The sequence below is a fragment of the Thunnus albacares genome, chromosome 14 (assembly GCF_914725855.1).
Source record: "Thunnus albacares chromosome 14, fThuAlb1.1, whole genome shotgun sequence".
Classification (NCBI taxonomy): Eukaryota; Metazoa; Chordata; class Actinopteri; order Scombriformes; family Scombridae; genus Thunnus; species Thunnus albacares.
The window spans coordinates 1,280,397-1,350,000 of NC_058119.1; the positions used below are offsets into that span (position 1 = coordinate 1,280,397).

The 69,604-nt window shown below is 39.1% G+C and overlaps 1 protein-coding gene and 1 long non-coding RNA gene across 2 annotated transcripts; one reads left to right on the forward strand and one right to left on the reverse strand.

Moving 5' to 3' along the window:
* Window positions 1–18,590: 18,590 nt before the first annotated feature.
* On the reverse strand, window positions 18,591–52,508 carry slc2a15a (solute carrier family 2 member 15a). The gene is made up of 12 exons (XM_044371965.1): window positions 52,320–52,508; window positions 47,112–47,210; window positions 42,487–42,647; window positions 40,675–40,799; window positions 39,707–39,852; window positions 37,961–38,093; window positions 37,435–37,622; window positions 29,774–29,884; window positions 29,515–29,616; window positions 27,790–27,865; window positions 20,579–20,706; window positions 18,591–19,351 (listed from the first exon to the last, which is right to left on the reverse strand). Exons 1-12 carry the CDS (start codon window positions 52,362–52,364, stop codon window positions 19,097–19,099), a joined length of 1,569 nt encoding a protein of 522 aa, XP_044227900.1. The 5' UTR covers window positions 52,365–52,508; the 3' UTR covers window positions 18,591–19,096.
* Window positions 39,734–42,004, forward strand: LOC122996494. Its single transcript, XR_006407003.1, has 3 exons — window positions 39,734–39,823; window positions 39,963–39,997; window positions 41,207–42,004. It is a non-coding gene; the product is annotated as an uncharacterized LOC122996494 (long non-coding RNA).
* Window positions 52,509–69,604: the final 17,096 nt, after the last annotated feature.

Sequence of the window (69,604 nt, forward strand, 5' to 3'; positions counted from 1 at the left end):
CATTTAGGCCTCTGTCTTGACCCTTTCACAAGGTCATTTTCTGTTTCCACTTTGTAACTTCTTGGCAGTCTGGCCTCCATGTTGCCTACGTCTTCCAAGCGTGTTGTCAGGGTGTGAAATGACATTTTGATGTTGAAGCACAAAACATACGTATGTACATACACTATATACAGTACTGTGCAAAAGTTTCAAGCACTAAAAGTCAAGTGAGGATGCTTTCAAAAACAATGTCATGAATTGCTTTTATTTCTAAATTAACTGAAGGTCAGTAAACAGAAGAAACCTAAATGAAATCAATATTTGCTGTAAAACAGCACCAGTTCTCCTCAGTACACCTGCACACAGTTTATCAGGTAGTTGGCAGGTCGGTTGTTCCTGCATCTTGGAGAAGTTGCCACAGTTCTTCTGTGGATTTAGGCGTGTCAGCTGCTTCTGTCTCTTAATGTAATCCCAGACTGACTCCATGATGTTGAGATCAGGGCTCTGTGGGGGACTTGCACTTATTGAAGTGCTGCTAGTCACTGGAATTGGATTTCCCCATGTGGGTCAATACAGCTCTGATAATAATCAGTCACCAAAACTGTAAATGAAAAAAGGTAACGCCTGTGCACTTACTCCAAGCCACAAAATTTTATCTTGACAATGTTTCAATTAAATCTTTGTCAAGTCAGAATGTTTGTAAAAATGGAAAACACACCCATATTTATACATCCATGCAAAAAACATGAATAGGCTGACAAGCTGAATGATGACAGGTGTAGTTAACCATTCAACCTGCCAAGGGTTATAACCATCTTAAAGCAATTAATAATTCAATACAGAGAAATGAGCAGAAATACAAAGGCCATTCTTCAAACACAATACATCAAAAATATCACAAATATCAAAACATATATCTTATATATAAACATTACATCAGATTCATCATCACATATATCAGAATTAACATCACATATGTTCAAAAATATATCATAGTAAGCTAGAAAAGAGGAGCCTTAAATTCTTGTACAGAGAGGGAGTTGTGTCACCATAACTGTCCAATCAATGAGTTACCAGTCAGTCTGTATATCTTTATGTTTACAGTTCTTGGTTCATTCGTGAAAAGTCATTGTGAAACTGATCCAGACCAGAATGAAAAGATCACAATGAATTATTTTTTCCCTTGCTCCAGTCCTAATGAACTGACCCGCTGGTGTGAAAGCATCTGTCTTCACCCAGACTATTTGTTCTAATTTGGACACTGAACTTTCTTCACCTTCTCAGAGCATTTCTGTGCTGTTGTAGGACCCTTTGCACGTGTTTCTGCTTATCAGCAGACTGAAATAGCAACCAGGGTTAACAAGGAGCTCAGTCTGACACCTGGCCTGTCTGACCTTACAGCTAGTGCATTGGGAGGTTGATTTGCTGATGTTTTAGGAAATTGTGCTTTTTTATTGAGCATTGGATATTGGCCAGTCAGCGTCATCCACTGATCTAAAACCTGGAAAACATGATGTTTCATGGGTTGTACATTTTCATCAGTCATTTGTCATCACTGACTTGTTCAATACTCATTTTTATAAAATCTTAACTTAAAAGCAGCACTGATTAACATGTCCCTCACCTGCTCTTAAACAGCTGGCAACTCCAATATAAATACAATAATAGTAAGTAATAAGTAAGTTTTTTTAATGTTCCATGATTGTCTAAATGCAGTCTTTTCACCCTGATGAGAACAAGATTTGGAGGAAATACAAATTCTTTTAAAGATAAAGAACACAAAATACTTTAAATGCAGTTGTAATACATTATATAAGCACTTGAAAGCCACACCAGTCAAAGTTGTGTGATGCTTGTGTCACACCATATCTTTCTATCTTTCATACTTACATTTCATAATGATTAGCAATTTATGATCTCCCCACAATTATTAAAACATACTGTATATATGAATACACACAGCGGGTAGCTAAGGTACACACACTCTTTCAATTGTGAAAAAAAGTGTGTGTGTGTGTGTGTGTGTGTGTGTGTGCGCGTGTGTGTGTTTGTTGGGGGTGGGAGCAGGCTGTACCAGTTGATACATCTGATGTGAGACGAGCTGGCTCTCTGACAGGAGCTGTCACTGGAATAGCAGGGGGGTCCTTATCAATCAACCCCTGCCAATCAAATCCCCTCACCATGGCAACCAGTGCCCTGTTATCTACACAGCTGTCAGCTCTCTCTCTCTTTCTCTCTCTCCTTGAGTCTGGGCCTGCTTACCACACTTTGCACTGGCTCACTGGCAGAAACAGTTGATATATCCAACATCACCTGCAACTGGTCACACTACAGCTTGTATTCTTTTTGTCCTTTTTGTCGTTGGCGTTTCCTCTGCTCATCGAGACCAGATGTACCTGAGTTGTTAGAGGACTTGTGTATCATCAGCCCCATGATTTTCAGGCCCCCCATTTTTGCACAGTGTTATTAATTAAGGTAGCCTCTGGCTATTACAACTTGGGTTGTAATTGCTGATATATGAGCATGTGGCAACATCAGTAAAAATAGCTCCAAGTGGTCAAGAAACACAAGCAATCAAACAATCAGACAGGTTGGAAACAAACCAACCAGTTATCCAGATGATGTAAACCATTTGTAAACCACACTGAGAATGAGCACCTGAAATGTTGCTAATAATTGTACAAGAAATCTGTGCACACAACTATAGTGAGAGTAGAGTTTTCTGAAAAAAGGGGTATACAGGTCTCCTGTGGTATGTGCCTTAACCATTCCACTAGCAAGATGCCCCTAATTTGGGTGATAATTTTACTGTTCACTTTTACTCTGTTTTCTCCTCCAAATAAATCTGTCCAACCTGAAGATTTGTTTCTAACTATCTGATCGTCTGATGGCTGCTTGTGTTTCTTGATCCATCAGATTTCCTTTTTGTCAGTGTGTTCCCAGATCTCAGCTATTTCCTTGGTGAGTAAAAGATATAAATGTAAAAAAGAAAAAAAAACAGCATAAATGAGATTAAAGTTCGTAATAAACTGGAATTAGCCTTTAAAGCCTGAAACAAACCCTACATGCTCTTTGTATGTGAATGTGGAGGCTTTGTGGTATTCAGTCCATTTCAAGTGTTGTAAGATGTATAAAGAAATGTTTGTTTTTATTCATGCATTTACACTGAGTATGTCCCAAGCTTAAGCCAGATTTATGCTTTTTTATCGAAGTGTTACCTCCATATATGCCCACTGAAAGCATTTATATTTAACAGTATTTAAGAATGGTCCCAAATATCAACAATTCAAACCCTGACTGTATCTGGTTGTCCAACAAATTAATGATGGAAAATCAGATATGTTACAGCAATATGGTCTCTTGCTTGTCTTTCCTCTTTTCTCTCACTCTTTCTCTCATCAACACACACACACTGACACACACACACACACACACACACACACACACACACACACACACATACGGCACTATAGTCACAGAGGGAGAAAGGCAACCTGTGGCCTTTGTTTAACAGTAGCAGAATGAATATGTAAAGAAGAGCTCATAAATAGAGAGCTGAAAGACCCCCAGCTGAGGCTGCTCTGGGCCGGCCTCTAGCCACACACACACACACACACACACACACACACACACACACACACACACACACTGAACCTTTCAGGCAAAGATAAGCAGCACTCAATCAAATGTCTGTAAGGGAAATAGTTGTTAACAGATCAATCACCTATAGGATGAGACCAACAGAAGAACAATCCATCTCTAGCTGAAGCTGTATGCTAATGAGAGGAGTCACTGCTAACACACAGACACACACACACACACACTGCTGACAGGTTGTCTTCATGAGAAAAATTGGCTTTTCTGGAATGAACACAACTAGGCAAACTGTACCTAAGCTGATAAGCATACTTCATGATTTCTGAGATAATGTTACAATATCTAATAGTCATATCTGCAGTTTATTAAAAAATCAAACAAATTAAACCTAAACTATCAGGCTGGGCAGAGAAAATATGCAGGTTTTTCACATGGGTGACATCAGTATGATATATTTGGATGCTCTGGAGAAAGTAGTTTACAAATAGTTTGATACATATTCTTAACTCAATATCTGCTTACTGTAGTTTTCAGCCATATATCTTGGCCTTCATTAGCAACAAAGTTTGTTTAGTTGTTAAGTTCCATCAGAGCTCTCTGTTCTTTCTGCGAGATGTTTGATTTGAGGGGCTTGGCTGTACTGAAAGGACAAGTTCACAATTTTTCAAGTCTGTCTTAAAACAAGTCAGGTGCCAAATGAACACTGAAAGAGGTTTTTAGACAAGAGACATTTAAAAGTTGATGTGAAGCTTATATGAGGCTTCATCAGACTGAGTTAGTCATATCAAGTGGATATCTGACACATTAACAGTCTTTTTAGCATCCAATTCCCTCTTTGTGTTTCCTCAGACTGTGTTTCCCTGTTGAGCTGTGGTGGAAAAGGAAAAACCTATTTCAATGTTCATGTGGGCACTTGACTGTTGTTTTAAGACAGACTTGAAAAATTGTGAACCTGTCCTTTAACATCCTGGTCATATCCCCCCACGAGGCCCAGTAGCTGGTATGATTTCATCCTCTGGGACTTTTTTTGGGTGTAACTGTGCATTTTAGACCCTTATGTGATACTGCAGTTTCAGCTTTGATCAACTTATGTTTAGGTAAGTTCATTCATCTGTCCTTATCAACAGTGTCTACTGTGGTTTTTCATTCCCTCAGTCTCTGTTTCCTGCATAGAAGGGAAACAGTGGAGCAAAGTTACACATGTGGGTTATGTGATTGCAACTGAACCATCTCCATAACAACTGAACAAACTCCATCCACTAAAGAAAGATGAATGATGTAGCTGAAAGCACCAGATAAAATTCTAGTGCAGCAAGTGGACTTTGAGTTAAGATTCATAGTAGAGGAACTACTATGGTACTATGGTACTGAGAATGAACCTTCAATCTCAGTTTACAAATAAAACTTCAGAATAATCAAATTGTATTTTTACCATCCAAGGATAATTTACTCACTTTGAATAAAAGTGTTCTGTTCCCTTGCAGCATGACCTCAGTGTATCAGCACAGTGGAATTGTGAATGGTTGTAAGAGTGTCTGTGAGTGCTTACACCAGAGGCACAGAGAGAGAGAGAGAGAGAATGTAAAAATGTGAATGAGAGAGTGAGAGGGAGGAGAGAGATACAGCATAGCATACATAGCTGAAATAGCTGATGTTGACTTGTTTGTGTTGTGTCGGAAACACTGCATAAATGTGTGTGTTTGTGTGTGTGTGGTCATGTGTTTGTGTTGAGGTACAGCTGCTCTCTGCTGTTTGTCTCCACTCTGTGGAGTCCCGCCAGTCTCTGTGGATTTTCCTTCTTCCTCATCCAGGTGGACTCTATCCCTCCATCCTTCCATCCCATCATCCGGTGGCTCGGTGGTTAGCAATGTTGCCGCACAGCAAGAAGGCCCTGGGTTTGAACCCTGGCCGTCCCAGGTCCTCTCCTTGTGGAGTTTGCATGTTCTCCCTGTGTTTGCATGGGTTTGCTCCATGTCAACATGGATTCTATGTATTTGCAACCATTGTGCCTCAGCAAAAAGGGAACAGATGAAAATTAAAGGCTGTCTGACTTACATTTCCTCCATGTATCAATCATAACTTTCATGTTGAACGATGAACAATCAACACTGACTACATATTGGATTGTACATGAACACAGGCTACTGTTGAACGCAAACACTTACAGTAATAGGCCTACAGCCATTACCACCACACCCTGGCTTTACACTGCTCTGCATCATACTGGACTACATGGGCACTGAACTGCAGCTGACTGTACATCATCAATATAGAATAGTTTCATGTGAGGACTGGATTGCCTGCTTAAAGTCTTTTCAGCTGTAGTTACAACTGTCTGCTGCTGGTCTAACAATGTAATATGAATATTAAAGGGACACTCCAGCAGTTTAGAATTGCACTTTTATAAAGTTGGGGGATTCATACAAGGTGAGAATAGTCAAAATCTGCACAGCAGAACATCCTGACTTTCAGTCTGTAGTATCAGAGTCAAGCTCTAAAAACATAATACATTTCCCATAATGTAACCAAAAGTATCTTTTTGCTAGAACCCTGCGGCCTGATAATGCCTGCATCTTTCAAACTCATTTTATAACAGTGTCTCTTTGTAGTATAGTTGTAATATATGTCCAAGGCAAGGTAACCTGGTGACATCAGTATGACATCATCAGAGTTATCTTCTCAAACTTGACAAGGCTCCTCCAGAGCCACAGAAGACATTATACAACTGTTTTTACAGGCAGAATAGAACTAGAATTTGTATGTAGCATTTCAAATATACACAATGGACATTTAATAGAAATGTCACAGGTTGTATGGTATTTGAAAACTGCTATAACAATAAAAACATTTTAAAAATGCAGCTATAAGCAAGGCACCTCCTACAGCACATTTGACTTTCCCTCTATTCACTTCATCTTTCCATTCAAACTCTCTCCTGCTCTCATTCTCTTCCTACCATTCCTGCCAGCTCCCACCAGTTATTATTGTGGCCTGCTAGCCACTGCCGATGCTGTAATCATCATAGCTGTGGTGGCTCGCTCATTACACGAGGGCTGTGCTGTGATTTGGACAAATTGCGATGAGATGTCTTTGCTTCTCCAAGGGTGAAAAACACTGGTTGGGACACATGGAGCTGGATCAGGAAAAAAGAACGTGGACTAGAAAGGGAAGTGAAATATTCTCTTTGTCAGAGAAAGATGAAGAATTTGATGTCTTTTTAAACTTCAGTTCTTGTGGTTGCTGTAGAAAAGAGAAAAGACATGCAAAGCTCTTACTAAATAGTCTGACAGAATAAAATGTTAAGGAGCCCACTGCATTTTTGAATGCATTGTTACTGTCTGTACTGAAATATGTATAAAAAAAAACCTGCATCTGTGCATCCTGTCACCTAAATTGCAGGTTAGAGTTCTACACACATTTAGCTAATCATGCTAAGCTTCTGTAGGCAGAGCCAAACAATTACCATTGTGAAGTCCTTGTTAGCTATGTGGAAAACTGTCAAAAATAATTTATTATTATAGTCTTTCACATTTAGCAGGCTAGCAATCAAGCAAATCTCAACAACTAGCTGGTTGGAATTTTAAAGGTCTGCTAGGCTAACATGCTAACCTCAATAAAATCAGTTTTCATATTGTACAGACTGTAATTATGAGCTACCGCATCAGGAAAAAAGCCTCCTATTTGTAATTCCAAGTCTGTCCATAGATTTCTGACAGTATCAGTGTCTAGGTGAAAAGAACTACAGTAGGGTACAAAAAAACATTGCTGGCATTTACATTTAAATAAAATCCAATATTTACACTAATACAACCGATTCAGCTAATTAAAGATTAGCTGTATTATTTGTATCTGGTTTCACATGTTAACAAATTGCAATGAATTTGTAACACAAGTCACAAATTTCCATTTATCTGATGTGACTGCATAGTTAGCATTGGGGCTAATCATCTTCAAATTATTCGTGAACGTTCCCAAGAAGGAGGTTTTCTCAGCATTCTGCTGACACAGCATCCATGCCACATTAGCATAGCCAGCTCATTTTGTCCCTCTTGCTGTTTAAACTGAGCTTCAGCTATGTTACATAGCCAGGAAACTGGTTTCTTTTGCCCTGCCCACTGACATTTAGGCAAAGTAAAAATACTTTGGTGTCTAAACCAACTCTGTCTCTGAGAACTGCTCTCAATATCTCATAGTGAAACCAAAGGTGGTTTGGTTGATTTGAAGGAGCATAATTTATCCCAGCATTAGCATGGAAACGTGTATTGATATATCTGCATGTCTGCTCTCAACACCTCTATGGTTTTGTTTATTGCTATGACAATACTTGCAAGTCTTTGACTGAGACTTCATATTAGTTCTGAATACACTAGACACCAGCAGGTGCATACTGACTTGACCAATCTATTGGATGATCCTACCAATGATGCTTGCAGTTTTCACTTGACTATGCCTACAGGTTACATTGTTGAATGGGAACTCAGACAGAGTGTAACACAAAGTGTTGAGTTTGATGACAGACTTCAGGTCTAAGAGCTGACCTGGGTCAGTCTCACAGATCAGAGCCATATCTTCTGGGCCAGCTCCAGATTGTGGCTGCTGCTAAAATCACGGGTTACATATGGTCACTTTCTGCTGGGCTCTACGTGGACCGAGTTCCGGGGTGTATCCAACCCTGCTGGGTGGACACACCTCTGACCACAGCTCCCCTAACCAGCCAAGCATAGTCAAACCAATGCGTTATCACCTTGGCTGTGCTCCTGCACAGACCAAAGGCTACTGTGACACATCAATTCATGCAGAAGCTCTAAGAGTCCATATTTAACTCTTTTAAACCGGAGATCATCTTTTTAAACCCTGTTGCCAATTGAATTGAATGGATACTTTGATTGATAATTGATTTGGTGCAAGCACTATCACGTCTATGTATTTCTATTTGTGGTTTGCCATACTTCACTGTGGACCTGCATCCTGTCTCAAAGCACATCATGTCTTACATTCTAGTTGACTGAGTCAACTGTTAGTGGAGAAAATTGATACCTTCTTGTGTCTGTTTCTGCCTGGTGACAACACAGCTGAAATCCTGATGTCACTTCCTGTCTCTCTGTTGTTTGGGCTTGTGTAACAAAATTCAGTCCATTATTGATGGTTCATTTCAAAAAATAAAAGTGAAACATGTTCCTGTGATATTTATATTTGCAATAAATAGATAAATGTGTTTCTACTACAGCACTTACCATTAGTTTTAATAAAGTTAGACAACAATTAATTTTTTAACATACAGAAAACTACATCTTCCAGTTTTACCAGTGAGACGGTGTGTGTATTATATGTCAATGTAAAGTGGCAGCAGTGACAGCAGAAGCTGATTTTAAAGGTATTTTGTAAGGGGAAATTTTCTTCTCAGAATTTTTCATTCAGAGTGTGATGTTAAACACTCTGAATGAATCCTAACTACTCAGAAACCCAAGCATCTAATCGACAAAGCACAGTTAAAACTTAGTCTATTTGGGCAATTAGCTCAAACTTGCAGTTCTAGTAACCTAAGCACTATTAACACCCAATCAAACTGCTATTCAGCTCTCCAAAACCCAAAGACTTGATTGTATTTTTACACCCTTGCTCAGGTCACAGCTCAGCCAATCATGGTAGCATCTGGAGAAGCTGCTATTGTTGTGTTTCGTGTATTAGTGACCATAAAGAGCCTTCACAGGGCCCAAGAGACCCACTGTGGGATCACAGGGACCAAACACAGGGGCCACAACTGGGAAATGGTTGTATTGTTATTCGTAGAGGCAGACACTCAGGTTTCTCTTTTGAGCGCTGTTGGGGGATCCACCATTACAGGTAGTTGCGAACTGTCACTACTTGTTAAGATGAGGGCCTAGTATACAATGAACCGCTGTAGGGTACAATGACTTCAAATAGGTTTCAAGGTAAACTCCCTCTGCACAAAAGAAGGGCTTGGGCCCGTCACGTCACAGACACTGAGGGTCACCTTGTGTATTGAGCTGTGTATTGGTGATTTGTTGTTTTCGGGGTTTTGAGAGTCGTAAACGAATGGAGTAATAGCATGTCTGTGCCATGTTTGCCAGTGAAAGGAGAGTGAATGGAGGAGGGCCGGGGTGATGTTGTTGTGACCCTGCAGAGCAATAATGTTGTGATCAAACAGAGGGATGCTGCATGGGAGCCTGTCCCAGTCTGAGGGTCTGGACTAGCTGAACTTAAGGATGAGCTGATATCACCACATCTGTCCTACTTCCACCTGCTGACCTGAAGTTGTCCTTTTCTAGTGTCATAAAGCAACATGCAGTTTGAAATGCATCACTAGTGTCCTCTAGTGGCAGTTTCTGTTCAGTGCCGACAAATCAGCTCAGACAACTGTCACTAATTATCAGTGTCATTATATCACACACCTATGTAAGTAAAGCATACATATCCATACAGTACACTGCAAATGTGTTTATGTTTTTTGGACATGTAAGTAAGCATGTATGAATTTAAGTAAACAAAACCCCACTCGCTGCTTTCTTTTATTGAATGGCACATAACGAGTAGTGACAAAAAAAGATATCCTGTAAGCAGGCAATAATGATGACATAATAATAAGAGTACAGGCTCATGTAGGTGAGACTAGTTCCTGGCCTACATCACTGGAGCCTCTGAGTATTATGTCAGGTAAAAAGAAGAAAGAAAGAAACACAAATATAATAAATAATAAATGAACAAGACTGAGGTCGGATACAAACAACAAGGCAGAAGTATAATACAAAGCAAAATGTTAAATATCAACCTCCTCACCCCAAACCAACCACCCCCACATCAACTCCCCACAGTGATTATGTAGAATATTTTCATTGTCGATTTAAATCAGGGATTGTTGAAATGTCAGCAAATTGCTATCAACCAGATTACAACAAAATGACAAAAACTATTCTTGAATGTGCACAGGCTCACTTTTGAATGGTTATTCATTAAACTTTGACCCTGACAGTGGCCTTACATTTCCACTTACACCACACACACACACACACACACACACACACACACACACACACACACTGCTCATCCACATCAAAGCCAACAGGTGGAAAAACGCCCTAACACATCCACATTGAGGAATGAAAGACTGCAATCAACATGTGACTGACTTTAATGATGTGGGAGAATAAACATGTGAGTATAGTGGAGTGGTCAGGAGAAACCAGTTCAGCTCTGGAAACAGCAGATGCTTATTGGCCGACCACATTATCATACCAGCATCTACGGCCGTGTCTGTGGCCCCGGGGCAAGGCAGTGGTGATTAACATTTAAAACAGGCCCAGAACTCTCCAATTCCCCTGCCCTCGTTATTCTAAATTATAGTGGACAACCAAAAGTTTCCAAAGATACAAAATATGGCAGTTGAATGTTTGGGAACATACAATAGTGTAAATCATGTTGTCTAGGGTTTGAATATTTCCCTTCATGTCATATACCATTACTTGCTTGAACATACAGATTACCCTGGCAGACTTTTTTCAGTAATTTGTCCAAATAAAAGGAAATGCAATTACAGTTTAATTGCTTAAGAAGTTACAATTTTGTTCATTTACACATAATTTGTGTTAAAAAGTCGTTGTTCCCCTGCTATTGATGAAGCTGTTTACCCACCTTTTGTCCTGTGATCATGTCACTGTTTCAGACCCCTGGTGGTCTGTGCTGGTATTGCATGATATGTATGGAAGCTTTGAAATATCTATAAATAGATTTTTGTTGATTAAAATTAGACATATACTAATATAATTATTTCCCATATCAAACTCATTGTTAATAGATTATAAAAAATCTCTGTGTGTCTAACTTTCACTCCTGGAGATACAGGTTAGACAAAGCCTGGTGCTGAGACTGGACTCTGTGTACAGTAGAGAGCAGCAGCTGGGTGTGTTCATCCACAGCACACAGATATATCAATCAATGTAGTTACACTCTTAAGTGTGAGGAAAATAGAGGTTGACTTGGATCCTAAAAAGGTGCTTTGGGTTACAGTTATGTAAGATATATGGCCAGTGTGGAGAGCTGTGGTGATGAAAATGAAATCATGTGTGTTCCACCAGATGTGAGAGAGAAGGGAGAATGAAAAACATGGCTGAAACATGTGGACACAAGAATTTTCACTATTACATTGCATTTAGGCTGTGAAGTGGCTTTGTTACGTCTGCATGGTTCCAGTGCACACAGGAACCATGCAGATGTAACAGTTTGCCTGTTTAGTTTGTAATCTGGACATATTCAACAGGCTAAATTATTTGAATGTGGCTTTGTATGCGTATTTTTCATTTTTCTTTTACACATGATGTCACACATGTGCAGCTGGGGATGCCACTAGGTTCGGTCAAGGTGGGGGTCCCTGAGGCATGTCAGCTCATCACAAGAGATCCAGTGTGTTATATTTTATCGGTGTTAAAACTCCTCTATTGTGTCAGTGCTGCAGTTTGTATTAGGAGGTGCAGTCACAGCTTTCACCAATAGCTGCATTAAAAATGACTCACATACATGATGAGATGACAAAAATTTGTTCAGAGGCATATTCTGTATTCTCAGAGACATGTTTGAAATGTGTAATTTTTGGGCATAAAATGAATGTGTAGTGACATGTATAAGCTCACTGCAGTTTCACTGAAAGGTGATCAAACCCCTCTCAGTCTGTTCTTCCTGATGTATTTATGTGACAGAGAAACATATTGTATGTGTGGCCACAGAGCTGTCTGTGTGGCAGCACGGTGCTAAAGCATAAAGGATAGGCCAGCCCAGTCGTAAGACACTGTCACAAAACACTTACGGCCTGTAGCAGGGAAGTGCCACATTCATCGGCTATCTGCCAGAGCATTTACACACCCACCATCAACAGCTCTGAGAGACAGAGGACATGGAGGAGGAACTGCACTAATTCATTCTGATGTGAGGAGTCATTTATACTGAAACTATAGAATTATAGGGTAGAGGTGGAAATAGAGATTTTAGGCATTCTGATGATGTCTTTTTCCATTAATTAATTAATGAGCAGGTCACAGCCCAGACTACATTCACACTAAGCAAGCTAAACGTGAGCTTTTAGAGAAAAATGATGTAAACCTGTTCAGACGTGGTCAGTAGCGTGTGGCAGTAAAGCAAGCAGCTGTTGTCATTAACCTGTATGATTTTGTCAGAATCAATTTCATTCAATTTTTAATCATAAAACAATGATTTTTTTTGGCCTGGTTATTTTACAGGTAGTATTCATGAGCCACAATCAATCACTATTTTCCGTCTGTTTTTATTGGACACCAGAAACAGACAAATATGTAAATGAGAGAAAGTAAAACATGAATTCAGCTGTATGAAAACATAGTGTGGATGATGCCAGAGAGCTGGAGGACACTGAACAGACGTTTAACCAGCTGATAACGAGCAGCAACTACCACAACTTGAGGCTGAAGCCAATGTGAAAGTACCTTAAAGTGCAACCAACGGCCACTAGACTCTCCAACTGACTCCCATTCAAAAAGTCTCAACTTTTCTCTTGAAATACTACGTCAGCCATTTTTTCAGTGAGTCTTTATGGTCTCAATTGCTAAATTCAGACCCTCCAATAAGTGTGCTGGTGATCATTTTTTAATAATTGCTCCATTAATAAGATTTCATGTCTGCTATGTGGGTGTTTATTGACAGCTGTGATTGACAGTCGGCTCACCTGCTGCGTGGGTTTAATGTTTTAAGTTTAACATCACTTATGATACCTCCCCTGATAGAACAACTTAGCTCAAGTAGCTAACATGATGTCACACCTGGCTACATCCATCTGTATATACAGTCTATGGCTGAGACTTAGCAGAGGAATCAAACTGTGAAAATGGTGCTTCTTCAAAAATGCTCTTCAGAGTGGATTACTATGAAAACATCAGTCTCACTTTGTAGTATGGACATTAATACAATGTATTAAAACATGCTACACACTACTTCACAGCAGTTTTTGAGCCTATTATGTTTCCACACCGGAAAAAAGTAAGTATAAAAAATAAATACACTTAAAACACTCAGTATGCAAATAAAGAATGCTATGTACTGTTGATGTAAACTGCTGTCCCATAATGCAAAGCGCAAAGGAAATGGATGAGCTACTTGCAGCTGCAAAAATGTAAATTAACTGCAGATGGTGATGAGGCAACTACAGACGGATCTAAGAAAAGAAGAAAAAAGTATTTTTGTTTTAGTGAAGTGAAATTTACATTGGTCTTCCAAAGCTGCAGATTGATTCTGTTGTGCTCATATTGTATCATCTGTATTAATCAGTGATTTGATTAAGGGTCCAAATGTGGCTGCCCGCAGTTATTGAGTGCACTTACATGCACATGAGTATCCAGGTTTCTGAAAACAGGATAACATTTTTACTTGCACAACACATGACAGGGATACAGGTAGCATTTTTAACCAACTTTCAAATCCATTTTGTCAGGCTATTCCATCACAAACCACTCTGACCCTGCAGAGTGGAAGGAACTTTCTCATCCCAAATGGAGGGAGTAGATGGCCTGATGTGGCTATCAGGTAGGTGGTTTGCTGACTGGTGACAGAGCTGCAGTGAGGGCATGAAAAAGAAAAAGAGCCTCCGAGGATGAAGTCAAAAAGCCCTGTGGGATTTCAGTCCGACAAGCCTGCAGCCAGAAATTCTAAATAATTCCTCTGAAGGATGGAGCAACACTGCTGCAGCATTGGCATTGTACTCTCATATTCTCCATGTGTGTTTGTCTTGGAATTATACCAATAATGTAAATTATGTATACACATTTATACACCATTTTTATTGATTTCTTTACCTCACTGTTATTATATTATCCTTATCAGAAATGCATTTTTATACTTTTTATAGTGTACAATTATTAGTTGTAGTATTTTGGTACTGCAGGTTGATTTGTTCTTATTCTTTTTCTGCACTCTATCCTACTATTATTGTAGCTCTCTCTTGTTCTCCTCCATTCTTCCTCTCTGGTTTAATTACAGCAGCAGTGAGTGGCTGTAGTGGGGCTTTAGCTGCTGGATCATCCATCTAGTTTTATTACTCAGTGACACTGTCACCACTCGATCTGTCAGCAGCCTTGTTCCATGATAACAGACATTTGTCACTGTCCTGTGCCTCCCTGCTGTAATGCCATCAGCACCAGTGACAACCACTTGGCAAGACACACACAAACACACACACACACACACACACACAAACACACACACACACACACACACACACACACACACACACACACACACACACACACACACACACACACACACACACAGGTTTGTATGACCAGAGGGGAACACACTGCAATAAAGCTCAGCAGAAAGCTTATTAGGGACAGAGGTACTACCATTAATTACAATGCTGGGATGGTGAGGTGGTGTGTGTGTGTGTGTGTGTGAGAGAGAGAGAGAGAGAGAGAGATGGCGACATAAACGTATTGATAGATGAAGTGCATTATACTGCATTACACACAGACTATAACTTCCTTAGGCAAGTCATATAAGGAAGACATTAAGAAATTTAAATTAACATAATTTTATTAGTTGGACAGTCCAGCTTAAGTATTCAACCAATACTCAAGTGTGTGAAGGGAGGACACACACTTGATATTGTTTATGAGAACATACTGGGCATTTAAGTTAATGGTGCAGTATAGAGGTGCTGCAGTGATGTCACTATCCACCCTGCCCGGTTCATAAATAACAATGAATAGTTCAGTGTTTTTTCATGAATCGGTCATTAAATGAGGCTGGTTTTACAATGACCTCTGGTGTTGCATGACAACTAGAGACATGCAGTGGTAGAATAAGGGAAACATTGCCTATACTGTCCCTGCTCAGATGGTTACATGCCTAACCATGGTAACATGTATGCACCTGCACTCTCAGCTCAATTTTAGGAGGAAGATTTGTTTTCAAAGCCTTCATATTTACATGTCTCATATGAAAAACATACAGATACATGCACACATACTATGACACATGGTCACATGTACATTGAGGGACAGGTTCACAGTTTTTCAAGTCTATCTTAAAACAACAGTCAGGAGCCCAAATGAACACTGAAACATGTTTTTCTTGCTGTAATCATTCCTCCTGTTCATACTAAACATTAGAAGATCCCTTCATAATGCACTTACAATGTAAGTGATGGGGGACAAAATCCACAGTCCTCCTTCTGAGCAAAAATGTATTTAAAAGTTTATCAGAAGCTAATATGAAGCTTCAGCGTCCAAATGAGTCAAATCAAGTAGATATCTTTCAACGTTACATTCTTTTTAGTGTCAAAGTCCCTCTTTTTGTTACTATATATACTATATTTTAAATGTATTTTTGTTCAAAATGACTGTGTGGACACACCGTGGATTTTGAAATAAATAAAAATATAAAAAATATCATGTTCATTTATCGATGATGCTGAGAAATAGGTTCTTCAATAAAAAAAATGCCATCAGACAGAAACCATTATAAGCTTGTCATGTCATGTCATACATATAAAACATTATGTACAGTAGGCGTGCATGCGTCTTCATTCATTGCATTACTCTTAAGCCCCTGACTGTGTTTATGTTTTTCACTGTCTGATTATAACTGTTGATCAGACATATTTATTTTTTGGTGACAGCAATAAAATAAACAACAACAACAAAGCATCTGAGCTTGAGCCATGAATGTGTGAAAAGACAGCTTCATTAACAGTGTTAAGTGTGATAATTCACTTTTTGACCACTGAGGGTCAGAAGTGAGTTAGGTTTGGAGTTGGTCAATCAGGGACAGCATGGTGTGTACCTGTAAGAGAAAGTGTAAGTGTAATTGAGTGTATAGATAAAGCTTCAAGTTAGGTTTAATCCATAGTATCAAACTGTAATAATGAGAATCTTCATTTTTATTTTTATTTTTTTTCAAAATTTCAACATGCAACAGCAGGAAAAACACAGATACAGGTAAATAATCAAATGAATGATGCCTGAATTCCATTTAGCTGCTTCAGTTTCAGATCCTGGTATTGTGTATGCTGGCTCACTGTCACAATGTCATGACTTACTGACACACTTGAATAGAAGGGAGCCATTGTTATTGTTACACTTGTACTTTTTCCACTGTCACAAGTCAAAATACCTGCTGTGAAAAGAGTCTATTATGAATGTGACTTGAGTCATGTGACTCAAGTTATGGCTGTGTCTAGAATCACTCCGTTGTATACTCATCCACTGCTCCATTTATAATAGACATTCAATAGTTTACTCAATAGTGATAATTGAGATGCTGGACACTCTAACCATCATCGACAGCTGTCTCACAATGGTAATTTTTGCATCTATTAAATGTGACACATTGCATTGTGGATTGTTAGCAGAAAGAAGCATACATGCCATGGCCACTACTTTTTTCATTCCATTATGGATTTTTTGGGGGCACTAGTGGATGCATTTACACACTCAGAGTTTGGACACTCACATACAATGGTGGAGGGTAAATATAGAACACTGTATAGTGGGGAGTGATTTCAGGTACAGCCATTACTTATGCTATGGAGTAATCATGTCGAGACACAGAATGAAGTGTTCAACATAGAGTATGTTAGAGTCCACTATCCACTATCCTACTACTACTAGCCAATTGCAATGAGGCCGTCATTTCCACACCTCCCATTTACTTAAAACAACTAATTTTGGACTAAAGTGCAAAGTAAATTTGCATTCTTAACTGCTAAACTCTGTGGACTTTGTTACATTGTAAACCAAAAACCCATTAAATGATATAGTCCATCATATGATTTCTTACATTCCACACCAAGCTGTGGAGTCAATATTTTGTTATATAAAACATATTTAAGAATGTTATTGGAGAGATGGCAAATGTGTTTGAGAATAACTGTCAAAAAAAACACTAAGACACAGTATTACAATATTATTTAATTCACGTAGTTATCTTTGAACACAATTAAAAAAAATGCTTATGTATATTTCCATGTATTGAAACAAACTGGGTTGCACAGTTTGTACAAAACACATTTTAGCACACTTTACTGTACAGACTTTACTGTACAGCACAGATAGTACAGAGTGCTCTGATACAGTCTGTTAAATGACTGAGTATTAAGAGCTGGTACAAGGATTTATATTTAACTACAAGTGAAACAATATTAACAAGTAATATAACTTTGCAACAAAAACAACATGACAGTCAAAAACATGCATAAATATTGGGATTTCACATTGTAGAGTATTTCTCACTGCAATATCCAAAATATTCAAAAACGTATTTTTAAAAGGTTAATTTCTGTCACTCATTCATACTGCACATACTTCATTTCCCACAAGCTCTGATCATTTTGTTGAGTCTACCCTTAAATTATATTTTTAATTGTTTGTGTGTTACTAAGCTGACATGTGGGACATGTATATGTACAACTTAAGCACTGCTAGCATTCAAACAATGGATACAGGTACATGGTAGCTTGCAGCAAGCAGTGCACATTATATTACAAACACTACTACAATTAACATGACATTTTTATTAAAGTGCCGTGATAGGCACCCTCCCTCCACCCCCAATAATACTAACCCATTGTGATAAGTGCCTGGAGATTAAAACTTGTCAAGCTATGCAACTGTTCTGTTCTGACACTGCCTCAGCACATCCTGGCTACTGTAACTATCTTTCTGACGTGCCCAGTGTGTACTGCAGGTGTCCACTGATTAAATGATGCAGAGCTCTGCTGCGTGCCAGATATGCGTTGCACTTAATCACTGAGATCTGGAAACATGGTGACATCACTAAAATAAGAATGACGGGTCAAGAAAACATGAGCAGTCAGACAATCAGACAGGTGGGAAACAAATGTCTATCTAAACCACTTGGTGGTCAGACTGCAAGTGAGTAGAGCTGAAAAAATTCATTGATTAGTAAATTGACAGAAAAAGTATTGGTAACTCAACTTTTGATAATCAACCATTTTCATTTAGAAAATAATCAGCAGATATTAATAGAAAATGAAAGTAATCATTCAAGCCTTAGTTGCATCCCTAAAAGAGAGTACACCTAAAATTTTGCTAATAATGCCTCATTCCTAGGTCTGTCAGCTGCGACTTTGCCTTCATTTTCTCTTTTAAATGAGTTGGACTAAGCTGGATGTTTATAAGTCTGATCATCTGACTGCTCATGTTTCTTGACCCATTGGACTTCTTTTCAGTGATGTTTCCATGTTCCTAGATCTAAACAATTACCTGGGTGAATACAGTGTTATGATTACTGAAAGCAAGGACATCTCCATAGTCCTAACTTTTCTTTAATGGCTTAGACTGACTAAAACATGAAATCGATAAGAAGTTGCACATTTCAGAACCACATAATGTACTGTTTATTCAGCAATGTTTTGAACCTGAGTATGATCCAAGTGAAACGTCCAGCTTTACCCGACCAGAGTAAGTGTTTGGTTAATGTGTACAATCTGGATCTGTAGTCCCAGCGAGAACCTGAATGTTCATTAAGGTACAGAGGAAGAGCTGTCGAACTCCAGTGACGTGTGTTCCAGGCCGCCGTAGCCGTTCATCTTCTTTAGCTTCAGCTGGTCGACGTGGATCAGGCCCTGGGTCTCTAGAATGGCCTCCTTCTTAGAGAACATCCGGCTGATCTCCATGAAGGTCTTGTTTTTGGTCTCAGGGATGACAATGTAGACATAGACGGCCACAGACAGACAAATGCTGCCAAACACTAAGTAGCAGTACGACCCGGCTGACATCTATGTTTGGATGTGACAGATTGAGAGAAGGTGATAGAAAATTGAGTTTGAGACTGAGAGTCTGAGAATTGATTAACAGCATGTTTGTTTTCTAGAACTCAGTGCATGAGAGAAGCGATCTATGAAGCATTTAATCCAAAGAGGAAAGAGTTTAACTCTGTTCAAACTCAAAACAGACCAAAGCTGAAGAAAAAGGATGAGAATTTATGCTGTCATAGGTTAATATGGAGCAGACTTGATGCAAGGAGAGGTTAGACTGTTTACACTGAGAATCCGGTGCTGTTTGGTATCAGCCTATAGTCATTACAACATTATAATGTAAGTGAGGCAAATGAATAAACATCACTGGAGCAGTGTTTTCACTGCCTCATCCTTCATGATTCATCTCCACCAAACAGGAGTCTGAGGCATTTCCTGTTGGGGACCAGATGATCATGTGGGATGCCCTCTCTGTTCCTCATGAGCTTGACAATTGCAGGTAATTTAAATAGCCAGCTCAGACTGGCCAGTTACTACACTATTTCTATGGCTTACTGTTACATGCTCAACACAAACATGCCTGCATGCTTCAGGCTTGTGACACATAAGAGACTTGGTATATGTTTGTGTCATTACACTGCCTTGCAGCACACCTTCTCCTCCAGTTATGTGACTGCAAAATCAACAGATTCCAGATTTAAAGGGTTTTGGAAAGGACAAACAAATGGTGTTGTTCTGACCACAGTAGCTGATTAGAAAACACTTCTATGTGTTGTTCTAGAGTGCATGGACAAATGACATATTTTGTCATGGTGAGGATTTGCTGGAAGTACCTGTCTAATGTTGCTGTGGTGATATCAATGGGTCTAAAACTTAGAAGGAAAGGTTCACAATTTTTCAAGTGTGTCTTAAAACAACAGTCAGGTATGTACTTGATTTGAATCATTTGGACGCTAAAGCTTCATATTAGCTTCAGATGAACTTTTAAATACATTTTTGCACAGAAGGAGGACTGTAGATATTGTCCCCCATCACTTACATTGTAAGCGCATTATGAATGAATCTTCTAATGGTCAGTAAGAAGAGGAGGAATGATTACATCAAGAAAATCTATTTCAATGTTCATTTTGGCTCATGACTGTTGTTTTAAGACACACTTGAAAAGATGTGAACCCTACCTTTAACCCCTTGCATCGAGTATAAATGAAGCTTAAAGCTCATGCAGGGCAGCACAGCAAAGGCTTTCACCTGTAAGAAGGGGAAGACGAAGCCCACTGTGAAGTTGGACAGCCAGTTGAGTGATCCTCCTACGATATAGGCTGCTGGGCGGTGGGACTGTTTAAACAGCTCTGCTGTGATCAGGAAGGGAACCCCCGCTGGAACAGGAACAAAGCAGAAATAAATGAACACAAATCACACACTTGTTTAATGCTGTTGTGGTGAACTCTGAACTCATTTAAAGGGTTACCCCCGCCATTTAGTATTATTCTTTCATAAAGGAAGGTGAGTCACAAAAGATAGATTTTTAAAAAGACTGAATGGGCGCCATTTTTAGTCTGGTATCCAGCTCTTATAATACATCCATGGGACGGGTGCCTGCTGTCCTCCGCAGGGCGGGATTCTTACATCGATTTAATGTACCTCATTTTTTTCATGCTAATCTATGATTGGCCAAAACACGTAAAATGACGCGCCAAGGGAGGACGTCCTCCCTAACCAATCAACAACCAGAATGCAACATTCACATTGCGTTGGTCCAATGATAGTTTCCAGATTTCATCTTCAATTCTCTCCACTGTAAGGCAGAGTAACAGCAGTAGATAGCGAGCAGTAGATAGCTCTTTGCATTAGCCAACGCAACAGTTGGCTTGTTGTAGCAGCCTGAAGGACTCTTTATACATCCAAGGAAGGACTGTTAAGGACTGATGTTGCTAACAGGAGAATGGATTTGGACTGTGTGGCGCAGCAGCGGCAGGATGCTACTTACTCATTCATTTAGAATTTAACAACCACTCAATTTTTAATTGAATGATTAGTGATTGAATGTGCAGGAGGTCTGGGTGCTTGCTTGTGACAATTTCTTCAGTTTGTTTTTAAGCTGAGTCGTATATTGAGTAATAAGTTTAAAGTTACTAGAAGAGCAAGTGTAACTAGTCGTGTAATGCATCATAGTTGATCCGTAATTCGTACGGATCGCCCCCCACGGTTCGGAATGCATCTGAACTGCGGATCAATTGCAAAATTAAATGTCTCATTTAAGGCAAAGTAAACAAACTGCTGTAAGTATAAGTCATGGACAGAAAGCATGTTGCTAACAGGGATTTTGAAGAGCAACGATCAAACCAGCATCTAACGGGTCCAAAGTGACATTTGCAGGTATGTTTACCTGCTGTTTAATGTGCTGCAGCTGAGCAGCTAATTAGCAACGTAGCTGCTAAATGATGTTAGTGGTGAATGCTAGTTTTTTGGCTCGTTCAACAAGCTGCAGGACAAGACTGTATTCATGTTTGTAAGTTATCATCAAGTTTTGATGATGTGGACACAGGCTGTTTCATTCACTACTGTGTTTAAAAGAGGAAGGTATCATGCTTCATATTGCAATTTAATTTAACAATAATTGAGCATTGAATATTTTATATATTTTAAGATTTTATTTGAACATTGGACAATTTAAATGTTTTCATTTAAGACCATGGGCAAAAGTTCAATCCGAATCGTGAGTTTTGTGATCCGTTGCACCCCTAGTGTTAGCATATCAGCTTTGTAGACTATATTTTGTGTTGTGCACATTGATAAGAGTGTGTAAGTCATGTATTTGATACATGCATTAATACTTTCTGATGTGAACCTACACTTTTAGATCTGTGAATGTTTTAAGTGTTCAGTCTTTCTAATATTCAGCACTGATCTGTTCCTGTATCAGATTATAAGCTTTGTGGTACTTTATATATTTCTGTATACTAAGAAAGTACATAGGAAACACGTGTAAATCATGTGATATGTTGTCTGTTTTTGATGAGAACATGAATCTGTTTTCACAATAGAACAATTCTATAAATTTGAATTTCACTTTGTTGGTAAAATGACACATTCTGAACCACTCCACGGCTAAAATGAGCACTTATTTGTTTAGAAACAGTATGTTTATGCTGAATGTCTTTAAATAAGCAGCCTTTTCACCACTCAAGTGTTTTTGTTTTTGAAAGCAAATTGATTTATTGGCCAATAAAATTGGGGGACAATGATATAGTTTGATGCGGTTTGTTGTAAGATTCCATGTTGGTTTTCCTCTTGTCCCCCCTTTTTTGAGTCACCAGCCACCACTGGTCCCTAGTCTGGTCAAGCTCCAAAAACACTGAATCCAAAAGAAGAAAAAAACAAAGTTCTGATACAAAAATCTGTTTAGAAGCAAAAATCACAATTTGATGGAGCTGTTAACAACTCAGACATCTGACTACCCCGACTACACACTGCTTTTTGTAAGAGGTCAAAAGCCAAAAAGGTTGGAAACCACTGGTTTCATCTTTAACAATGTGTTGTATTTTAAAAGCTTGTTATATTATCCATTGTGTCAAATCTTCATCTGAACAGTAACTAAAGCTGTCAAATAAATGTAGTGGAGTAGAAAGTACAATATTTCCCTCTGAAATGTAGTGGAGTGGAAGTATGAAGTAGTATCACATGGAAATACTCAAGTAAAGTACAACTACCGCAAAATTGTACTTAAGTACAGTGCTTGAGTAAATGTACTGGTCTTTGGGCCACATTGAAGTAGAAGGGGGTTTTCATTCTTTAGAGTTATAGAAGTACATTTTTTTCCACCTTGTCTTTAATAGAAAGGGAGTGCCGATTTGTCTCCAAACAGGATACTGTATGTCAAACCCAGGACTTCAGTCAGGAGTTCAGAATGCGTAAGAAAAATAGGTGCTCTACTTTTAATAAGCCTATTACACAATTCAAAAAAGGCAACATTAGCTGCTTGTATTTGAGGCATACCATTCTACTGATGACAGGGTGAGTGTGGAATATATTATTAATGTCCATGATTTGATTATTCATGTTCATTCATCATCTTTCACACCAATAAGGCCTATGAAAGGCTAATTAGGGATAAACAGAATCAGCCAATCATGTGAGGGCCAGGCCAGCATGTGGATGGGAGAGTCATATATCAAACATGCATATTACTAACATTATATTATTATATTCTATCATTAAAACAACATTATTTGTCTCTCTTACAGGAATCATAGAGCCAGACTACATGGGTTTCTCAGCATGCATAATTGCATACAGAAAAATAAATAGCCATATTTATCACTCAGTGTAAGATGCTTTGGGAAAGAGTTAGATAAAATGTAGGTACAAAATCACTTACATTTACACATTTACATTATGTTATTCTTGCGGCCATTAATACTTGTAAATATTATTAATTCACATATCTGACAATTTATATGTAAAAATAAAATTAAATAGCTTGAGCTGCCCCCGAAATTACAGTAAATTTGGAATCTATCTTTAAATTAGAGATCCCTTTAAGAATTTCTTAGGTATGATGGCCAGGGGGCGCCATTTCATAACACAAAGCACTCTGAGCTACTGCTGACTCAGTAAATACTGCATTCTATCAGGGGGAGAGTGGAGAAGTCCAACATAAGGTGCAGAATATAGTAAAGTCAAAAAAAGATCTAAAAATCCCTTTACAGTTTAGTTATCAGATCAAATTGAAATCCACTCCATGTAAAAGGGTAGCTCCACTCAAATGATCAAAATAACACACTCCCCTCCAATGTTTTCTCTCCACGCAGGTATTTGTTTATTTGTCCAGGTTTTCAGATATCTGTCTCTGAAATTTCTGCCTCCACTCTAATACAATGGAGGCAGGGATTTAGTTTTGTTGTGCTCAAAACATTGAAACATGACATTTCAAAAAGTAAACAGTAACATGTCCCTGTTACTCTGGATAATCCACAGAACACACTGAGCTGTAATGATTAGTTGATTGACAGAAAATTAAACGGCAACTATTTGGATGGTTGATTCATCTTTTTAGTCATTTTTTTACGCAAAATGCCAGAAAGTCACTGGTTTCAGCGTCTCAAATGTGAATATTAAAGTCTTTTATAATAGCAAATGAAATATCTATAGACTATTGGTCAAACAAAACAAGAATTTGAAAATAATAACGTGAGCTTTGGGAAATTGTGATGTTTTATTAGTTTTGGACATTATATGAACCATATGATAAATTGATTGAATGAGGAAAATATTAAACAAATTAAGTGATGATGAAAATGATCAGTATTTGCAGCCAGATGACGTGTTTTGTGTCACCCAGTGGACTTTTGCAAATGAGCGGGGAGCTCTCGGTGCAGGCAACATGGAGGGAAGTTAAACACTGTTCAATTGCATATACTACCCACATTGTAATGATACAATGCTGGTTGAAAATCGGCAAAGTTTCCCTTTAAGTAGAAAGCAGTTGACAATGCATTCTGTTTGTAAGGTCCTCACAATATGTTAAACCTGTTTTTCCCAGAGAATAAAGCAGCATGCACACTTACACTTCTTTCCACTCTTTTTCTGACTTATCTGGAATCAGTAGAAATGCTTTTCCCATTCATACCTCTGACACCATGTAATATGATGAGTAACCAGAATAAAATGATACCCTCGAGCAGTTAATGCCATGCATGAGGTGAACATGGCAACAGGTACACTGTCTATGATGTCCTGTTTACAGTATTGAAAGATATCAGTTTCCAATGACGACTTCTTAGATGGTCCTGTGTACTGTCATCATTGTGCGACACTGTGTGGTTGGTTGCTGCTTGATCGTTGCCACATATTTTGCTCTTTTTAGTTTTTAACTACTCTTCTACAATGTGTTTTCTATGATTTTTTTTTTACTTTTAATTGATTTCTAACAGACTGACCAGAGTGCCACCTTTTGATACATGTAAAGAGCATGTTACACTTGAATCATCTCAAGACTTTAAAGTACGCCACAGACTCAGACTGTCGCATTTAAACATCAGAGGCCTGCTCCCAAAAATGGACTATATCCACATTTTGATAAATGAAACTTTCCCAAATCTTCTTGTTCTGTCTGAAACATGACTTTCCCCTAAGATCTCAAATAATGACATTACTATAGATGGATACAATGTTTTTAGATGTGGTCTAAGAAGTAAGGGAGGCGGAGTTGTGATCTATGTAAAAGACTACCTCACCGTTCACAAATCACCTTGGACCATTGTTTGGTATCTATCACCCCCCTTCAGCACATTTTGATGCTTGGAGGACATTGCAAAGCTCTGGTCACTGTATGCCTCTGAATTAATAATAATGGGGGATCTTAACCTGGACTGACTCTCTGACAACTCTAACAAATTAAAAGAACAGTGCCTGGAACTTAATTGTTTTCAGCTCAAAAACAAACCCGCCAGACCAAATGTCAAAAATCCTCTTAACTCCACATTGATTGATATGATATTTGCTAAAAGACCACACAAATACCCTGCTTCTGAAGTTTTTGCCCTTGACGTTAGTGATCACTGCCCCATTGCCTGTATCAGAGACACCAAAATCCCTAAATCTCAATCTCAAATTACCACCACAAGAAATTATTAGAATTTTAATCTTCAGGATGTTGTAACTGTGTTGTCCATCTTGTCCATCTCTGACACTGATAATACTTTCTCTATTACTGATCCTGCCGTGGCATGGAAAACTTTTAATGTTATTGCTGACAGACATGCCCCTTATATAAAAAACATATAATTAAAAACAGATACAGTCCTTGGTTGTCCCCACAACTCTCCAACACCATCCACAACAGAGACAAAGCCTTGACCAAGGCTAAATTTTGGAACTCTATAGTATCTCTTAAGAATTCAGAGTCATGTCTCCCACCACAAATCAAATCTGGTCATATTTCCAATAGATGATTCATAGTTGAAGCTTTTAATCACCATTTCTTCTCCTCTTTTATTTAATAATATGTCTGCAGATTCAACTGTAGACAATTACCATATCTGTCCAACAGCCAAAGCCTCAGCTTCTTCTGACTGCAAATTTTCTTTTAGTTTGGAAGCAGTGTAGATGTTCACAAAGCTCTGCTTAGGTTAAAAGCATGCAAAGACAGTGGCACAGATAATCTTGACCCATATCTTCTTCATCTAAGTGCACCCTTAATCTGTCCACATTTAGCACATATTTTTAACCAAACTTTTTTAACAGGCTGTTTCCAGCTTTGTGGAAAAGTGCCTTAGTAGTACCCTTACACAAAAGTGGTGATGTCTCTGAACTACTCTCCAATATCTAAACTTTCTGTCTTAGAAAAAATCCTAGAATTGTTGTTTAATTTACAACTATGAGCCTTTATTGATTCACTAAACTTACTACAGCCACAACAGTCTGGTTTTCGCCTGGATCACAGCACAATTACAGCTGTAGTTTTTAGTCACTGACAACATCCTCTCCTTCCTGAATAAAACAATTTTGTGCAGTTCTCTTCATTGACCTCTCAAAAGCATTTGATATTGTTGATCATAAAATCCTACCTCATAAACTACAGTCAATAGATTTAGATGAAGCCATGCTTAATTGGTCCCACTCTCACGTTGCAGAGAGAGCTCAGACTGTTGTTGCTGATGGTACTCAGTCAAGCCTTCTTACCATCAGAAATGGGGTGCCACAGGGGTCTATCCTTGGTCCACTGCCGTTTACATTATATATAAATAACAGATATGCAGAAAAGACCAAGTACATGGTATTCTCCACCTCCACCAGTGACTCTGCCGTATCCTGTCGATAAAACTTTAAATGGCACCCATACTACTCTTGCTGAGTCATGCAAATACTTACATTTGACTCAGAGAATATAAAATCAAACTAGGCTTCTTGTACAGAATTAAAGGTTGTCTGCCCTCTTCCAGCTGTAAGACTATTGTCAACGTTCATGTCTGTCCTTGACTATAGAAATATTCTGTATTGTCATGTTGCCCCATCAACACTTCAGCAGTTAGACCCTGTGTATCATAGTGCTTTACACTTTATTACAAAAGACAAATTTTTAACTCATCATAGTTGAATGTTTCTTGTTCTCAGGTCTCTCTTGGAAAAGAGAGATTAATCTCAATGAGATTGCCTGATTAAATAAAGATAAATAAGAAAAATAAAATAAATAAAGAATATCAGTAGTGCATAACAATACAGGAGGTTCCACTATCAAATGTGTTTCTGCTACACAGCATTAGACATTAGACAATGAAGTTGTTGCTGGAGTTTTGACCTCTTTAGACTTCTTTCCTTTCTCTGTGCACCTTGGAAGTAGGTGAAGTTGTGCCAGAAACCCCTACTCTGCATCTGCTACACAGCATTAATAAGGTTTATATCCTCACAAGGGCTGAGTGAGTGTAACTTGTCCTTTAACATGGTAAAGATCAACTTGCCTGGACCAATGCAAAAGCCAGCGATGATGCCGACCACACAGCAGACACTGATGTAGCGCATAAATGATAAGTGAGCCTGCAGGGAGAAGAAACAGCATGAGTCAGTATGATAACATTTAGTTATTATCTCTGATGAGAAAGTTGACTTCATTCTTTTCCAACAGCCTAAATCACTGGCCCACAGGGCAAAGCAGGAATACAGTGACTTCTGCCAACTGAGACAGAAACAGGCACAGCTGTTCATCCCACTCTCATTCCCCTGTTTAACATCTGGGGTGTGCTCCATTTGTCTTTCCCTCTGCTTGTTTCTTCCCCTCCCTCACGTCCACTTGTCTCCTATCAGGAAGTGACGAAAGGAAGGGAGGACAGTGACAAAAAAAGGGATGGAAGTGAAGACAACTGGTTACAGTTACATAAAATTTTACTTCAAAAAGATGGATCATAAAGGTGTGTGTTGCCAAGTGCATATAAAAACTATGTGCCTGTGTCAGGATTGTATTTTTCCCATCATAGTCAACTTGTAGTTACTAGGACCAATATTTCACCTTAGAGAACAAACCAATTGCCAGAACAAAACGTTGGAATGTTTCTGCAAACCACAGAAACGTTGAATATATACGTTTCAACATGTGTAATATGTGTCATATCAACATTTCTACCAAACGTAGCATATTAACATTTCTATTCATTGAACAATGATGTTTTATGGTGTGACAATGCTATGGTTAAAGTCTGGTTAGGTTTAGGCACTAAGACCACTTGGTTAGGGTTAGGGAAAGATCATGATTTGGGTTAAAATAAAATAAAAAATAAAATAAAAACGACTGCAAATGTCCCGACGTCTCGCTAAAAACACCCACCTGCTTTTGTCAGTTGAAACGGGAAGTGGGCATTGGTTTCGAGGTGGTCTTGAACCGTACTCTCTGCTTATTTCCAACTTTCTGCCAAGAAACTTACTAACCATCCACCTACCCCTCCTCCTCCTAACAGGAAAGTCAGCTAGCAGTTATCGTATTAGTTAACAGATCATGAATGACGATGTAGTAAAACACAGCTTTTATAATATAAAATATGTCTTCATAGGAGAAGTTAGATTTTCTGACAAATACTGTACATTAATAAACACTGTCCTTATATCAGCTCACAGCTATGTTATTATAACCCATTTATTAAATGTTTGTATTCTGCTTATAAATACTAATTGGGAAGAATTAAAGTTACATTGGTGGAAATTGAAAATTTACAAATTTAACCATCACAAAGAGCTGTATGCACATTGTCTCAGATACATTATTTTGTCATGATGTCACTAGAAGGAGGCTTTAAACACTGTTGATGTTCAAGGGTTCAACTAGTAGTTGCTGAGATAGAATGTTTCCTTTTTCATTTGCTTCTTACCCACATCTCCTCTGCTTTCCACTGGAAATGGTTTGTGTTTTGAAACTGTGTTTAAGGAACTCACAATAGTCATGTTTCCATCACTTCAGATGTAATTACATTGACTAAAATTCATTTCCTGGAGGCTTACCCTAATCCTAACCCTAAACTAACTCCTTAACAGTTACCTTACCTTTCCTTAAACCAAGTCTTCACTCTAAAATTAATGATTCAGTTATGTTACTTTATTTTGTCCCCAAAAGGGAGGCAAGTGCCCACATGACTGTGTAAACAGATTTATAACTCCACAACATGAGGAATACCTGGTATAAACACACACACACACACCTGTAAAATGAGGGATAATGTGATTCCACCGCTGCAGATTCCCATCATAGCGAAACCCCCGATCATGAGAGGCCTCCTGCCCAGTTTCTCTATGGTGAAACACTGCAGGACACAGTCACAGCTCATATAAGGATACACACTTCAGATACAGGAACATATCCCTCAGTGCCTGAGGTTAATATAAAGAAAGAAACCACTCCAATAAAAATGGGGAACACCATTTACAGTACAATCACACCTCTCTAATCTGTAATCTTACCCCAATAAGTCCAGCGATGATTTCTATTATTCCTGTGCCTGCTGTGGTATACTGGATCTCTGGTGCAGGGATTCCTGCATTCTCAAATATGTCATTGGTGTAGAACCAGATCTGTGTTGGAAAAACAAGCATTTAAAGATCAGTGAGCTGAAATCCATCTCCACAGTCTGACATGTTATGATTATAATGTTGAAGAGCAGTAGCTCTCTCTGTAGCTACTGTACCTTTCTCTAAAACAACAGTTTGATTCAGTCTGATAAAATATTAATAAACCTAATGAATTATTTCTCATGTTTAGTTTAAATAGTTTGTACTAACACTATTAATAAAACTATTTTTAAAAAAGAAATCTTGATTACAAAGCTTTATCATTTTCATCTTAATTATACTGCTTTCTACAAATGCTGGGCACCCCAAACATCCAAAAATCCAAGCGACATGCATTGCTGTCTGCCACACAGTATCTTTTTTTAAATCTTTTTTGATACTTGTAGGACATTTAATGTCAAATTGTGTCTTTATGAGAAGGAAGTTCACCACGTCTGATGTAAACAAAGACACACAATGGAATAGGGAAAGAGAGCACTGCAAAATGAAATATGTGAGATGAAGGCCAAATCTGAAATTGTGAAGAAAGTATTGTTGAAATATTGGCAAAATAGATCTTGAAAATATTTTTTCAAGAAACTAAGGGCAAGACAAAGCTCTGCCAGCAGTAAAAGTTGAACACCTATTTATTTTATCCTATCCTAGTTTTTATCCTGAAAGTTTTGCATTCCTTCTCTAAACAATAAAACATAGGACAATTCCTTAAAAACCCCAGATTATGTCCGACAATTTTTTAAATTCTTTAAAAGATTCTTACTCTCTGCAATATCTGCACACCTGACCCATAAATAGAATGGGATTAAAAGTCAAGATATCTCAACCTCTGTGGTTTTGATTTTGACCGTTCTTTTAAAATCTGTGTCTTGTGAATATGAAATCACTGGACATAACAGAAAATGTTGAAGCAACTCCGGGCTGGAAAAAAATGAAACATGGAGCATGGTGGTAGAATAACAACTCTAGTGACAAATGCAAGCTTATAAATCCTTAAAGGATAATTCCGGTGATTTTCTATATTTTTATATTTTTCTTATTGTCAACAAATCTTGTGCAGAGCCAAATCAACAATGAACTGATCTACTACTAACAAGTATTCTGTCTGCATCCAAAGCCTGATATATCTTATTCCTCTGTGCTATAGACAAAAAGCCATTGTTTTCAAAAAACATTAATCAGACATCGATGACCAACAGTGTTGCACTAGGTGACATGTTCCCTCATTCTGAATAAAATGGTTAGTTGTCTTTTCTGTATATGCAGTGTGTAGTTTTATTGGTTTTTATTATATATTGCATGGATGACTGGATTTATACTTAGTATGGTTTTATGGACTTATTTATTGTTGGATGGTTTGATGGATTTGTCATTTACCATTGCATGTTTGTTATGTTTGGACTGAGGATCAAGGTGATCAAAGCCAGCTGTGACTAAGTGGACCACATTGTCCACACAGCTCAGGATTGGCTGAAACATGACACGTGTGTTTTTGAGTAGACTATGCGTCTGAGACAGGTGCAGTAGAAACCAGGAAGTGGACAGAACACAGTCACTGGTGGCCAACAAAGTGGGGAACACAAGACATTGAACTGAGTTTGGACCGCAGAGTCCAAGAAGAACCCTGATGATGAAAGACGTTAGTGCTGTTGTTGACCTCCTTCTGAGGAGGTGAAGCAAGACACACAAAGGACCAGATGGATGTTCGTTGACAAGCCTGCCGTGACACAGAGGCAGAAAGACTTGATTTAATGCCTGCTATAAGCAAAGACATTTTAAAGGACAGTTTTTAACTGTGTTTTTATTCATAGCCTCCTACGACAACCTCGATACTGGGTACATTTCAATCATTTTACAGACATTTTAAATAGAATTCTAACTCCTTTCTAGTTTATCACATTTTATTCTTTTTACGTGGCTGTCTTGTATTTTTATTTTAGCCTGGGATTATTTTTACTGTCATGTGATATTTTATTAGTCTTAATAAATTAAAGTTCTCCTGCAGCTGTTCAACATTTCTTAAGTGGAAGTATTTTGCTGGTATACTAAATGAACCTCACACTGTTATGTGACACATTCAGTATTTGCAGTGTTTCTCTGTAAGTGCATGTGTTTAACAAACTGGTGGAGATATTTTCTTCCTGTGTTTTGTCTACATGCATGTGTTTTCTGAAGTTGCAGTGCGTTGACTCTCAGGGCCACCGTAGAAAACAGTTGCATGCTGCTACTGGTAACCAGGTTGATGACAACGCTGAGACTGAGCCACTGATCTGTCCTTGCTTGTCTATTATCATTTCCAATTAGCTAAAATAACACACTATCAACATTAGTAGTAGTTTATACCTGTAGTGTACTGGTGGTGTCTTATGGAATTGGGACACACTGCATGTTCTATCGCTACAATTATACCCCCGGAAGCCTGAAAACCAAAGCTAGCTAGTTGCATGGTATCTTTGAACGGTTTTAAGGATGGGTGAGAAGCAAATGTAAAACATTACTCCCTATAATGTGACATACGCCTAGAGAAGAAAAACAATTGCGTAAAAGTCTAAATGAGAGAAACATTTAGGACTTGAGGGCTGCACAGGTGGTGCAGCATTGCCACAGAGAGACAGCAGTCATTTGCTCACATTCAATTTAATTCAATTTGATGCTTTAGGGGAAGCAGGACAGGACAGGAGGTGTATTAACTGGAGACAGCAGACGGTGATGGTTAGAGGACCAGGTAGATGAGTACACCAACACATGGTTGGCATAAACTGTTACACACACACAAAGTCCTGTAGTGTTCCAGGAACTGTGCCAAGGCTTGCCAACTGTCACATGCACTTACTGTAGGCCTAAAGATCATCTCAAGCATCTGCCACATCGCAGTCACCATTACTATTATCATCACATTAATGGAGTCGAGAATATTGTTAACATAATCTCAAGTATTGTTTGTCATTGTTAGAACTGTCACCATCATCATCCTCACCAAAATCATCAACCTCAGGAATTATTGTGATCATGCTTGTCAGCATCTTAAGTATGCACACCACCTCAATCACTGCCATCATCATCATCATCATCATCATCATCATCATCATCATCATCATCACGGCCATCATTACTAATTATTATCATCATCATCGTCACTGTTGTTGCCATTGTGAGGTATAATAATCAACTTTATTGCCATCACTATCTCTGTTATTACTATCATCTTCATGTTCACAAAAATTAAAAGCATCTCAATCATTGTCACCAAAATGACTTTCATCATCAGCATCATCATCACTATCCTAATTATCATTGTTGATCATCATCATTGTTGCCGTCAGTCACAATAATCATCTTTATTATTATCACCATCCCGCTGTCATTTTTATCATCATGGTCACCAAAATCACCTTCATCCCCAGAACTGTCATCATCATCATTGTCACCACCACTGACAAATATCATCATTCTCATTCTCAGTATTGCTGTTTTCATTACCACCATCATCATCACCATCAACAACGGTAACAATATAATCATCATCTTCATCATCATCATCACACTATTCTAATTATTCTCATCATTGATCATCATTATCACCATCACCCTCTTTGTTGTTGCATCATAATCTTCATCACCATTATGGATTACCTTATCATTATTAATACTAACATATTACCATGCTCATCCTCATAAGAGCTGCTTTTTATCATTTACCATCAGCATCATCATCACCACCCCCATCACCACCAATATCACCATAATCACCATAATCACTACTGTAAGTATTGTAAGTATTATTATCATCACTGTTTTTGTCATTGTCAAGCATACTAATCATCTTGGTCATAATTATTACCATCTATCATCATATTTTATCCCTTTCATCATTATCATCATCATCACTGATGATACTCACTGATGAATATTGACTTTAATTAATTTCATTAAACTGTATACTATATATACTCTATATTATCATTCTCATTACAGTATTGCTGTTTTCATTATCAAAAAATATCATCACCACTGCTAATATCACCATAATTGTTCTCATTCCCAGTGCTGTTTTCAGTATGTGCATGTTTCAGCACTGCTCCACTTTGTTTAGGCAGAGCTAATTAGCAGCTAAAAATACAGCCTGGAGAAGGGCGTGCTAATGAGTTCAGGTCCAGCGCTTACAGTGTGCACTTTCTGGCCCGGGCACCCTGGTAATCATTTGAATAATTAATGAATCTCTGGGGCATAATTCAGAAAGGGAATTTGGCTAATCATATCGGTGGAAAAATGATGACACTAGCTTTTGGCTTTATGCACAAGATCACACGAGGCTTATAAAACAATGAGGGATCATTTAGGCCTGTTTTCATCTCAGTGTCTTTGTCTAATAAGCTAGATCAATCAGATGAAAGAGCTGTAGAAAAAGGCGGAGTGGATGAGGTGGACAAAGGGGGCGAAAAGGCAAAAGGAGAATGATGTGAGATTAAATGTTGCTGAAAGAGATAAAGTGCCAATGAAAAGAGCCAGAACTAACTGAAACATCTGATGCTGTTTCATCAGGAGTTTTTGCCAGTTTGTGCTGCTCATCACTGTAGCCTTAAGACTCCATTTACCAGACACCATTTGGCAGCCAACACCTGATGGTAAGCATGCACAAACAGGGGATGGAGACAGAATACGTTTGTTTATACTGTTATAAAGCAAACACCTGCCAAACCTCCGAATGCCCTCTAGACAATAACAGTTTATACAATTGGTGTATTTTGGACCCCTTTTAGAGAAATGCTAGAATAGTGAAATGTTACATTGGTAGAGGTGTGGACTCAAGTAACATATCTTAGACTCACCTCAGACTCAAGTCATGAATCTGATGACTTAGACTTGGTTTGACAAAATCAACAAAAGACTTGCAACTCGATACCAGTGACTGGTGACTTCAGTTCAACTTTTAGCTTTTTGACTTGCAATGACTTGATACCCTCTTCCAAGCACAAAGACTGGAAATTGCATTTAAAAAGTGTATTATGTGTAAGTCTATAAGTGTGTTTCTTCATTTTTATGACAACTAATATTTTGTGATTCAATTCATCAGGCATCAGCAGCATTTGTGTTGTGCTGAGGGAAAGGTGGGGAAAAGAAGAAGAAAAAGAAGAATCTTTATTTGGATAGCACTTTTCAAAACCAGGGTGACAAAGTGCTTCACAAAGTGCAAATGCAAGCATACAATGACAAAAGCATAGATACAGTGCTGCTTGAAAGTTTGTGAATTTTAGAATTCTGCATAAATATGACCTAAAACATGATCAGATATTTACACAAGTCCTAAAACTAGATATAGTGAACCCAATTAAACAAATGAGACAAAAAAATCATTTTTTTCATCTTTTTCATTTATTTATTGAGGGAAATTATATATTACATATTTGTGGGAGGCAAAAGTATGTGAACCCTTGCTTTCAGTTACTGGTGTGACCCCTTTTGCAGCAATAACGTCAATCAAACATTTCCAGTAACTGTTTATCAGCCCTGCATTTCAGCTTGGAATTTTAGCCCATTCCTCCTTACAGAACAATCTCAACTCAGGGATGATGTGGGCTTCTTTGCATGAACTACATGCTTCAGGTCCTTCCACAGCATTTCTTTAGGATTATGGTCAGGACTTTGACTCGGCCATTCCAAAACATTATCTTTCCTCTGCTCTAACCATTCTTTGTTAGAATGACTTGTGTGTTTAGTGTTGTTGTCTTACTGCATGACACACTTTCTGTTGAGCTTCAGTTCACAGACAGATACCTTGACATTTTCCTATAAAATGTGCTGGTACAACTCAGAACTCATAGCTCCATCAATGATTGCAAGCTGTCCTGGTTCAGAGGCATCAAAGCTGCCCAAACCATGATACTACCACCACCATGTTTCACAGATGGGTTAAGGTTCTTATGCTGGAATGCAGTGTTTGCTCATCGCCAAACATAACGCTTTTCATTCATGCCAAAAAGTTTGATTTTGGTCTCATCCATCCACAGAACATGGTTCTAATCACCTTCTGGCTTATCCATGTGGTCTTGAGTGAACCGTAGACGGCAGCAATGTTCTTTTTGGAGAGTAGTGGCTTTCTCCTTGCAACTCTGACATGCACACCATTGATGTTCATGATTTCCTGATCGTGGACTCATTAACATGGACTCTAGCCACTTTCAGAGAGACCTTTAGTTTCCTAGACATTACCCTAGGGTCCGTTGTGGCCTCCCAGACTATTACACACCTGCTCGGTGTAATTTTTGTTGTTCAACCACTCCTGGGGAGGGTAACAATGGTTTTGGATTTCTTCAGTTTTTACATGATCTGCCTGACAGTCGACTGGTGGAGTCCAACTCTTTAGAAATGGTTTTGTAACCCTTTCCAGTTTGGTGAGCATCAACAACTCTTCTTCTAAGGTCCTCAGAAATCTCCTTTGTTTGAGCCATGACACACTTCCACAAACCTGTGTTGTTTTCTCTTCTTTAAATAACGCAGGGCCTCCCAGACTCACACTTGACTGTCATCCCATTGTTTGAAACACCCAACTCTAATTTCCCCTTCAAATGAATTGATAATCGTAGGGGTTCACATACTGTTGCCACGCACAAAGTGTAAGGTTTTTGTCTCATTTGTTTAACTGATGTCTCCTTATCTAGTTATCTTATTTGGAGGAGTTGAATAGAAATCTGATCATGTTTTAGGTCATATTTATGCAGAAATACAGAAAATTCTAAAGGGTTCACAAACTTTCAAGCAGCACTGCATTTCACACAAAGGCAAGCAAAAAAGAAACAATTCTGGACAAAGAAGCATTATCAAAATGCCTTTAAGAAAAGGCATGTCTTAAAATTAGATTTAAGACAGTATGCTGACCTGACCCCTAGGGGGAGACTGTTCCATAGCCCTTGTTCTGATGACCTGAGAAGCCTAGTGGATCTATATGGTGTCAAAGTTCAACCTTGGGTCAAAAATTACCTCAAGGTTTCTGAAGTTGAGTTGGTGGGCAAGGGAACTAAGTGCTGAAGTGAGATTTCAAGGATCTGATTGAGGGCAATGATAAGAACTTTTTGTTCAGTTTTGTTGTGATTTAGCTGCAGGAAACTATGAAACATCCAGTCACTGAACTCACTAATACAATTACAAAATACAAAATACAAAAACACAGCCAAACTTGTGTATAATGTGTCCTTAAAGGAGAATTTAGAGGGACTAAGACTAGCCCCAGAATAGACCCTTGTGGAACTCCACAGGTTAGAGGAGCACAGTCTGATATTTTATCAATGATGGATAGAAAGAACTTATGATTTGATAAATAGGAATGGAACCATTCGGGTGCTGTACTAGTTATCCCAATCCACCTTTCTCAGACAATTGTCACAAGGCACTGTTGGGCCAAGCGCCCCCTCTAGTGTTGTTTGTGAATGGTATATAATAGCCAATGTCTGACTTTGGCAACTGCTACTTGTAGCATTAAAAAATACACATCACAGAAAATAAAGCATGGCCACTCCATTTTGTTCTTGGTATACATCACTCAGTTTTCAAAGTGTCCTCACAGCATCAATGCCAGACAGCTGCATGCCGATGTTGATGACCACCACGCTGAGCACCTGCCAGCGGACTGTGTTATCGAGCAACAGTTTCCATACTGACAGCGTCTCCATGGATGATAGGGAACGTTGTTCCTCCTGCATCTCCTCAATCTCAGCCTGGATGTTACACTTGGTCCTGTACCACTTAAGAGCTGAGAGACAGGGGAAAGGAAGCAGCATGGGTACAACGCATCATGGAACGATACCACACCTAGACTTTTCTCTTTTGTTTTGCTACTTTTCTCTTGGGCAAAATAATGTGTCTCAATAACCACTGTGATAAGATTCTGATTATATTGCCTATATAATCATAATTAGAGAATGAATCTCAAAATTTCAGTGACTGTCTTGGCTTTCCTCGAGCGTCATTCTCAGGACAAAATTTCTACTTGGCATTTGTACACTAGAAATATCAAAATCTAATGGACAGTATTTGTAATACTCTGATCTGCATCTCTTTGTTGATGTGTAACAGAGCCAACACACTGACCTGTGATGGTGGCGTGAACATTGTGCTTCTCAATCAGCAGGTACCTGGGGCTCTCTGGGAACCATGGCAACAGCATCAACTGGATGAAGGTGGGTACCACCACCACAGAAAGAAACAGGGGCCAGTGCTCCTCCTGTAACCATTTCAACATGGGTAGGTGCACACAATTTGACTCTCATCGAGTCATAACAGGGCAACACTGATTGTCAATTATGTTATGACAACAATATAGGCATTTCCTTAAAAATCATAAAAAAGCCAGTCAGTAATATGAAAGGTCACATAAGGATATGATGGATATCATATTTCTTTTGGTTGACAGAGTGCTTGCGAAATTAATTGATTTCACTCATAAATGATTGTCCACTTCTGCTCTTTTCTCCTCTTTTGGCATACCCCAAAGTTTCATTTTTGGCCATATTATATTGCACTATATGTGCTTCCACTGGGGTTTTTCCATGAACACACAACTCAATATCCCTTATCATTGCTACACTGATGACACACTGCTGTATTTCACATTAACACTGAGTGAAGCGCATCATCTGCAGTCTCTTTTAAATTGTCATGTGGATGTTGAATGCTGGATGACCAAAGATTTTCTACAGCTTAGTGAGAGTACAAAAGAGGTCTTCATCAGTGGTCCAGCAAATTTCACTAGTGGTGTTGCCAGTTTCCCTGGGATCTGGGTGTCATCTTTGACTCTGCCTGTAAAATTTGACAAGCAAACTTTATTGTTGGTATAGATTTTTTCAACATTTATTTTTCTTCTGCAAAATTGACCTTGTTTTTTCTTTTAAATCTGTCCAAGTATTGACACACATACTTACATACACATACCCTAACTACATATAAAACCTAATAAAAACTAAACTAATCTAAAATGTTTAGGAAACAGTTGGTCTCTAACGTGAGAAATCTGCTGGGGTGATAAACCGAAAGTATGTTTGAAACACAATATAATCTGGGGTAAGATAAAAAAGTAATTTGATATAATTGAATTTAATGTTCCAAATTGAGAAACAGACAGCAGCATTTCTAATTAGCTGAAGCCATCGAATGGCTGAATGGGAGACCAGTAAAAAGAGCATTAAAGTCATCTAGTCTGCTGATGGCAGAGACATAGATAAGTGTTTCCAATTCTAACTGGGATAGAAAGTAACATATCTTTCCAAATATTATAGATAATGAAAGGAGATGGTGATGCTGTTGCATTAAAAGAAAATGTAGGTCAGTATGAATAATGATTCCTAGGTTTTTGTCTTGTTTTGTAGTCCTAAGAAATTTGGATACCAAAATAGTACAGACCCTCTACCTTTGAGGCATTGTACCCAGCACTTATAATTTTTTTCAAGTCTTTTCTCTGACTGCAGGACATTTCATGAAGGATGTTTCCACAAATTGATGTATTTGAAGCTGTTGAACAATGAATCTAAAGTGCTTAAGTTATCAGGAGACAGTGAAATATAGCTGTGTATCATCTGTGTAGCTTTGAGAATAGACTTTGTGTGATTAAACAGAAGAGGTCCAAGAATTGACCCTGATGGGATGCCAAACAGCATGTTTCCAAATTGTAAAAATTACAATTTCAAGTTTATTAATGATTTCTGAAATTGAAGAACTCATTACAAGCTTCTGCTCCTATAGCCATGACAATATGGTTACCTGAATTTTGCTGCATGTTTTATTGAGCAAAACTGAATCCTCTCCACACATAGGTGTTGTTATAACGCAATGCTTGTGTACCTTTCCTAGAAGCTCATGTAGGCCGAGGATTTGGGCGGCGAAGACTCCAGTGCCAATAAAGATACTTGGTACAAGACCCAGGAAGCCTCGGAGGTTCTTAGGTGCTATCTCACCCAGGTACATTGGTACTACACTTAGAGAGATGCCTGCAGTAAAAAACAGAGACGAATATCTATGTCACAATGCTCTGATTTACTTCGATAAAATGGATCATGACCTCATAATGATTCAATTATTCTGTGAACATCTAATTAAGGAGCCGATGGAGAGACTTACACCAGATGGCCAAAGGTATGTGGACGCTTGAATGAAGTATATGGTCTTCTGAACATGATACCCATACATGATTCTTGAACATATGCCTGGATTAAAAGGGTCCGCTAAAAAACTGAACCTTTGTAGAAGGGTGTTGGATTCAGGAGTTCTTAAAAGTGTTCCTTTTATTGTCTGGAAATATCCTCAGTCCAGGTTAGCAGTTCTCCCTGCTGGGAAAACAGCCTGGGGTAAGCCCTGCATCCCCCTCCTGAGTTGTCTGATGCTAACTCTTTGAAGCCAACCAAATCTCCTTCTCACTGGCCTCCCCAAAGCCACACCTGAGTTTTTGCTTCTATGACCACAGAGGTTGCAGTAATTTAGGCCTCCTGATAAATGTATGCTGCTTCAAATTCCCCTGGACCAACCAAGCCCAAAGTACTACACCTTTAGCTTTACGGCCTCCTTCACAGCTGGTGTCAAGCAACAGGTTCTTTGGTTGCTGCCAAGAAAGGCATAATGACCTTCTGGCCACAACTCAGAAGAACTCCACATTTGAGGAACTAAACATGGCCCGCTCAGAATCCACATATGTTGACAGGGGTGTCCACATTAATTTGGCCCTATAGTGTACATACCCTATGCATAGCCTAACATCAAACGGGTGCACATCAGTGTGGTTTAGATGTAGAGGGTGTGTGTACATGTGTGTGTACCTGAGTGAATTCCTGTGATGAAGCGTCCAAAGATGACCATCTCAGGTGAACCACAAATCCTGCTGAAGCCCATGAGTGAGCCAGCAATAAACACCAGCACTGTTGTGTTTACCACTGTGCCTTTCCTGAAAATACACACACAAAAAAGCAGTAGGCAGACATTACGAATATACATAAAAACATATGACCCAGAGGTTTATGAAACAGCAAGGATAGTGGCAGTATATTGGTCTGGAGGCCAACAGCAGTAACCCACATAATATACACACAATCATAATGATAGACATGTATGCCTGTATAAGTCCTGATTAGCCATAAAACGCTAACACAGCTCACAAGGGTGGTCATAAGCTGTGTTTGGCCATAAAACACTGCTGTGTGAAGAAACTGATCAGCCTGTAAATGGGATTATAAATCGCCTGCTTTTCATTTGCATTTAAATGTCCACTGATGTTCTATGAAATAGTGGAGATGAATGATGCTTTCAGCTGATTTGCACTGATTACAAAAGAACTTTCCTCTGCACTTTCAGGATTAACACACTTCTGAAGGGCAGATGGGACGAGGCGATGCTGGTGCACTTTGAAGGACAACAGGGCACTAGGGAGGGAGAGGTTATCAGTAGCTCTGAATACAGCGGACAGAGGCATGATTGATAGAAGGGCCTGATCTAGTGCTTTTTGTGCCAATGTAAGAGAGAGAGAGAGAGAGAGTGTGTGTGTGTGTTTCTGAGTACAGATGTCTTAGTCCCTCATTTTGTTTTATCCCATATATTTTCACTCTTGTATGTACAACACTACATAAACTGGGCCATGTGTGTTTTCGAAATTCTAATATAAGTATTAGATAATATGCTGTTTGGTGACTGTGTGTTATCCGTGTGTTTTCCGGCTTGGTTGGTGGCAGCACCAGATGCTGCAGAGGGTCTCTCAGGCTTGCATTGCCAATTGGCCGCTATCCACCCCCATGGTTGGACAGTCTAGGGGGGTTACTGGGTAAGGTGTCAGGACAGAGCAGAGCCAATGTCCAAATACAGCTCTGAGGGCAACTGAGGACAAATATTTCATGTTTGAGGTCAAACTACATCTGGCTTTGTAGTTCGCAAAGCAGTCTGAGGAGGTTTCAGGTGGTATGATAGCTATCATACAGCATCTGTAAAATTTAGGGGTGCATGAATCCCACTTTCTCTCCAGGGACCAATTCTAATACTCAACCCTTAATGGAGCAAGAACATAGAAATAGTCAAGATTAAGACATTGTTGTTTTCAAACTCATTAGAGTTTAAATAACCCATTTCACTTTTTTCCCCAAATACTTATTTCTCACTTTACAGTTTGAATCTCCCTGAATGCAACAACCATTGAAAATTCAAAAAAAAATCTCTTCTCTTAAACCTTTGTGTGAACAATCATTTACAAAGTAGAACTGACAATGCCAAGAGTCACTTTGCATTTACATGTTTCTTACAGAGGTGTGCTAAGTGATAATTCTGTCCAATCTGACAGGTTGCTGCTCTCTTGCCCAGGTCATTCTTGAAAAATAGGTTTTAATCTCAATGAGACTTTTTTACTTGTTAAATAAGGATAAGAAGAAGATGTTTATACATTTTTTATTCCTCAGCTGGTCAGTGCCCTCCAAAATGACCCATATGAAAACAATTCATGAGAGCTTTTTCCGATCTGCTTCCTCTATGGTTAATTCTCTGAACAATCTCTGAGAACAATGCTAGAAATAAAAGAAATCTATTTGAACCAGTGTGCTTTTGTGCACCTTTGCATTTCTTTGTATGTTGTACATGCAGAGAAGTCTTACCTGCCAAAGCGAGTGACCAGCATACCCACAATGATGGAGCCCAGCAGACCTCCAATAGCGAAGACAGACACAGTGAGAGAGTACATGAGGGTCAGGGTCTCCCCACTGAGTCCTGTTCCATTACGACTCACAACCGTCTTATTGTAGAAGTCTTTTATATACTGAGACAGGGAGGAGAGAGAAGAAAGGTATGAATGAAGGGGAATGAAAAGGTGCAGTTTGCTGTAGATGGCATAAAGTGAGAGGACGACTATGAAGGTAAATATGTTGCAAAATGCAAGAGCTTGTAGACTTAATGTGAGAACTTATAGAATAAAAATCTGAACTTGTATGTTAAATTTTCACTTGTATAAAATATAACCTTGAAATCGCCACTGCAACCTCACAAATGTGCTCTCTTGCATCACAAATTGATGAATCTGCACGCCTTGACTCCTTGGAACAAATGTTTGCATTTTTTCTACTAGATCTCAAGTGTTTTGTTTTTATCTGTGACCTCAAATTCAGCTCACGTGTATGAATATTTTATACAAGTGAAAATTTAAACATACAAGTTCAGATTTTTGTTCTACAAGTTTTCACATCTAGTCTACAGGCTTTCGCATTTTGCAACATATTTACTATCATAGATTACTTTTAGCTCGCGATCAAAAGGAGTTTTTGAGAAGGTCTGGAATAGAGCCCAGCCAGAACAATCCGACACGCAGCAGAGGACAGTTGCCTCTGCAGAGTCCATTATTCCTGTTTATGGACACCTCAGGGGGCATCATCCTGCTTATACCATGGTCACTTGCCAAAGAAAAAAAAATCCTGGTAACATCTGAGGGTATGATTAATACATGGAACAATCATTACCATGCCATATTTGTAGTCTGCTCAGGTTCTTTGGTACTTTGGTTCAGCTATGATCCAGGAAGCTAACATTATGCTAGCAATCAAAGTCAATAACATTATGTACAGTTGACAAACAGTAAATATAATTTTACAGTATGTTTAACAACAAGACGTGCTCGCTATGCCGGTGTTAACTCCTTGTGTTGTTTCTCCCTTTTTCTTTTCAATTTCTTTCTTCAGCTGCTAATTTGCTTTGTGTTGTACCTGAAAGCAGGTTAATAGACTAGAAGTTGTTGGTGCCAACATTGGTCACCTTATTCTCAACAGTTCTAGTGAAGTTTCAACTTTGTCCTCACAGATGAGATGCTGCAGTGGACCAATACAGAGCAATTGGTCAATCCCGCCTCTTTGAGCCAATCAGAGAGCATTCCTTCCTGATTAGAGAGGAAACCTTGTCTTGGTGTATCATGTGGCCAAGATATCCTGGTTCCACGAGACCAATATGATACACACTGTCTTTATCTCCTTCTCTTTTTTTCACTCTGACATTTTCAACTATTTCTCTAATCAAATCCCAAAGTCTTTTTTTGACCTCAACTTCTTAATCAATTTACCATGTGATGGCACGAGTTGGTGGACCCGCGTCAGACACCCAACTGCAGGAGAAACACTGGCAGGCACATGCTTTTACTCAACTGGTAACTCTTACATCTCAGCTCTCAGTTCAAAACCTGACTGTGATGACAAAGAGCTCTGAAGAGTTTGACAGTGTTGTTTCACAATGCTTCTCTAACTCTCATTCTACAGTAGTATATCACCAGTTATATTTTAGTTCCAGTACAGCTCTCATAACAAATGTCAACTGATGATGTATAGCTATCCAGAAGAATGGTTTTTTTTTAACCTGTGTCCACATTATCAAAACTGGATGATAACTCAAACATGAATACACGTCTTGTCCTGCAGCTTGTTGAACAAGCTTTCAGTTTTGCAGTCAATCCGCGGTTCACATGCGTGCCGAACCGTGGGGGGCGATCCGTACGGATCATCGATCAACTATGATCCGTTGCACCACTACTAATAAGGTAATTATTTAAGAGATGTGTGATGTAAAGGAGCAAGCTACTTGTGAATATAGCCTACTGTCACATGTAGAGCTATACATGATTAGCATTAGACAAAACATCATCCTGCCACAGTATTATTGGTTTTCATAGCCTGGTTGTTGTTAGCTTTGTTAGGTGGTTCTTTGCTAATACTGGCACATGTATCAATGTTTTAACTTTATGGAGAGCTGACGTAAAACCAGGATCTTCAGGACCTTTAGGTCTTATCCTAGAAGCAAGAAAACTTAATTCAATCCTTTTTTACATTTGTAAGAACACAAATGACTTTAATAATGACCATAATAATGACCATAGGGACATAGCCTAAATCAACATTATGTCACATGATTCACTTATGTCATGATATGGATGGTAATTATTAAAATATTATTTAATATCATTGTTCAACTAATTTCAGTTTTTAGTGGCCTTTAACACCATTTCCCATAAGCCCAAGACCTTTTCAGGTTAAATGTCACCAGCTTGACAGACAAGGCTAGTGGCTGCTAGCTTAGGTATGTCTGCAACAATGCCAGGATGCAGAACTGAGCTAATGAACTCTCCTTCGCTGGCTGAATGCATCTGGAGGGCTGTCCCCAGATCAGTCCAGGAGCTGACTGCACAATGAGCTGCTGTCTTAGTAAATCAGATGCTGAATACACACAGACTGTGGGCGCACACTCATAGACAAGAGCAGCAAACATTTTCACAACACCATTTTCTGGGTATCTCTGGCCCTCAGTGTTAAAGACTGGGACAATGTACTGAACACCTCAACAGGACAGAGCAACTGAGATTACAGCTAAAATTCTGAGAACAGGGGTGGATATCATGAATTAGACTGAAACCAACAGTTAAAATAATGTACTGTACTTTTTAGCACATGCACCACCATATAGTAAAACTTCGTAGGAGCTGTTTAGTTTTTATATGCTAAATTACCTTTTGTTTAACCTGGTATTAATCCCAGTGTGAAGGGTTTGATTTCTAATTGTAAATCCTGTATTAGGTAAAAATAAACTTAGAATATGGACAGCAGGGGTGTTGAGTGGTTGAGACACATACCATGTTGCTATGACATTCCTGCTTTGGTTCCAACAAGGGACATTTGTCGCATGTCATCTCCTCTTCTCTCCCTGTCTTTCTTGTTTCTCTATATTTTCATAATATCCACATAAAGGCTAAAATGCTTCCAAAAAGAACAAAGTCTGGATAATAAACTCCAGGACCATGCTTCACATTTTTGTAAATACCGTTGACAGAAACCGCCAATGAGCAATTATAGTCCTGAGTTTCAGAAGCTAGTGGAACAGAGGCTACTCAGGAAGTGACGTCAGGACTTAAACTCACTACTGAATAGTGGAAATAAGCATTCTCTCTATTGTTTTAGCTCTTCTGTCTTTTTGCCCTGAAACTTCATAAACTTTTACTATATTTTAATATTTCTGTTTACTTCTGTTTGAGATTATTTTAACTGAAAGTTTTATGTCCGTTTAAGCAATTGCTGAGTATCAGTATTTAAACTTGAGTGGAATATTTTAGTTCTCTCTTCATGTGTGGTGTTGGATAAAGTAGGCTTCACTGTACACTCATTCTCACTGGGCCAAGCTGCATTCCTTCTAATAAAGTCCAGTATGTCATGCAGTTCACATTCCCCACAACAAGCAGCCCTTCTCAACTACTCTCTCACCCTGTCTGTGTCCAGCAAACACATACAACCACATTCTCCCTCTGTCAGACGCAACGACCAGTAACCACACATTCTTACTTGAGTTGAAACAACTTCAGCTCAAGCAGACAAATCTGCTTCTGTTTGTCTCTGTTTGTGTCATTCCATTGACTTTCTTCTCATTCTTGCTTCTTGTAAAGCCTCTGAAAATGTAATTTCAAATTTTAGGTATTCTCTATAACATTAGATATTTATGACATTAACCATAAGCGGACAATATCAACAACTATCACCACATTTTCATCTAACGGTTGCTAGATCCTGATTGGTGCACAGAAATATTTGGCATCACTTTCCCACCGAGCTCTGCCCACTTCAAACCAATAAGAAAAACAGGGACAAAAGTGAAATAACCAAAACAGTTATAACTTTGGCAGAAAGTAATATGTTCATGTGGAACCCCGTCACTCATAGTAAGAATCTGATTGAGAAAATAGGTTTTCAGGGTCTTCACAATGACATTCGTTTGTTGTCATTTTTAATCTTATTTTTTAAGAAGTAAAGGATCTAATACTATATGAAATTGATTTATTTATCAATTTAAGGGTCTATTATTTACATTTTGCACTGAAAACTATGAAGAGTGAAACTGAAATGACAGCACATTTATTCGTTTGGAGGAACAAATACTAAATTTTGTATTGTTTTCTGTTCTGCTTTTTAATGTGTTGCGAGTGTATCAAGTGTATCATGAATTGCATCAAATCCAATTGTGAGCTCTCTTTATCATTACATCCCTACTAATCAGTAGTTTTAATATCTGGCTGTGGATCAGTGTTAGACAGACTAAAGGACTGATCAAACCATCCTGGCCTGACAAATAGTGAGTCAAAAATCAGATATTTGATATTTAATTCAAAATGGCCCAATAACTCATATTGGCTTTCTAGAGTGCATTTTGGTCACAACATTTGTGTATGTGTGTGTGTATGTGTGTGTGTGTGTGTGTGTCTTACCACAGCAGGGGAGTTGACCACAGCCAGATTGTAGCCATAAAGCATAGAACTCCCGAAGGAGGTAAGGAATGCCACCGCCAACAGAGAGCCGGTCAGGTGCTGCAGACAGAGAGAGAGAGAGATGTCATTGTCAGGAAGTGCAGAATGCTGAATGTAGGTTTAATCTATCCTTTTTATATCTCAAATGAATGATACCGTGATGGTGAAGTAGCCCACTATCCCTGGTATTATGTACACATGATTGATAATTCCACTCCTCACAAGTGATGCCCAGTTTCAACATTCAGTAACAATGCAGGGTGTGTGAAGGTTGAGTTGGCAGATGGGAATGTAGCATGTTCGACTTTCATGCAAGAGATCAGAGTTTGCTCTTAAAATTTGCTTTTTTAATGCAAAATAGTGTAAGTTCAGGCAGAGGCCTGAAGGAGCGCTTGTGTTTGCTGGTTGGCATTAGCTGTTTCTAAATGCTTCACAATCATTGGCTAATTCACAGCTGTATGTCCAGTAACATCCAAGCATATTCATTCAGGCGTACAAGCGTGGACAACAAAACTTGACTCTTACATTTACTCTGCTGATCACACTCATGCCAATGCTGACCCAGACTGGAGACTGTCCACCCAAGAGAAACAACACAATCTGTTGCAATGTCAGTCGCCCAAAAACGACATATCATTATGTTTGAGTGACAGATGCCATCTAGTAATTGTAGTAGTAATTGTGACCCAGAGCAGTGGTGCAGTTCAGATGACGTATGTTTGTCCCCTAACCTTAACCCCATGGTTATTATTGTTGCCATGATGACGAAGATGGCCTAACTTTAAGGAAGTATCTTTAACCCACACCACGTTTCTCTAACCTTAACAAAGTGATTGTTTTAGCCCAAACCAGATCTTTCCCCAAACCTCACCAAGTGGTTTTGTACCTAAACCAAACCAGACCTTAACCACAGCACTGTCACATCATAAAACATGGTTATTGTTTAACATTGTTGTGTAACAGTTTTGGAAAGTACAGACAAATTATGTTGTCCTGCCAATTACTGCCAATAGGGGCGCCATTTCAGAAAATGCCCCATGTGTCGTTCTAGAGTCACATGGTCAAACCGTGTATTTGGTCGTTTAATTTGGATGACTTGTTGGGTGTTTTATACTGTTGACTTAACTAAGATTTATGTTCATGTATGTTTATTAGGGGGATTAACTCTCTTGGCAGAATCTTCTCTTTGAGAGCTTCCTCAAAGAGCAGAGACTTTCCCTCTAAATCTAACTATAACTATTCACTATTAATAGTCATGTATGTGTCTCTGACTAAACTAACCCTAAATATGATCTTTCCCTAAGCTTGACCATACAAGTTGCCATATAATAGAAAGTAAGAATTTTAAACCAGTAAATCAGTAATCCAGTTTTGCAGAATAGTTCAATATTGAAATCCTTGTCTAGCGATAGAGTTGGATGAAGGTATCATTTATCTTGTATGTTATTAGTGCTAGTGTTTCTCCAAACAAAGACCAAATATGAAAACCTTTCTGAAAGGGCATTACAAAGGCATTCATGTCTTATACCATCATAATACTGTAGCCCTCTTTATGCTTTGTGCCATAAAAACATAAAGCAAGTTTGCTGTCAATCTGACCTCATCTTTTCAGTGAAAGACTTCTATACTGTAATTATACTATGTCTAGAATTATTGTGTTAATGATTGATGTTATAAATGCACATGTACCATGTTTAATACAAAAGGTATAATAGTAGTGGGACTAGTGTGGGAATAGTGTTTTGGAATGAAGCTCTAATTTGTCCCTCTAAAATGTCTTGTTGGCATTGTTCACATTCCTCATAGCAACCAAACTAAAGGGCATGCATGGCTGCCAGGATCGAGGAAGCTGAAGGGCAAATAAAGAATTTTTGCTCCCACAGTGTGACCAGTATCTGGTACAAAAACCATCCAGCTAAACTTTGAAATGTAAAGGTATAAACTGTGAGGGAAAGAACTGCATTGGGAAAAATGTCATGAGGAGCGATGCACAGGGATGAAGAGTTTGGCCTCTGGTTTTGGTGTTTTGAGAGGGGGATAGAGTATGTGATGCCATAATGTGAAAGGAGGTAAGGGTGTATAAAATAGTGTTTGTAATGTACAAAGTGAACAATGTCAAACAAATCACAAAAAGTCTAATCAAAGTCAAATCAGTTTGAACTTGAACAAGGGATGTCCAGTACCAGTGTAAGATGATATGAAGGTAAAATATCAGAGGAGACAGAAAGGTCCCAGTTTGGAAATCTATTACCAAGAGGCACAAAATATGATATCAGAGTGACTTAAAGTGCTGAATGACAACAGTACTAACTTCAGAATACAGGATGGAATGATAGCAGTTCTCTCCATGCTACCATGTTAGCATGCACTACTGGATGCATGTAGCGCTTGCTCCTATATGGTTTGCATGCAGTTATTGTAAATTGCTTTGGACAGAAGAATCTGCCAAATGAATATAATGTAACACTAATGCTGCAGACTTGAATTATTATTTCATAAATTGTAAACAATGTTCACACCTTCTGTGGTGTTCATTATTAAATAAATACAGACACAATGCAATATGAAAAAGAAATTGTGAAATAGTTCAATACACTTATTAAAATCTATGTCTTATTATCAGGTGAATATATCTGTTCACTTTTAATTACAGCAGTTTTTATTTATATTGTTTTTTTTTGTCTGGTTTTGTTTCACACCATTTTTCCAGTGACTGTTTCCCTTTCAAGATGCCACTTTTCTTTTATTTTCTCTCTTTTCTTTTTTTGTTTGCATGTTTCCTTCATTGGATAGTTGTTAGTATTGAGGCAAGAAGGAAATTGGGGTGGAGAGTAGGGGTGTGCCCAAATACAAATACATTATTCGGCAAAGCACAAATAGTGTTTGTTTTTTTTGTTTGTTTGTTTTTTTTCACGAATATTTGTTTCATGCAAATATTTTAAAAAATTATTTGTTTTCAGGAAGGAAAAAAAAAACATTAAATACCAGTGCGCAGGTTGGTTACATCACTATCACATTCTCTCTCCTCTGCTCTGCTGTTACGTCAATCAGCAGGTTTCAACAAGAAGGGTCACATCCACCTGCTACATGATGCACATTTCCTAATTTGGACATCACTCCCAAAGTTGATGGGTGTTTCCCAGAGATAAAGCTGAGCTACTGACACACGCCAAGTATTCCCAAGAGACTCTCCATAACCTGTTGTTCCCCTTCTCCTTTCCGCAAAGTTAGGTTGTAAAAAATAGGCAATAAATGAAAAGTGCAAAGCAGTAATCGCCTTTCAAGTTCTTCCCTACACATTACATGGTGTGCTGTCTCTGTGTTATGGGTGTATAAATAGGTAGAGGTCTGTCTGTAATGAGGCGATGAGTAAATATTAAGTCTCTTTCCACTTTTATTCAAATACAAATACAAATAATATTGCTGCCTCAACAAATACAGATACAAATACAAATACTGGGCTCTCTGCACATCCCTAGTAGAGAGAGGTGTATGGCATGCAACTGGAGATGTTGTGGTTACATAGTATGTGACTTAACCATTCAGCAACTGGCCTCCTCAGTAATAGGCCTACCACTTTTCATCAGGTGTGTCTTTGTCTGCCAATTGAGACAGACAAGGAAGATCCAGTTTTATGATTTTAAGAGCTGTAACAGAAAAGTGTCTGAAATGCAAATAAACGTGGAAGCCTCAACCAGCTCTGTCTATTATACAGCCATTGCTGTACACTAGATAACTATTGAGTCAATGATAACTGCACTCTTAAGCCCATTTTAAACAGAGATCCCGCAATTTGCCATAAAGAAGACCCCTCATTATGCCAGCTTTGCTTTTTTTAAACTGAACCAAACAAAGCCAGCATAATGCTGCCCCAGTATGTGATTTTAGATAGCGTGCCAGCGTTCTGGTATCAGAGGCGTGACGTGTAACGGCCAAAATACACCAGGCACGCACGGAGTGTCATATTATGGCTGCAGTGGAGCACGTCCATTGCTGATTAGCTGCTACACTGACCGTTGTGCAACTCATCTCTATTTTTACGCAGCTTTTCTCTAAGTGCTGCTATGTTGCCATCGAACAGGTAAAAACTACAAAGAACTGTGCAAAAACGAGCACAAACTGTTTAAAAATGATTAAAATAAATACCTAATGAGGGTTTTTTTTTCATTATCCATGATCCTGTAGTTAAAAGGATCAAGTTAATGAATTCAGTACCAGTTAATATAGCCTACGCCTATGTCTACTGTGACTTGTCCCACCATGCCGGCTCCCCCTTTTACGCAGACATCGATTCAGCTCTGTGACTACCTCCATAGCTGACTTAATGGTGGAACAACAAATGCCCCCATCCTGTGTTTGTACGTTTTATACAGAACAGTGAGGTGGAATAATTCCCACCTTGAACAGGCTGTATAAAAGGGCTTTAGTAATGCTTGAACACTTGAGAGCAGTACAACAGAGTGGGCATAGTGTAATATCAGCGCATATAATATAATATGTACGTGTGTACTCAATCAGAAGCCTCTTTCTATTGTTCCTTTGTTGATACCAAACCACAAACCCATCACCCACATAGATTTTAAAATATCTTCTGAGGGACTTTGCCATTGGACAGGTGATTATAAAGCAGATATTGCTCCTGTGGCTGAGGGATTAAGTAAAAACTAAGATTTTAAAGGGGTGCTATTGGGAGGATCAGGGCAGTAGGATGATTTAGATGTGACAAAGCTGTGGAACTGAAGAAGTCTAAACCAACGAGGCTGGTACATGACTGCAAAACATAATACTGTATGTGCTATTTATAACACTCATAACAGCATTGGAACCCTGAGCTAGAAACTCCAGAAATGTACAAGTCCATCTTTGATTATGCAGGTTTTGTTTATCAAAATAAATAATGATTATGGAAGTGGTATATGAATAATCAGTTTGGACTAGTTTTTCATCTCATATTAAAGTTTGGTGACCTACATCAAATAACTCGGGATAGGATCTTATTAATGGTCAGCTGCTGATCTACTTTGTCCCAAGTTCTGGGGCTACAAGTTTGAAAGTTGGTAGTAAATGCTATTAGCTGCAAAGACTCTGTGTCTAAAACAATAGGGGATCAGTCAGCTGACGGCCTTGGCTCTGGATCTGACCCGATTCATGCAGTGAGTCTGAACTTACCGATGTGATTTTTCCCGACGATGGAATTAAAACCTCTTCAGCCATTTAAGAAATCTGTCAAAGTCCCAAACAGCAAACAGCAGAAGGGTTTCTGTCTAAACTGCAGGAGATGTCATGACTGTAGTAGCAGGCGTGGTCACAGGTTCAGGCAGCAGCAGGTTAAAGTGACCAGGCCGTTCATGAGCAGTGGGTCAGGCCTCCTCTCCACCCAGCAGCCATACACAGGTCCCCGTTAACAAGCCCACACAGTGTCATCACATGACGGAGAGCAGCGTGACGGACTGAGAGAAAAGCCTGCTGGAAGCAATTATGTCTAAGTGAATTTACAAAGAGATGGAGGAAAGGAGAGGAGGGACAAAGTAGGAGAAGAGGGACGAAGAGAAGAGGAAAGAGAAAAGTAAACCGAAAAGAGAGGGGATGAGGTGAGGTGAGGAGGACAATATAGGAGAAGAAAGGAGAAGAGAGGCAAAGAAGTCAGAAGTAAATAAATGGGGAGAGCAGAGGGGAAATAGAGGGATAAAAAGGAAACGAGGAGGGTGGAGGAGGTTAGAGCGGGATTATGTGGAGAACAAGGGGAGTTTTGTATAACATACAAATAAATAGAGAGCAATGGATGTCTAGAAGAATACATCATGTAAAACACAACAGTAGTTATCTGTGATGTACAGTATATGTGATTTGTAGTATATGGAATGGAACATTCAAAACCACTATTGGTAAACTTTTGAATGCAAGACTTTTTTACATGTTTTATTGAAGCAAAGGATCAGAATACTGATTATTAATCGTCAAATGCCGCTCTGCACACAGACTCCCACAATCAAACACTCCCCCAGCAATCACATAGCAATCATGTGCTATTTTGGTTGCAGTTCAAAGTAGGACAGCGTTTTCTGTGACTGGTCATTGGGTAACAATCAGCCACCTCGCATTACACATTTCTTAATCCTATGACTTTACCTCCACTGCTGCATGAAAGGCTGTTTTGTTCAGAAAATTCTGCCCTTTGGCACAAACATTCTCTCAATTAGCCTACAATTCATCGCATTAGCTAAGTTATTATATTTTTATGGATTAAACAAGGGTGATAAACCATGTTAATCACTGAAGAGTGCTGGTTGGTGGATTTTGTTACATTTGGACAGAGCCAGGCTATATGTTTCCCCGTTTCCAGCTTTTGAGCTAAACTAAGCTAACTAGCTGTCGGCTGTAGCTTCCTATGTAATGTACAGACATGAGACTGGTATCAGTCTTCTCATCAAACTCTCTACAAGAACGCAAATATGTGTATTTCCCAAAATGTCAAACATTTCCTTAAACATTATCCAAGTGCTGTGGGGACCTAAACAGAGCCACAGAAATGTTGTTATTACTGTTATGTTGCATGTAATGTTAAAGAAAGATGAGTGGTGTTGACTGTGGGAACAGAACAGCCCATGACATCAGCTGAGTTGTAAAGCCAGTTCACGGCATGGGTTAACCTCCATCTGACTGTGTGTTCATTCATCACATTTATGTTCGAAGATCTTTATTTACAACCTTTTCACTAACCGCATCTGTCTCTGCAGGCTATGGCATTCTAGTCAACTATAATGCATTGACTTCCAGTTCTGTGGAGTTCAGTTATGTTTACATTCAGAGTTACTCACCAAAAAAAAAAGTTTTGTGTATCATCTAGATCTGGCAAACAATTTTTAATGCATCTCACCTTCCGCATAAAAGATAAAGAGTGATTGAAAAGCTTTTTTTTTCTTTCTTTCAAATATTTTAAAAACTGCAATCTAGTAGTGCACTTGCCTTTGCTGGTGCATTGCCACATTTCTTGGCGCATTATGGCCACCTTTACATCAATAAAATTGTGTGAACTTGTTGACAGGAATGGAGAAGTATAGTTTTTGGCCTGTGGCAAGTCAGCACTTGAGCCCTCAAAAATTATTCCCAAGCCCTGCTGCAGGAATGTGTCATGTAGTCCCCATACACTGCTGGCATTTCACCCCGCCTTTGAGTGTAGCCTTCTGATTTGGTTGGACAACAAGATGTTGCACAAACCAGCTTTACCTCAGCTCACAATACAAATGTGATTGATAATGGACAACCCTTACCAATGGTAGTGCTACAATCAGACAATTTGTACAGAGGCTGGTGCTCTAGGAAAGCCCGAAAGACTTACTACATTTAAGGGGGAGCAGGAATGGGACCAAGAAATGTCATTGCATTCTATCAATTATTTTAGAGAAATGTATGTTTTGTGTGCTAGAGAAAAGGTCCTGGAATTTTCATGAAAAACTGGCTATCAGTTTTATTTATTATACAAGATGTCGATTAACTTTTGTTGCCTAAGCCTAACCACATATGGGAGTCTGGATGTGAACCTTCAGCTCTGGTGTGAAGTCCTGCACCTTGTACGTTTATCATCCACCCTGATCACCTCCCTATGACTCACCTGTGATATACACTAGGGGTGTGCTCGAATACAAATATGTTATTCGGCAAAGCACAAATAGTGTTTTTTTTTGTTTTTTTTTTACGAATATTTGTTTCATACAAATATTTTAAAAATTATTTGTTTTCGGGAAGAAAAAAAACCCCCATGTCAAATACTAGCGTGCAGGTTGGTTACATCACTATCTCAGTATCTCTCCTCTACTCCGCTGTTACAACTATCAGCAGGTCTCAACGAGAGGAGTCACATCCACCTGCTACATGATGCATATTTCCTAATTTGGACATCACTCCCAGAGTTGGGAGTGTTCCCCAGAGATAACGCTGAACTACTTACACAAACCAAGTGTTCCCAAGAGACTCTCCATAACCTGTTTGTTCCCCTTCTCCTTTCCGTAAAGTTAGGTTGTAAAAAATAGGCAATAAATGAAAAGTGCAAAGCAATAGCCTTTGAAGTTCTTCCCTACACATTATGGGGTGTGCTGTCTCTGTGTTATGGGTGTATAAATAGGTAGATGTCTGTCTGCTATGAGGTGATGAGTAAAGTTTTAGCTCCATAGTCAGCACACAGTCGTCGGAGACTGGAGACTCCAGTTCAAGAACCGGTGTAGGGACCTCCTTCGTAAGGTAGTTTATTCTTGAACACTTATTGTAACACTTTAATTTTCTAAAATTAAAAGCGCAATAAAAGCAAAAACAAAAACAGGATTTTTAAGCGTCTTTCCACTTTTATTCGAATACAAATACAAATAATTTTGCTGCCTCAACAAACACAGATACAAATACAAATACTTGGCCCTCTGCACATCCCTAGTACGCACATGTAGCACTACCTGCATTTGCCAGGAATCCAGACAGCTATTATGTCAAAATGGGGCATTACATATATGGCATGTATTTTAACCAATGGACACTCATTGGAATCGATTATCACCAAAAAAATGAGATATATCCTCAATTAAGAGCACATGAATAAAACACACCTCAGTACTAATCAGTTCCATCAAAAACCCATATCAACTCAAGGATTGTCATGCTGCTTTTTACTTTGGGACAGTCATTTGATATTTGTCACTGATCTAAAGATCTGAGATCTTCAGACTTATTTGTTTCTGTGCCAAAAATGTTAGTCTTTATAGTCTGAAAGTGTATTCTTGTCAGGAAAAGCATCTGGAGCAAAAGTTGTAACTAGCTGATGTCTGTTGTTACTTCCAGTCTACTACTATAGATCATGGAATCACGTCTGCGTGTGTTTGTGTGGAGTGACCTCACTTGTCCTTTATTCATCCACATCCCCTTCCTTCCCATGAGTTTAGTTCCAGGTTATTCATTAGTAGTAGACAGACTGAACTGAATTGAAAGCGGTGTGGCTCTTGTTAAACTAACAGGAGCAAACTGCAGCCCACTATTGCTCCTAATAAGAGCTGAATATCAGTTGTAGGTTATTCAGTTCAGTTCAATTCAAACTTTATTTCGGACTCACAAGAGGGTCCATAGCATATATATGGTATAAAAAAGAAAAATAAGACAAGATAAAACCACAACAATTCATCACTCAATTTAAAAAACAGTTCATATGTAGGCTATCTTGCCAGTGTTTTCTGAGCCTGAATGAGTGCCCAGAGCAGCTCTTCCTAGGGCTGATTAAAGCCTCTATGATGCTGTTCCCTGACTCATCCAAGCAACACATAAAATTGTACATCAGATGTCTTGGAAATGCCTCATATGTAGGAACACCAGAGCACACAGTTGACTGGCACGATGCTATCTGGGAACCTGGTAGCCACATAAGGATTAAAAGACAGGGAGGTCCATAGAATATATTTTCATATAAATAAATGTCCATTCTGTTTAACATATTGTGGCACATGCAGAATATGTAGGATAAGCACTGATAGCCATGGTGACTTACTGTACCTGGCAGTGGAAACAGCACCACCTGCTAGCTCCGCTCCACCACCACCAGTGTCAAGACACCGGGGGGGATCCTGTCCTGTCTCCTATCTTCATATATGCCTACGCTTTATGAAGATCCTCCACATCGATGGAGTATAATCATCAAATTTCTTTCTGTCGCTCCATCAATAAATATTGTTTTACATGTAAGGCAGTAAGTGTCGCTGTTGCACTGTCTATTCCCCTGAGATTTTTGCGGTTGTTGCTGTTTGTCCCTTTCGGGACAGTGTGGTTCTAAAATTCATTCTGTGCGGGATGCCATTTTTTAAAAAAGTTTACTTTCACTACTTCGCAAAGTAAGCCGTGTTAATGGCGGCCTACATCATCCTAAATATCTGAACTAAAAACACCCATCCGGTCAATCTGTTCAATTATTGTGTTAATTAAGATGTCAACGTACACTTAGGCGAGTTTTAGAAGTGAGTACTTGTGGTTTTGTATGTAAATATTGGCCGTAATATTGGTTAGCTTGCTATGTATGAGTAGAGCACCCATTCAGTGGAAATAGTGCAGGGTGAAGAATTACCTTTTCAGTTATTGTCTGCTATCAGTCTTGTTATGTCATTTAATGTATTTTCACACTAAATCATATGTTAAGAGTGCCTTATTTAAATTAAACATGTAGTAATTTGTTATTTTCAGAGTTAGGTTATTATTTTGTATTATTTATTTTGACACTAGGACACATTTTCTAAAAAAAAGTTAAAAAATGTACTTTCACTACTGTGTAAGGTTATGGAGCCAGCAGCCAGTGTATTGGATCAGCAACAGAGATAAAAGCTGTCATTGTGAGCCAGTAAAGTGTTGCTGGGTCTCAGCCACGATCTGCAGCTCCTGTGTTGCGTGCCTCCTTCTCTCTGTGTGTTGCCCCATTGCACATCGGGGGGCACGGCGCAGAATCCCAGGGTGTGTGGAGAGGCCGCAGCATGTTTGGGTTACATATACTTCCAACTGATCCCTCCTTATTGAACCAGAATGCATTGCGCGTGGTCCTGTCCAGGGCTGCTGATGGCATGTTTACAGAAGGCAGGTGGCAAATATGTTTCCCAGCAGAGCAGCTGGTTAGCAGAGACAAGTTAGCATTTAGCAGAATTATATCTCTTTAATGAGACTTATTTTCATTTGCAAAATGTTTTTCCTCATTGAGTCAGTTATATCGTACTGGTGTGCAAGACAGTGTTGTAGTTGAGTCACTGAATCTTGAGTCTGAGTCAAGTCTCAAGTCCCCAGTGTTCTAGTCCAAGTCCAAGTCCAAGTCACCAAAGAGGAGTCCAAGTCGAGTCCGAGTTGAGTCCCCATTACTTGAGTCCAAGTCTGAATCATCAAGGTTGAGTCTGAGTCGAGTTCCAAGAAGGGCTCCAGTGCTCCACTCTGGCATGGTCAAAGAGCTGACATACCAATAAAAAAGGTCTTCATTAAACAAAAATGACACAGCTCTCACCATTTCATATTAATATTAATGATGCACTGACTGCAATTCTGATTTTCTTTCTTTATAAGAATTAAATTTTTTTTTAAAAATTTTTAGACTTAAAGGTATTACAAAGTGCAAGCTTTTTGTCTTCTTCACTCACGCTAAAGAACTTCCACACCAACGACATGTTGCATGTGTGGCTGTGGCTGGCTGTGCCCTGTGTGCACAACATGCATGTTGTGTGTGAGTGGCTGTGAGTGGCTGTCACGATGTGTCCACAACTTGCATGTGGTGTGTGTGTGTGTGTGTGTGTGGCTACACTGTCTGTGCCACAGCTGCCACTGTGTGCGTGACATGAATCACAGTGCGGCTATGTGTGGAAAGAGATCTGCCAATCACCGATCAACTGAAAACCGGCCATTTTAGATCAGTGGAAGGATCGACCGGTGCATCACTAATTAATATAGCTAATATCTTATGCCATATTAGAAGGGCCTATTACAAAAAAAACCTAATAAAAACAAACAAACAAACAAAACTTTTACTTCTTTATCAATTATCAAGTCTGAGTCCTCATCTCCAACTTCCAAGTCCAAATGCAGTCAATGCTCAAGTCCAAGTCTAAGTCATTAGTGCTCAAGTCCAAGTCCTGGACTCAAGTACTACAACACTGGTGCAATGATCATAAACGATTGGCCTGCTGGAGTTAGTTGGCTTCTCGGATCATTGCAAACTTACCAGGAGCTGCCCACAAGCCAGAATGCTGCCAGAGCACATTAGTGGACAGTCAAAAGAACCTCATTCTACTGTCTCCATTTCAGCTTGTTTTTTTTTTTTTTTTTTTTTTTTTTAATTTTCTTCATTTCCACTCAGGTTTGTTTATTGAAACTGTAATGGAAATGTGAGGTGGATGGAAACACACCATACACACACAGTTTGTCTATAAATGCATGTTGCTAATGAGAGCAGCCAGTGATACATAAGGTGGGTTTTCATCCAAGCTTTTTGTGCATTAAAAAAGTGAGTGGAAATGCTGGAAATTCAAAAAAAGTCAAAATATTTAAAAAAAAAACTTAAATATTCGCAAAATAGTAGTGGATGGAAACACGTTAATTAGCATTTTCCTTTATTGCTTTTTCTGAAAATTAATTTGCATTTGCACCACATTTGCATGGAGACCTGACTATAGTCACCCAAATAATGTACCTATTCATGCCCCTGTATATGTCCTTTCTCCTCTGCTGGGTTTGGTTGGATCAACGGGTAATATGCTCACACTGAATGAAAATCTGCTTCTACACCTTATCTATGTCTGTAAAGTGAATGCACAGTACACTGTCTCTGCCCAGATACTTCCTGTGCATGCAAGAGGTGCACAAAATAACATGAACGCTTGATAATAATACAGACCAGTATCTCTCCTCACTTTAGCCTCATGAAGTATACAAGCCTCTAAAATGGTTTTTAATGCAGTGCTGTTAGACTGCATTATTTTGTCCACTCCCTTGGTTGGCTTGGCAATGTGAATATATGGCACATGTTGCATGACTTACCAGTACTATAAGCTGCAAATTCACTTTCTTTCTTTTTTCTTTTTTTTCTCTCAATCATACATTGTTTCCCCTGGGTGTTTTCATTAATATACTGTAGCAAAGCCTGGTCCCAATAATCTTTCAAAGTAATGGTTGGGTACCAGACAGGACAGTTATCAGTCGTTTACTCTAGTCAAAGTTGATTTAGTATCCTCTCATCCTGGAGCACACTGTTTCATTGATTCTTTTCTTTTTTCCCTGTATATTTGAACTGTTGGTTGTGATCTGTTTCATACTGCTAATTTAATCTACTTCTATTTTATCTCATTTCATCTAATCTTACTTTGAATGTTATGGAGTATCTGTATAGTTTCATTTTAGATATATAGAATAACTCTCTATCATTCAGGTCTTCATTCATCCCCAGTTTGTTCCATTTCTTTCATATTTTTCTGTTCTTTCATTATCTTTGATGATTTCTTTCCTCTTTCCAATTAATCATTTCGCTGCTGCCTGACTCTCCACTGGAGGGAATTCCTAGCCAAATTGTTGTCTCTCCTCTCAAAATTCACACACACACACACACACACACACACACACATGCACGCAGGCACAGTATGACAAGCATGCTAACGTTGAATCATGGAGGCCCCCTGGTGGCCATGTTATTGACCTGTGTGACAGGGAGGCTGTGTGTCCTCTGTGAAGTGGAAGAGCTTAATAAAGACAGCTGGGCTGGCTGAAGACTGATGGGGCTGCAGAGACTATCCACACATCTATCACAGTGCTAAATAAGACTTGTGCAAGAGGAGACAGTTCAAGCACCAGCAGTGTTAGTACTGTTGGTGGTAGCAGTAGTCTTAACTTTAATGTCAAAAAGTAAACTATGGCATATGGAGATTAAAACTATGTGTGTAAACTATGCTGAGACGAAGATTAAATCAAAGACAAATACGTCATTTATGAAAATAGGCAAAAAATGTGGTATACAGCAGTGTGAAATATGTTAAAGTTAGTAAAAGGTTAGCAATATAATTTTAGTTGCAGATGCAGAGCAGAGGGAACAGCAGTTGTAAAGTTGTATCAGTGATCATAGTAGCAGTTGTACAGTTGTAATATTAGTGTTAGTAGTTTTTGAAGTAAGTAGATGTATTATAAAGTAGCAGTTGTAGTAGTCCTAACGGAAGGAGAAAGAGGAAGAAGCGAGAACATGAAGAAGGAGGAGGAGAAGCATATGTACTGGTTAAATGATATGTTGTTTAGTCCAGAGGATTTCATTATCACTTAGCCTTACGGCTGTGTCAGCTGCTAACAGGCCACAACATGCCAACAACAAGGAGGGATGCTGGCCTCACCTGATGAGCAGAGCATAACTTGCTCTCTGCAGCTGGTCCACTCACCCCCTGCAGCACCTCACTCTAGTCTCGTGTTGCCTGAGCTTGGTGTTGATTTCACTTCATTTAGATTAACAAATAGACAAACAGAAACTAAACCACAATGCTTTATGGATTATCATTCATTGTCCATCACAATTTCAACAAAAGAGTAGCATGCCACTCTCCTCTCTTCTTCCTCTACTCTTTTTGTCTCACTCCTCCACTGCATGTAGCAGTTTTAGCAGCAACAGCAGCAATAGTAGCAGTAGTTATAGATGTATAGCAGTTGATGCAGCAGCAGTAGTAATTATGGTATTATGGTATGGTAGTTGTAACAATAGTGGCACAACATATAGTTGTAGTAGTAACAGTAGTAGGAGGAGGACCAGGAGTAATTGTACTAGTTGTAGCAGTAGTAGCATCCTCAGCTTCAGTGCTGCTGTTTCATTGGCTGATGCTTCCCCCAATGGGTCACCGGATGATTGTTAGGGGGAGGGGCTCAAAGATGGATTACCCAGCGCCATATTGGCCATCAGGGCCAATCAGCAGCCAGGCAGGAAATGGATGGCACTCATTTGTTCTCATTATTATCGTTACAGTCATAATGCACCGACAGACACACACACGCCGCTTGCTGTCACCACCATGAAACATTCTCATTAGTTATGCTGGGAGACAGCCTGTGTGTGTGTGTGTTTGCAGCACACACAGCTTAATCAGGAGGCTCCCAGCCCTCTCAGTGTGGTGATATAGCATCTCATTACTCCTGCAGTATGGAGAGTCAGAGTGAAAGAGCATTCATTGATTTGTAGATGCTTCACAGAAAGACAGGCTTCTTTACACACAACACAGGAGACTTGACAAATGCTGACACATGCGTTTAGTCAGTCTAGAAGCCTTGCTTTTGTCAAGTTGCTGAAATAGTTTCTTCTTACATAGATACAAGTTGGACAGATATATGGAGCACATACAAGCTTTTTATTGCAGTCAGATCTGGCACACCTCTGATAGAGTGGAAATGCAGTGATGAGTAAGTGATATTACACTGGTAGTAGTAGACATATTGGGTTTCAGTGAACAGTTTTTGTTGGTATTGGTGCTGCTTCAGATGTTTTTCAAAAATTTGAAAAATGATGTAAAATACACAAGTGACAAATGTAGATAAAAATACCTGGAAATGGTGTTTAGCTGCCTCAGTTAATATTAGTATTTTAACTCTATTAAAAAATGTAACCAACCTCTGGGGCTGTAAAATGAAGCCAATGTGGAAGTGCCAAAAACTGCAGTTCCTTGAACGGCCACTTGAGGCTCCAACAGCGAGTCAATCCCCATAGACCCCCATGTTAAAATGTCCAACTTTACAGCGGAAATAAACATGTTTACAGCCTGGTACAAACAACGGTTTTGCTCTCTATAGTTAATTTCCCTTTTCATACAACTGTATGGGGGGTGAATTTTTTTATAACTTGCCCGTTTAAATTTTATTAAGCCGTAAAGTTATGCACAATGAAGGACATGGCTGCTTTGAGTGACAGGTCCGCCAGCCGCTAGGTGGCTTGTTTCAGCTGTTCGGCCCGCCTCTTTGCCCATTTTTGATTGGCTGGGAGTTAGGCGGCGTCACGCACTGCCAAGATGGCAATGGCCGGAGCGGCTCACTTTGAGCTTCAAAACCGCTCTTCAGTAAATACGTCCATATTTTTATACAGTCTATGACTGTAACCTTAAAACTAACATTGTAATGATAGTCAACCCTGTTTCTTTCCCCTTTATTTAAGCTTTCAATTTGAGCATTTTCATCAACACTAAAGAAAATAAAGATGAGAGACTTTACTGTACCCGACAACTGATACAATTTACCAAGATTTATTAGGTTTTATTCAGAGGCCTCCAATTTTGTTTCAGAGCCGCAGCTCTTAAAGCATTTAACACACTCTGTACATTCTACTTCATCTATGTTAAAACAGTTGTTAAAATAAATGTTGAAGTGTAAATAATTCACTTCAACATTTGTTGTGAATTCCTCACGTTACGGAAACTGTGTGGATTATATTGCGTATAGTTACCATCTACGCCAATTACGTACATCAGTTACATAAGTTACGTATTGCAAATCCTGCGTTATTATGGATCCCACTGCTTTTCTTGACAAGACACACCCTGTGTAGCATTCATGCGCTAGGATTGGCCAGGCATCCATGCTCACGCCTCTAGCCTGCTATTTCCTAACTGTATGTTCAGCGAGTGTCTGGTGTTGAGTAATGAGACACGTTAATTCTAAAGGACTATGAGTTAACGGTTTGAGGCAAGCACAGAAGCTGTATTATGTGTAGCTTGGAAAATAGCTTTATGGGGCACTGAATTTGATGAATTTACTGTTTATCAGACCACAAATGAGACGAATGAGAAGAATTAGCACAACACACAGACTCTCCCTCTCAGTCGCTCTCTTCTTTACTGTCTCCTCCTCGCTGGATATAAATTAATGGTAAGCAGCTGTCAGTTGTTTTAGAGATGTGGAGGCCGTCTGGCAGCTCAGGGATGCCATTTGCCCTTTTCTTTCTTCCTTGTCAGATCTCTTTTCCTGGGACTGCTGCTGCTGCTGCTGCTGCACCAAGGATGTCTCACAAGCTCTCTTCTCTTGTCCTCTGGAAACTCTGTAATAAAAGAAAATGCCTGGTCAAGATGTCTTAAATAAATTAAGTAAATTCAGTGTGAATCTGTTTACTTAACTTTTACTACACATACAGTAAATGTGACCGCTCAGCTCCATGCCATAGCCACGTCCCCTGGAAAACCTAAAGTTGACTGAGGTGGTTAATAACCAGCTTGATGATACCTGTTATCCAGAACAGACAATATTAGGCACAGTGAAGCCAGCTAACTCAAAGACAGCCCGAGTAAGATGAACTTGTTTCATGGTACAGGCTTCTGGTCTGGTGCATGGCTCAATATCTGCGGTAACTTAAAGACAGCAGTAGAACTGAGTGTATTTTCAAAATAAATGACTTAGACCTTGAGCTGTTTTTCTTTTTTTCACTTTGTTGTTTGATTGACAGCTTAGAAGAGTGACTCCACTCTGTTCCTATCTTGGCTGTAAATGTCACACAGGCACAAGGGGAAGGCCTGCAGGCCTTAATATACTGTAGGTTGTATGAGGTGTGTGTGTGTGTGTGTGTGTGTGTGTGTGTGTGTGTGTGTGTGTGTGTGTGTGTGTGTGTGCGTGAATGAACTGTGTACTAACATTTGAACTCAGTGATCTAATCAGTGTTTCCATTTTAGAAAGCAGCCCTCACTGAGACCCTGGAGGGTACACACGCGCGCGCACACACACACACACACACACACACACACACACACACACACACACACACACACACTCACCCCTTAGAATTCAAAGAGTAAATCCCATCAATATTACCTATAATAAATTACCTTACAGAGTGCTGATACACGTCTGTCACACAGTACAATTTTATATGTTATAGATTCCAGCAAACTCTGACCTGCCCTTTTACTGGACAGCAATATTTTTAAGCAACATTTAAACACCCGCATGAGTCATTTCTACGTTTTACAATTAACCTAAAGCTTTAAAAACCAAGAAATGACCAGCCTCTACCTGCTACCTTTATATTTAATCTCATAATGCCCTTTAGGTGCTACCAGCCAGAAACAAAGATCAATAGACTTTAAAAATAAGTAGAGCAAGCACTCACATGTTTTTTATTCTTGCCTTTTTCTTTTATTAAATTAAAAGCACATTTTATTAAATTACTGGTGACAGTGTGAACTCTTGGTGGTAGCTTGTGTGGTCCATAGCCTAAGTGGACTGTTAACATACTGTGATGACAGAAAATTGCAAGAAGAAAAATTTGCTTACTTATTTAAAAATACAGCACCAGTACCACTAGTGTTACTGCCAACCATGCAAGAGAAACTTAAAGGAAAGTTCCTGTTTATTTGAACATGATGTATTTCCCATAAATGTGGCAGTTGTGTCCTGCTAACTTTGCTCTCTGCAGCTCTGTTATTGAGATTCCTGAGATTCAGATTGAGATCTGGTCAAACAAGGCCCTACAGAGGCCATACCGACGGTTATCGGGGTAACCTCCGTCAGCCTCCCACTGCTTTAGAAATAAACATGATTTTTACATGAATCATTTCAAAAGTTTGAGAGTCTGAACGAAAGTAAACACAGGAACTAGCCGTCTGTAGCAGCATTTGTTCCTACTAGAGAAGTAGTAACTTAGTAGATAAATAAAATGGCACATGTCTGCATGTTTCCAAATTGCAAGGATAAAATGACAAGATACACACTGGGGAACACCCCCAACTCCGGGAGTGATGTCCAAATTAGGAAATGTGCATCATGTAGCAGGCGGATGTGACTCCCCTCATTGAGACTGAGATAGCGATGTAACCGACCTGCACGCTGGTATTTGACATGTTTTTTTTCTTCTCGAATACAAATAATTTTTAAAATATTTGTATGAAACACATATTCATAAAAAAACAAACAAACAAACCACTATTTGTGCTTTGCCGAATAATGTATTTGTATTCGGGCACACCCCTAGTTCCTGTGTTTACTTTCATTTAGACTCAGAAACAAACTTTTGAAAGGAGGCTGACAGAGGTTGCCCCGATAACCATCATTATATGCTGACCTCGTTCGCCCAAATCTCAATCTGAGATTGCAGATTGAACTGCAGAGAGCAAAGTTAGCAGGATACATGTAGTCACAACTGCCACATTCATGGGAAATACATCAGGTTCAAATAAACCAGAATTTTCCTTTCAGATGATAAGATGCAGTGTTTCACTGTTTCAAGTCAGTTCCCTGGTTAGGTGTGGTCAGAAGTCTGCTTTGTTACCACCTGTAACAAAATATGACTTAATCAATTCAATTTGAAGGAAGTAATAACCCCCCTAAAATAAAAAACTTAGAGTCTTAGAGTCACTAGAGTCCTGCTCCTTTGTCATGAAGGTGATATCGTTCTCTTCTCTAGCACACCAGGTACATGGCTAATATTATATGTAGCTAGTAAAAGAAAAAATATGGACACTTGTATATATATTAACTGTCCTTTTATTCGAAAAGTTGTACAAGAAAGCAAGGAAAGTACCTTTAATAAAGCCCTGGAGGGCAGGAGTGGTTATAGAGTAACCGCCCATATGGGACGCTTTAAGAAGTAAAGCGAACGCGCCCACAAGGCCAACACTACACCTGGCATTCTACTGGTTGTGGAATTTTGACAGGGTCATTCCACAAAAAAATCCGAGAGCAGAGCAGAGATCTTAGAGCAGATGTTTGACGTGCGCACAGAAGCAGCCCGAGTGCAAGCAGAAGGGCTGAAGCTGGAGCAGGAAATCTGTGCATATATGCTATATATCTGAGTACATGCATACAGTCTGAGCAGAAGCAGAGCAAATCTAAGCACAAGCAGTGGCTATTTAAGTGTGAGGACAGGGTTTGAGGGAACAAATTACAAAATCTGAACATGAAATCAATAAATCATGCTCTCATATTGAAAGACCATGCTCTTGGATAAAGATAGCAAGAAAGCCCCAGATGCGTGTGTGTTTAGGACTTCATTCAGTCAGATCATATAAGAACATCTGACAAAGAATATGCTGCTCTTTGTTGTAATATTCACAAATATTAAACACAAGGTCATGAGTGTTAAAGGGAAACTTTGGGATTTTTCAACCTAGACCTATTTTCCGATCATTTTGTATCTAAATGACTATTGGGGACAACAATTTTTGAAAGTGGTCCAGTATAGAGCAAGAGCGCTTCTCAACTGGCAGCAGTGAAAGGGGCTGCAATGTAATCTGACGGGGCAATTGCACACGTCAATGTATGTCCACTGAAAGTGCTTGTTTTTGCCACTGAAAAGGCTCAGATTGTTATTATAAGTGTCAGACAACATTATGGAAAGGACCATACAGAGATATAAAATGTTTTTCTTTACCTTTCACTTGATCTGGTCTGTTTGTCAGTGTGTCTAACCAAGTTTTGCTCAAGGAGAAGTCTCATTCTGAAATCTCGTGAGAGTTGAGTTGTTGCAGGAAGACAGTGGTGGAAACGTGAGTGGGAGTTGGAGAGAGGAGTGCCAGGGGGAGTTTGTTGTGTTGGAGTAAAGAAAGTGCAGCTTAGTGTTATCCACGTGTTAAAGTGGGATTTGGCAGGTCGGGGAACCCTAAAATCCAGTGTAGCAGTGCAGTGGGGAAAAATGATTCAACTCAAAGTAACTCCCAAATTGATTTGTACTGTGAGCTCCGTTGGACTTGCTTTCTTTGTGGACAGGCTACATGATCAGCTGACCTTTTTTTAAGCACTAATATCTTGCTATGGCTCTGGGCTGTGCTGCATTTGAATTAACCAGATAACTTCAACAACACATCATGTACATATCCACTGTCTGATTTTAAAAAGAAATCTAAAATGAATGACATTACTTATGCAAGCTTTAAATTTGATCATTTTCACACATTAGCATTCATAATGTACTTTCTAATTGGGAAATACTTATCCCAATTTGAGGGCACTTTATGCTCCTCATACTAGTAGCAGGACCAGTGTGGATAGCCAAGTTGCACAGAAAACAGTTTGTGTGTTTGGTGATGTTTGTTGAGCTCTGTTTGAAACATTGCATTTCTAATCACCTACCACTTCAGAAGTCTGAGTTTGAGTCTGGGGCGGGGCCATGGGGTGACATTACTTTGTGATTTGTTGAGTGAGTATCTCAACGGCATCAGCTGGAAGGAACACTAGGCTGCAGCACACAAAAAATGAACTTACTTGACATAAATGTATTTACGGGATCTCAGACATAAATTTGACCCCCTAGACATGCTCAAAAACTCACCAAATTTGGCATGCACATCAGGTCTGGTGAAAAATTTGATAAAATGTAAAAATTAACCCCCAAAGTGCCAAAACGTGCTCTCTAGCGCCACCTATGTGACTAAAATGGCCGCCACGGCCCGTAGGAATGTCGTAGAGAGATCAAACCAAAACCGACTTTTTCGTCTCATCAAGACCTACAAATCATACTCTGACACCCCTAACCTAAATCTAACCGGAAGTCCGCAATCAGCCTTTCAAAATAAGACTTTTTCTCAATTTTGGCTCCCTAACAAACGCTATTTACTCTGAGGGTGTTAATGGTATCGGCTTTAAACTTTAATATATGACTTATGACACTGTGCTAAAAATAAGTTGTTAAAAACTTTGTAATAACTTGAACGGTTTGGATTTTATAAGCCCTGAAAGTTGCAGTGCCACATCACCCTTACAATGTAAAGCAATCGGGAGGCATGACCTTTGTGTTTGATTTGGCCAAAGTCATGGGATTTATGAGGAGATTTCACAAGAAGAGTACATTGAAATTCTCCTCTCCAACTGAGAGGGAGAGAGAGAGAATAGGAGGGGTGCTCACACTCTCCATTGAAATATATGAGTATTTTTCTGTGTCCAGTTGCAGTTACTTATTGTCTCTACACACCTGACAGTACACATGTCAATCAAACTTTGACCAGGTCATGTGGGTTAAAAGTCTTTCCTTTTCTAAAAAATAGACTTGATGAAAATTAGGAAATGAATTTGTTTTACACACAAACTCATCAAAAGTTTTCAATTTACTAATTGAAATTCAAGTGAATGGGCACAAAACTTGCATAATTTTGATGCCACAGGTGTGAGCAAGGCAGACATGTCTCACCCTGCAGAAAATTCTCATCCTCACACCGATGAGATTTGATGCTTCGCCATGACAGAGGAAGTTGCTATAACTTTATTGTAAATGCTCCAGTCTGCACCAAACTTCTCTCGGCCTGAACACGTCTACATGACAATATTCCATCAGTGATGTAAACTGGATGAATAGCGCCCCCTCTAATTTCAGCGAAGCAGCCTCAGCAGCAGGCAAAATAGTGGACAAAGGAAGTGATGTTAATCTCCTTCTTGCACTTTCTGAAAACAGCCTGAGTCTGAAGACATCTACAGGCCCGTGACAGAAGCCCTTCAATTGCGCTGCACCCCGCCGTGCGCAGAGGTGCAAGGGCCCGTTCAATGCTGCTTGCAGCTTTAATTATGTATGAAACTGCCAATCAGATTTACTTACTTATTAATCAAAGGTGTCGGAATGGCCTTCTGGATCGTTCCAGCCCACTTTAACCCCTGGTGTTATCTAAAAGATCTATCTAAAAGTCAAGGCTGAATATCTAGCTGATTATTTAGCTGTTTTCCTGCAGCAACTCAACTCTCACTAGATTTCAGAGTGAGACTTCTCCTTGAGCGACATTTGGTTAGACACAATAACAAACAGACCGGATAAAGCAAAAGATAAAGAAAAAAGTTGAATCTCTTTGTATAGTCCTCTCCATAATGTCATCAGATACTTACAATAACAATCTGAGCCTGTCAGTGGCAAAAACAAGTATTTTTAGTGAACGTACTTTGACGGGGTTCAATTGCCCCAAAGGATTACATTGCAGCCTGTTTCGCAGCTGCCAGCTGAAGCACTCTCACTCAATACTGGACCAATTTCAAAAACTGTT

Excerpts from the sequence above, each read along its gene's own strand:
- slc2a15a (XM_044371965.1), bottom strand. The coding sequence starts at position 52,364 with ATGGCTGAAGAGGTTTTAATTCCATCGTCGGGAAAAATCACATCG. Across the intron at positions 40,800-42,486 it reads CTGGTCACTCGCTTTGGCAG|GAAAGGCACAGTGGTAAACA; the intron begins GTAAGACTTCTC and ends GTGTATTTTCAG. Across the intron at positions 19,352-20,578 it reads TCGTCTTCCCCTTCTTACAG|ATGTCAGCCGGGTCGTACTG; the intron begins GTGAAAGCCTTT and ends ATCCAAACATAG.